Genomic DNA, 60,948 nt, shown 5'->3' with positions numbered 1-60,948 from the left:
TCTCTTACATTATTTCTCTTGAAAAGCAATCATTGACTCGTTGTAATGTCTACTTCGCCTGGTTATATCTTATATTCTTACTTGCTGAAGCGGTCAGCGTGCAGAGATTAGTTATTAAGATACTATTTAAAAAGCAGTAATTCAATATATTAATGATACTCAAACTCATCATCCTCCCTATTCTTCCTCTTTCTGAATCTTCCTGAAGCTCGTGTTTGTGTGATATTCTCTGGTAACTCAGGCTCTGTATGGCTCTGTATCACTGCTACTTCTTCATCTTCTTGCTCCTCAGTGTCACTAATCGGCCCTATCTCAACCTCCTCTAAATTCTCATCCTTCTCTTCTTTTGCTGCCTCGATCTCGTAGATAGAGAAGAATTCCTTGAGAAATTCTGCCTCTTGGTCTTCGAGATCAAATCTTGATGTACAAAGAAACATCATAATCTCCTCAATTGTCTCAGACTTCATCCGACCGCGGCGGTAATGACAGATATCTCGAGCAGTATTGAAAAGTCGTTCAACACCAGCACCTGTTGCTGGAATAGAGAGAATATCCCGTGCAAGGGCTGCAATAGCTGGAAATCGATATTCATTATCTCTCCAGAATTGAAGGGGCTCCATATCAATAGTGTCTTCAAGGATATTAGTATATGATTAAGAAAAATAACGTGTTTAACATACCACTATTAAGATATTGAGTCATTTCATCCCTCACTGGCTTTGGCTGTGGTTTGTGCTCATTCAACATCTTTTTAAGCCTTGAGCTTGGTCTGGCTGTGGTAAGGGGAGTAGCAGAGCCTTGAATAGTAGAGAGATGTTCTTGATAAGGAATCAGAGCTTCTTGGAAAGATATCCGATAAAGTTCACGCCATTGTTTATCCCAGTCATCAGATAGGAAGAATTGGAACTTGTTATCAGGGGCAAGCATTGTGCTAATCGCATAGATATGTGATTTAACTCTATCTGTCTGCGAGTAGTACTCATCAAGCTTTGATCGACCAGCTTCAAGAGAATCAAGCATCTGTTTTTTCCATGGAACACACTTCCGCCGGAGCTGCTTCATTAGTTTTTCAAGATGCTCAAAGAGCGCATTATAGATCTTGAAGACGAGGTGTATTGTAATCTCTCGAGTCTTTGATAGCTCAGTTGTATAGAAAAAGAACGGCTCAGTAATATAGAAAAGATAGTCGATTTGGCGCCACTCCTCATTATTTGGTACCATCTCTTCGCAATCATAGTCCGCACAAAATTGTGTAAAGATATCGCGGAGTCGTTTCGCGCGACGGAGCATGAGAAAGGTTGAATTCCATCGAGTTCTTACATCTTGGATTGGTGAAAGCTTGAGACCGTCTGTTTGGAGACTGTTGAATGCCTCCCGGCGTGAAGGGCTTCCGTGGATATAAATTGCCAGAGAGCGGACCTTGTTCAAGGTATAAGAGACCTCATGCTTCTGGTGCTGTGTATTTGCCTTGGTTGAAGATGACAGCCGATCAGTCCACTTTGTTTCTGTAGTATTGTTTTGTGGAACTGCTCTGAGACGGTCAAGAAGCTGATTCAGGCTAAGTTGAATAACATGAGCAAGACAAGGAGTTCGGATAATATTAACATCATTAGATAAAGCCTGCTGGAGGGAATCAGCCAGTGTTTTGTTATTTGATGCATTATCACTGGTTAATCCAAAGACCTGATCTTGAATCTGATGACTATTCAGTGTTTCAAGAACAACACTGCTCATGTTTAAACCAGTATGTGCTCCATGAAGAGGTTTAAAGCCAAGAAGTACTTCCCGATATACCCAATCAGCATCAATAAAGTAGCCAGTTATAGCTAGAAATGCCTGGGAAAATGGAGATGTCCAACTGTCAAGCGCAATTGATATCTTTGAACCTGAAGGAAGCATCCTAAGGACCCTTTGTTGCCGGTCTTTGACTAGCACTTCTAGCCGACGACGGATCGTCATTGCAGATGGGATTTGTGGCATATTGGGTGCATTGTGGGCCATCTTAATCAAGCTTATAAATGTTGGATGCTCGATTAGATAAAAGGGAAGCCGATTAATTGTAAGAAATGATAAAATCTTTTCCTCCCAGGCTGGTTGTGAGAAAGGAACGTCAGTCGGAGCAGATTCCTAGTAGAATAATTAACTATTAGTTAAAGAAGTATAGTAATAGAATATTAGATATACCCTTTTTTGTAGGAATTTTATGATTTCATCCTTCTGTCTGTTCTCAAACCGTTGGCACGCAGCAGTCTTTAGGTGCCTTGTCATTGTTGATAAGCCATGACGCCCTTCCTTCCCTTTAATGTCCTTTTTCGTAGAATAAGGATGTTCAAGGATTTGGCTGCAGCGTTTACACATGACCTTTGGGGCGCCGTCTATACTAGAAGCGACCTGATCATATTGCTTCCAAATATCTGAAAGATGGTTTGAGTCCCAATGTATCTTGTTTTTAGACCCATAATCAGTTTGTAACCACCAGTCTACCCATTCACTATGAGTCATTTCGTTGTAAAGCACATATGCCTTTCTTCGATCAGGCCCGACGCGTTCAAGAGAGGATGGAATTGTAAGAGGAATAGCTGGTCGAATAAATGAAGACGCCGAAGGATCAAGGGCATCAAATGGATGCTGACTGCCAGATGGAGTAGCTGCGTAATTTGAAGAAGTCAGAAACGTTAGATTATCTATCTCTGCATCATAAAGAGATGATGCAAAGTCAGATTGCTGGCTTTGGGACATGATAAAGTAAGTATACAACACATAAATAAAAAAAAAAAGAAGGGTAAAGGAGATAGATACATGACTAGAAGAAGGATTTCTAATAATTTGATTTACTTAGCTGTTGATAGTAAGTCACACAAACAAGCCTACATATCACAAGTGAAGTGTATTTGGCCCAACGAGGCCCAACGAGGCCCAACAAAGCCCATCAGAGCCCATGAATAGCCCAGGAAACCCCACAAAGAGCCCACGAAAGCCCACGAAAGCCCACGAATAGCCCACGAAAGCCCACGAATAGCCCACGAAAGCCCACGAATAGCCCACGAAAGCCCACGAAAGCCCACGAAAGCCCACGAAAGCCCACGAACAGCCCACTGATAGCCCATTCCCAGCCCAACTTGGTTTTAGATACCCTCAAAATATTTTCATCCGGTCAGATATATAGATAGAATACTGATACAAAGAGCTAAATTCCTTCAAATTCACTTCTTTATACTGTCGTTTATGATTAGAATTCTAAAATAGAGAAAATGAGCTTTCATTTCGTGTAGAGAATAAACAAATCAGAATAAGCAGAAGTAACTTCTTTTTTACTTTTTCTCTTGTCAAGAAGATACACACACCCTTTTATATTTGAAATATATATCTAGACAAGTTTACATTAACTCCATCCACGAACCACTGGTACACCACCATAACAATCGGAATATAGGATTTTTATAAGTAAATAGCTTAAAATAAGCTTTACTTTCTTTAATTCGAAGAGGATTTCCTAGAATTTCCTACTGCTTTAGGCAAGGTTACAAAGAAGTTCAGTCGACAAACTGGAACAGATGTAAAAAACAGTATTTTATTTTGATTATTTAGCAGCTTTATGAACGCCAAGACCAAGATTTTATGCAAAATTGGGCTTTTGCGGGGGCCCATTGGGGGCCCATCGTGGGCCTGATGGTTGGGCTTGGGCCTGAAATCTGGGCCATCAGCCCACAGTGGGTTGGGCCATGGGCCCAAGAGTTAGGCCCATTTGTGGGCTCTGATGAAGTCTACTTGTGATTGAATACATTGTCAATCTAAACATCAAAAAAATCATAATAATTGGATCAGATACCACTTTTATTGATCGATCTGACCGCTGCAATTCAGCAGAATATCTTGTCAAATTATACAACAATCCAATTGAATAAAAATTAAACAAACAACGCGCCATTACAATTTTCACAATTGAAGCAGAATTTCTCGCTCTATCTGAGACTGCAAAAATTATTTATTAATAAAGCAAAATTTTCAATATCATGAGATTCGATCCTCAACACAAAATAATCATTTTCTATGACAATCAGCAAATTGTTTGATTAATCAATTCAAAAGACGTTGAACAACGTTCTAAATTGCGTCACATTAATATTTATCGGTCATGGCTTCGACAGGAAGCTCAGAAAGACAATCTATACGTGAAATGGATCTCTACCGATCGAATGATCGCTGATGGCTTTACGAAAGTTTTTTTAAGTCAAAAACACCGTAAATTCATGGAAATGTTGAATCTTGTCAACATTAAAGATCTCATTTTGGCCCAAGAGGGCAAATAGGTCTCACAAGGCGCTGAGAGAGTGTGTGACCGCGGGAATTGACTAAACCGACATTTCATCGTCTTATTTAGCCGAAATAATCGACCAGTCAATTATTCAACATGATTGTTTCTTTTTGTTGAATTGATTGATCATCATTTTGAAGTTCTAGGGATTGCATAAATACGAACTGTATCGCATAGTTAGAAAATCAAGACCTTCAATCGAATCTGTGGAGATCACGTAATTCAGTGCTTTCATCATCCCTGCCAAGCCCTCCAAACTGCCATAACTTGCAAGCCACTCCAGTCCCAAGCCCTCTTTCGCTCTTTCTTCAAGACCGACAGGTCCCATTTCTCAACTCGTTCAGGCAGTTTTACCGTCCAGTGATCCCCGGAACACGCGAAAAACATACGCAAAGTCTCCTTGATAGACAATTTCCCGGACAAGGTTCTGGGCACTTGCTCATCGCCTTGAAGAAGGTAGAGTAGTGTAGGAAGTTTGTACGTGGAAAGCCCAGTAGAAAGATCTTTTCGCAGAGTCTCCAATGTCAGATCTTTCCACCCAGACTTCACCCTAAGGAGTGCCCCGACTCGCGTCTGAGTGTCACAGTCGGGAACGGCAAGAATATACGCTTCGTCCACATATGGCAGTTGCGCCACGGCCGATTCGACCTCAATCAGAGGGATATGCAAACCGACAAATCTTGCAACTTGAGGATATGTCAGACAATGGCGCTCACTCGGACGTCCACATTGAGAAGTGGTGCTTACAGTCAGTCTTTGCCCGGCCTCCAATCAAATAGCACCCGTCACCGCGTAAATGTGCCATGTCACCTGATCGGAAGTAACCCTCCTCGAAGACAGCCTGGGTCGAACCATCATCATTCAAATACCTGGTGTCTGTCAGCGTGCGCTAGAAAGTAGGAGGAACAAACATGTAACTCGCCCTGCAAACATCGTCGGGGTCTTAACGAGGATCTCGCCCTTCGTTCCATTCGACAGCTTCATCTTCATCCCAGGTAGAGGTCTCCCGATACACGCCTGCCTCATTAGCAACATCTCCGTCGAAGGCGGTAAGGAATTCACAATCTCATGATCTATCATAGCAGAGGTGGTCGAGGCAATTACTGTCCCGGCCTCAGTACTGGCGTAAGCAACCTCAAGTGCCCTTCCATCCAATAACCTTTCCCAAAACGCTTTCACGAGGGGAGGAGGCATCCAGCCAACACATTGTAGCACACGGAGCGACTTCAGTCCTCTAACGTACTCTATTCTTGTATGAACAGGCAAGGAGCTGAGGGTCCGTTCATAGTACACCATCAATTGACGCCAATCGAGGGAAGTCAACGAAACGACAGTAAACCCTCCTTTTCGAACCAGAGCCCACACTGCCTCGGGTCGCGTTGATATGGTCTGGTCCATGATGACGATCGTACCACCGCATTGAAGCATTTCGGTTATTCTGCGCATGGAGCTAACCCAGGAGACGGGCCTAATGAGCGGGAATACATCGGTTGGCAAGCATGGTTCTGCAAACCCTTGGCCGTAGTAGAAGAATCGACGGGTGTGGACGACGCCCTTCGGAGCGCCGGTGGTGCCCGAAGTAAGTAAGAGGAGGGCCGGGCGTTCGGAGGAAAATGTGATAGAATCGTTAATGGTAAAGCCATCAACCGATACAGAGGACATCTTGTGTAGAGATGACAGAATCGGGATCTGTGGGATGTCTTGTGGGTCATGGGATTGTTTTTGGCTGTGTTTTTGGATTGCCGCGGCCAGGCCGAGTTGCTGAGATCCGATGAGCACGCAGGTTGGTTTCCATGTAGATATCATGCAAAAGCCCTCTTCGGGGAGGATACCGGTTGCTGAATGGTATGTTTGTTAACTTCGAATAACCTCCTCACAAGGCAGAACATCTGTCTCACCAAATGGAATTACTGCTGCACCAAGAGCGAGAGTCGCTACAAGTGCTACCAGAAACTCGTAGCTTCCGGGCGCTAGAACCCCGAGATAAACACCATCCTTAGTGATTGACCCCCTTGAATCTAGTAACTCCCGAGAGAGGTGTTGGCGGATGATCTTTCGAAGGCTGATAACATCTTGCATGAACTTGGCATAGTCCGCTTTGATTCCAAGGTTTACATCGTCAATGATAGTGTGTTGGTACGATTGTGTATTATAAATTAGCTTCGCAAAAAAAGGATCGTTGGGGAAAGAAAGGTCATTCTGAAAAGATGCTGAATCAACAGGTCCAGTCATGTTTATAAGGCAAGATTTGGCGGGAGGAAATGGTTAATCACGGGTTAGACGAGGAGACATGAAACATGGTTTAATACCTTCTGCGCTCTCTCAAATCCAGTACCACATCGAAAGTGTAGATATCAAGCGGTAAAGGAGATTTGTGAGGGGTCTATTTAATATATCAAACTTTGGTGGCATAATGCATGTAGCCGCAGACTGCTCGAATAGAATTTCCTTAGCTAGTTGTCCCAACGTGTTGCTTGGCTTGCTGCCCAAGCAACCCTCCTTCGAATAAAGACATTCACATCGAAGGCGGAAATGTTCCAATAAAGCACATGGTAATGAAATTTTCTATCATATAGGGCTACCGAGGAAAGTCCGATAGTCAAGGCAAACAACACTTTTCAAGGAAATTCATCGACTAGTAATAACTGCACGGACAAGTACATACAACCCCCCAACGACGACAGGGAGCCAAATATCACTGTCAAACAGGGCATGAACTTAAAATGATAAAACAGTTAATCAGCAGATGTACCCAACACACTGGGCTCAGAGCCCATAAAGCACGTACCCCATGACATGACGTCAAAATATGCACCATGGGATGATAGATGTCACAGCCCTCTGACCGCCAATGCAACTAGCCTCACACTCGATAACACAACTGTTTGGCGATACTAATTGCGCCCAGCAACTGGCGTGATAGAATTTCCTTGGGGGCTAGTATAGTCTATCGGACAATCAAGCTTGGATGCTGAGTGGACCAAGCAAAAAATAGTGGCAATAAGATGTGAATGTGCTAGATAAAGCCGAGGTATGCTGTGATGTTCGATTCTTTGTACCAGTGATCCCCTCCCCCGCCCGACTGAAAGATACTGAACTTGTAGTCGATAGGTCGTAGTGATTAACATGCACCGTCTGCCACTCTTGCGCCGAAAAAAGCAGCTATAACAGCAAAACCTCGCGATGTCTTGTTTACCTTGTTCCGAGACATCACTAGGTCTTACTTGGGAAAGTATGTCTGGAGGCGGGTAGTAATGCTCACCTCGGTCTTTGGAGCGTCGGCGGCATAGTTTCGGCCGAACAAAAGTTTCTTAGATTCCTTTTTTCATTGTCCCAATTGCTGATATTTACTCTTTTGACAGAAAAAAGTCGCAGTTACAGTTATGGTTTGACTCAAGGCCCAGCACAGCAAGAATGAGACGGCCACAAACACAGACAGTGATTATCAACAACATACACTACAGCTATTTGACTTGATTTCGTTTCTGAGGTTTGCTACATCGAGAATACGGTCACTACGTAGCCCGCAACTGAGATAGACAGAGGCATTGATGTGGCTGTGCCTAGACTATACAGGTCGTATCTGACTACCTCGAAAAGCTAACTAGAAACGCAAATCTAAATCAATATATTTGCAATTGATTCAGGATAGTAACGAAGAGCATTAGCTTGGGCACCTGTCTCATGCCTTTCAATTATTGTCCTGGACAATTTTATATCCTATCGATCACCTACTCGTATCTCTAACGAGGCATACAAAGTACGCTATTCTAATACATGACTCAATGTATCTCGTGTGAAGCCCACTTTCCTACTTCATGTATTTCTAATCAAACACAATAGCTTCATTTTTCCTTTTGCAAAAAAATCTCTTTCTGCTGCAGACCACCCACCGGCGGAAGGCAGTGGGTGGTAAGGCCGGGCAACCACGGATACAGCAGTGCGCCAATACCATCGGAGACCGAGCTATAAAACACCTCACGAAGTCACCAACTCTAGATTACCAACGATTCCAGCCGGTATGATGCGCCTTGAAACCATCGACACCCGCCCCACAATCAATCCCATCAACAAGCTCAAACTCAACAGTACATGCCCCCCCAAGCGCAATCCCCACCCCAAAGAACTCCGACTCGTTACTTCCATCCCCCTTCCCCAAACTCTGCCCTTCAGGCCCAAAAACCTCACAGGTCTGCGGAACCCCAATCTGATTTGCCACGCACCGGAATGAGTACCATGCGCCGCCAAGGCATCCCTTCTCGAGCTGGAACTCTGTGCCCGCGAACGTACACGGGGTGTGTCCGTCGGGGGCGCCATCGCTGTAGATGCCGTCTTTGTCGGAGTTTAACAGCGCGAAGCCGCCGTCGAAGCTGTTTGTTCCGGTTTTGCCGACTGTGCTGAAGGTGGACGAGCTCCAGACTGCTGCGACTTTTTGACCAGCGAGCGCGGGGGTTGCGCTTAACGCTGCGGTGAGGAGGGTTGCTGGGAGTTGGAAGCGCATTGTTGCAGTTTTCTGGTGGTTATATAGATTTGTGTTTTTGGCCTTGCTCGGTTGATGAATGAATGAGAAGAAATGGGATGGGTTTCGATGATTCTCAAGTTTCAGATTGCCAGGGCCAGGACACATATTTATACCCTGGTTTTGAAGCTGGCTACATACTCCGGAGTAGAGGAGATTCTACTGAAGATGTACAGTGTGTTGTAGGGAGGATTGGGCCCCCACTGTGAAAAGAGGAGGTATGACGGCATTGCGAGGTGTCAAGGGACATACCCCAGCGTTTAGCATAGGAAATAATTGCGATTGTTGGATTGTCGAGGCAATTGCATGTTGGCTAATCCATCAGCGGGGCTGTCCCCAAACGAATACTCGGTTATCCTTGCTTCCGGGGCCGATGGTCTCAAGAGGATGGAACGACCGAATAGTGTCATCCTGGGGGATGGAAGTCTTGTTAGCGTATTTTAGGGGAATTTCCTAGATTTTAACATTTCTAGAATGCGGCTTGGCCTGCCCTATTAAGCCTTGAGTTATATTAACTGAACGAGTATCCTATATTTGTATCACAATCCTGTTACTTGGATTACGAAGAGACAAAGCAATGAGAGCCAAGGCCAGGCTGGTTTAGATTATAGGTGCCAAGAGCGAAAGCGCTCGATTACGAATCCGTTTTGAATTTGGCGCAGCCAACAAACCATCCCCTTCGTGCAAGAAATATAGGAAAATATTATTATTTCTATAATCTATTAGATGGTAGGTACGCTATATACAGCAGCAATACAGTCATTAGCTGCCTGTAAACCTTTGCTTAGCTCAGAAACATTAGCTGTTGAGGACCTTGTTCTTTTAGCAAATAAGCGTCAAGTAATTTCGTTATGTCTGTGCGACTTGAACTATCATACACCACCTTGACTTCTAACAAAGAAACCGCGGTGATGAATTCCTAGCTAGAGCCGGGAAACCCTGGAAGAATTGTACGGCTAAATCTTATTGACGTCACGCGTTCTTAGAAGGGACACTGCTCTATGTAATTTGTCCAAGAGCAAAAACGAGACCACAAAAAGTGAACAATGGGAAAGAGATATGAATTTGGTAGATTTTCAGACAGGGTTTGGGGACCCTGTCTCTCGGTAAAGACAAAGGTGGCACCGGACGCTGTTGGCTTCGCAGCGAGTGAGCTCGCTCCAAGTTTGCATGGCACTATATATGGTGAGATGGTTGGTGATATCCCGGAGGGATTCCGTGTTGGTCCCTTTAGCTCGTTGGGAGGAGTGGACAATCTACTACCCCCCTCTTACAGTTTTACTCAAATTAGAAAATTTCTACGAACGATACTTTTAAGACCTGAGTTATTAAACTAATTAGATATTAATTGATCTCGAAGTAAATTTCGATTATTCTTATAAAAAGTAGTAACCATTCGATAGACTGTTCAAACTCATAGATAAAAAATCTTCATATCTAATCTTGGGCAGTGGGTGGCCCGCAGGATCCCGGAGGCCACGGATAGATTAAGTAAATATTTAAGTTCTTTAAATTAGTCTTTTAGATAGTTCGTTTCTTTCTCATAGAAAAATGGCTTGACTATACAAATCAATAACAAACTTATTTTATCCAGCTCTTTTATAGACCATCAGATCCGCTACACTCGGAGGTCTAATATAGACCACGGAAAAGACGAATCAGTCGCTGATCTATCCGCATGTAGATGAACAAGAAGATATAGGAATTCAGTTGCTAATTACAGAGCCGAAAGGTACTTCTAGTTGCCCGCCTGAGGTAGGATAGAAGGAACCCTAGGAAGTATTGTGGCGTACGTATGGCTGGAATAGGGGCGTATTGCTGACACCGACTTATGGGAGGCTGAACGACAGCTGTAGAGCATCAATCGGGCTGACTAGCGCCAACCAGGCACTACATCGCCGACATGTAAGGCTTGTGGATTGCGTTCTGCTCTCTTCCTTCGTTTTTCCTTCTTTTGTTTCTTCTTTTCCACAAACTCCTCTGATCGCTCGTACGAAACATACCTCCGCCTCGAGCGCAACGGGGTCGTGCCACCTAGGGCAATTTGTCCCACCGTCTTGTCCTCCGTGGCACTATCTCCTATCCAGCCTGGCGTCTCGTCCAAAGTTTTTATCTCGTCCACTTCCTCCGCTATCCACAGCGGCACCTGCTCGCTGATGCTGGCCCCGAGGCGCATCATCGCGAAAGCATCCAGCTTATCAGTCCACCGGCGGCCGGAGGTGGCATACAGCGTTGTTGCAAGAAGAGCGCCCAGATAGATAGCCATCAACACGGAAATAACGATCATGCCCGTTTGCGAGATGGAGGGCCGCTGAGAGTCTGTACCGAGGTCATACGCCACTGAAAAATAGGACTGAATGCTCCCATCCAGTTCTAACAGCCAGGCACGATTTGCTAAGTATGCCGCAACGGTGAAGGCATGGGACAAGACCGTATCATCCATGCCAAAGCTGTATAAGAACTTAGCTACCGTATCGAAAGACTCAAATTGCCCCATGGGCCTCACGCAGGTTTGCATGAAAAAGGCATCGAACTTCCGGTCGAGGGAGGTGAGGAAGCGTGTTAGAGGAACCAGATCGACACAAGTCTGACGGTTTGTCTTGCTTAAGTAGTACGACTCAGGGGGGTGATTGTATGTGTCCAAATACGAGCCTGGGCCAAACAGCGCCATGGCCGTGGTTAGTAGAGGGCCTTTATTTGGGATTTGGTCGAGGTTATCGAATTCGGACAGCCTTTTGGCTGGCTGGGTACTTTGTTCGGCTTCCATTCCGTCTTGGGTATCCTCGCTAAAATGGTAAGCTTGCGTTCTCTTTATGTCATATAAGGGAAGAGAGGATAAGGAAAGGGAATAAGATGGAATAGCTTACGAGATCGATCCCTGGTACACGCACTCCTCGTCGCAGAATGCTTCTGGTATCCGCTCCATGAGTGGACCCGGAGTCCGATCGTTCATATAATTGGGGAGTTCAAAGTACCCTGCTGTTGTAGTGACCGTTACTCGGAACGTACGTGAATATGGGCCTTTGCTATTCGCGCGGTCAACTAATTCCCATAAGTCCTCTGACATGGTTATATTCAGAAAAAGCTCCTCCGAGTAGTCTTGTCGGTCACGAGTCTTCTTCCAAGGTGATATTCGCAAGTCGACTGGCATGCAGGCGTGAACAGACCAAGCGAGGTCTCCGTTTGAATTGTTTGTGAAGTTGCTGTACTTATAAGAGAGCCCCCAATCAAGACTGTCGCAATCGACAGGAAAGCCATCCTCTGAGATAGTCTTGTACTGCGCGGTCGAGTTAATTCGAGGTACAGTCTGACGAATAAGACCGGTGATAAACCCATTAGCCAATTGTGCTATATACGGGTCCTGGAGGTCTAGAAGGGAGCCCCAGGTAAGATCTGGCTGTCTGCATCCATTTGAAGCACTCTCGTCCATGTCTCCGGGTGTGCTGCAACTCTTGTTGTTCCCAGCCCAAAGCTCAGATAAGCCATCGTAGGCCCATACTGTTTCCAGGGCCTTTCTCGTGGTCAAAACTGCGTTATTGGGTCGTGGATCGTCGAACTTGCTTGGGATATCCACAAGATTTGCAATGCTACTGGGTTCAGTTTGCGTCTTGATCGTTTCCGTGGACAGAAAGAGTTGCTGTAGCGGAGAGATCAAGCCCCCCGAGAATGTGCAACAGAACTGCATACAATAGGAACAGGCAGCTGTATCGCTTCCAGTTTGAGATTCTCGTAAAGAGCTTGGACAATAGGATGAGATCTGTCCAGCCCCGGTCGGCAAGCGTTACCATCTGGCGAAGGGTGAGGTTTGGAGCGGATTTAATGGTCATATGTTGAACGTATACTACTGCCGCGCTCGAGCATACAGCAGATGTTAAGGGAATCGTGGAAACTGCGACTATTGCTTGGCATATTCTGGCAGCAGAGTACCATTTCTCATTCTTCTTGTGCAAGCTGCGCACTTCCTTGGGACCAATCCAATGATTATAGCGATAAGTACTGGTCGTTATCGGCCGCTTTGTCAAGACGCAAATAGTAACCCATGAGAAAATCACGAAGAAAAAGTAGATGACAACAGGAAATAGGATATAAAGCGATCGACTCATAGACTTTGTGCTGGCCTGGGGCCTCATAGGCTCTTTTCTTTCGCCCTCATCTAGGTGATTCTGGAGAAGAGTGGAATCATTGTCCGTCTCTGCGACGTCGTGGCAGCCGAGGGCGCGGTCGCTGATGATGACAGGGTTAGAAGAGATGAAATCGTGCGACGGTTCCTCATTTGTTGGGAGCATGATTTTAAGGATTGTTGTGAGGGAAGGCACCGAATGAATTTGTACTGGGAAATGGAGTAGGTTCCGGTTCAAGGAGGCTGAGCTGCATTGCATTAACCAAACCAACCCGGAAGCTGGGAGCGCTTCGCCTCGGCAACAGGATGGAGAAAGACGAGGCTGGAGGGTGTTGGTTTGTGGTAAAATCGGGATCTAATTGGTGCCCAGCCTGCATAGACGCTCGAGTTAGTTCTGTTTAGCCTAATATGTGTTATTAGCCCGGGTTTGTCTTCGTGTGATTCGTTTGGGGTCGGTTTATTCCTAAACCTGGAGAATCTACCTCTAATCACACTCTATTTTACACTTCCTCTTACGTATTTCTATGAAACAAATATCCCAAGCCTGTCTATACACTCACTGGTCCGCATATTGAGAAGCTCCATCAATTTGCATTAGGTTGAAACTAGCTTTTAAACTGTAAGAAACATAGTATCATCATGGAAATAAGTATCGACTCTGAATGCTCAGTAATCTGGATATTGAATAAACTGCGGTATTCGGTTCTCTTGGCAATCCAAACCTTCTCAATATGCATGTCAGTGAGTGTAGCTAGGCACACTAAATCAACTGCCATGTAGCAAATCAACGAACACTGTATACAGGGAACGGTCTTTCCGTCAATATCGAAAAGGCCTTAATTAGTAATACAGTACAAGTGTAAACCGAATCGCCACGGAGGAGGTGTTAATTATTATGGAAGCTGTTTGCCTGACCCAAGCATTCGCCGTTGGACCCTCATGTAACTATGGAACGCAGCATCTTCTTGATACTCTCACATAGAGGAGCAACTAGTTCTGATCATCTACAGCACTCATTGTTTTGCCCTTATAGTCTGTGGCCAGGTGCTTTGAGCATTAATCAAGTCTGCCTGACGACTCCCGGGGGGCTTAGCTGGCACGCGACCTGTGCTTGGTGGGAGGAAGCTGCCTCGGCCAGCCATCTGTTACCATGGACACCATCAACAAGCTTGCATCGTTATGAATACTGCTCGTATCATCCAAGGCAGCGTCATTCTTCACTTCGGTGTGTGCTTTCTTTTTCGCCCATACGCCACACTGATTACGAATATGTTTACGATGGAACCAATCAATTCCTAGGTGCCAGAGCTTCGTCGAACATCGAGATCACTATAAAGACGTGAGCCCTTGTCCCACTATTAACATTAAGAGTAGACAGAACATATCTCTTTCTTATCCAGACAAAAATTTCTAAAAAGCCTTGAAGATCTACGCTCAAAAATAAGTCCTCCATACCAGTACCCAAAATGGGCTCCTCACACTCAAAAACATACTCCAACCCTCCCCTCCCCACCACATACCAGGCCTCCCGAAACAAGACCAAATATGATAAAAGCGGCGACAAGGTTGACCGGAAGCGAGAGAGGCGCCTTTTAAGCAAAGCCGAGGGATCAAAGGATGGTGGACATGACGGGGGTAGTGATGGTGGTTGTGGTTAATGAACTGCTTTGATTTGGGTACGTTTTGACTCTTTTCATTTGCGTGTTACTTTTATTTGAGGAGTACGAAGAATATTAATTGGTGTAGACACATCGAGGGGTTATGGTCGGGTGACGCGACAGAATTGACGAAATTGTTCAACGTAAGTTGTCATTCAAGTAGGAGGAATTTCAGGCATAGGAAATGGGATGAATAGATTGTTCGAATTCTGGGATATGGACATTTATGCTCGATGCCAATTTAAGGTGCTAAAATCGCTGTTATGACGAGAAATTGCTCTAGCGTTGCAAATGAGTACTGAGTATTGTGTGCGCGCAAAGTAGACGCTCGTAGTTCTTTATCTGTTCCCGACCGACTACATGTACCATTTAAGTCATTACCACTCAATATCATCTAACGACAAGGCGAAGCCAAAATGTGTAGTAATGGCCGCACTAAGGGTCTAATCTCTAGGACTGCCTTGTAATATGTCACATCATACCCCCCGGCCTGCCTACTGGATCCATCTCTTGCTTGGGCTCCAATGCCTGTGCAAGTTGAGCCAACAGTGAGCGTTGTCGTTTGAAATACAGAACTCTAACTCGTGGTTTAGAGACTCATCATAGACTCATCTGAGGTAGGGTTTCCCATGATCAGCTGACCGGATGCTCGCTGGCATTGGAAAATAGTGAAGGACTACATTATCACCTATCCAGTGAAAAATACAGATGGTTTACGTCAAAATAGATCTACGTAGAACTAGTCTAACTGAAAATCCTGTAAGCATCTAGCCTGTTATTGACTGACTCGCTAGAGCAGATTAACCGTTCAATCTTTGGGTTTGAAATTCCTTTCCATTGCGCTGTAGTACATTTCAACTCTAAGATCCTGGTCGCTGATAAATACCAACTTTATGAGCATCGTGAATGAAGATGGTGACAGTCTCCGACCGGCGAAAGCAGACTGCTCTATGAACTAATGCAGGAAGACTTGAACAGCTACCTAACTACTAATAGTATCTTTTAGTGCAGATCATCTCCAACCAAACAAGCATACCCCTCAGTCTTGCTTGATAAGCCATCTTCAGCTTCATAAGCATCCACCAGTCAAAATACTATTAATTTAATCGCTCTGGGTTGTACCTCAACGACCCCCTCCCAGGAAACAACATCGCCTCCCTCCCACGAACCATGCCCACCACCGCAACCCCAACCTCCCGAACCGCCCTCATCACCGGCGCAAACGGCTACATCGGCAACGCCGTCTGCCACGCCTTCATCCGAGCCGGATGGACCGTGTACGGCCTGACGCGCCAAAGCAGCAGCATCCCTTCCCTCGCGCGCGAGGAGATAATCCCCGTACTCGGTTCCCCCAGCGACACCTCGTTCCTCCCTCACCTCCTCGCCCAGCAAAAAGCCTTCGACGCGATCGTATCCACCACCGAGTCGCTCTACGACTACGAATCACACTACGCAGATATCATATCCCTCATACACGCCGTTTCGGAATCAAGTAATGCCGCCGGAGTGAGACCGCTCGTGCTATTCACCTCCGGATGCAAAGATTACGGAATGACGGCGCGGGCCGACGACCCGGATCTAGCGCCTCATACTGAGACGTCGCCGTTACGACCGCCGGAGGTGTTAGCGCCGCGAACATATACATCGTTGAGGGTGATCGAGGACGAGAAGAACAAGGCAGCATTCGATGCGGTGTTGCTTCGACCGACGACAGTCTTCGGACGGAGTGGGAGCTACTATGGTCCGTTTTTCGACCTGGCGAGGGCCGCGGAAGAGAGTGAGAGTCGCGTGTTAAGCTTACCCGCGCATCCGGAGAGCGTGGTACATGGGACGCATGTGGATGATTGTGCGGATGCATATGTGGCGATCGCGGAATCCGATCGCGCGGTGGTGAAGGGTCAGATCTATAATATTTCGGGGTGGAGATTTGAGACGCTGAAGGAGGTTGGGGAGGCGTTGGTAAGGGAGTATGACCTGGAAGGGGTACGGTATGAGCCGCCAGACACGGAGGGATTTGTGGGGTTTGATGTCGTTGGGATCTTGACGGGTTTTTCGCAGTGGGTGGGCAGTGAGAAATTGAGGAGGGAAGTTGGGTGGAGGGATAAGAGGCAGTTGTTTTCAGTGGGCATTAAGGGGTATAGAGTGGCGTATGAGCAGGCGGTTAGGGATGGGCATAGCAATGTGTTGAGGGTTAGGGGGTATGTGCAGGCAAGTCAAAGTGAAAAAAAGGAATAGCTATAGACCTTGGCCAATTAATTCTAAGGGAAGTGCATGGGTTACCTTGTTGTTCGCCACTCACGGATCATGGACCTTAATTAACAAACAATGCTCTAATGCGACAAGCCAAATGCTAGTAAGACGACATAATCCACCCAAATTGTCCCACCAGCCAACGCGGGGTCGCTGCGACAAGCCGAGACAAATACCACGGTCTCCCCCAGGAAATATGGCACCTTCCCACCCATTGCGTGTTCATCCTCTGAACCAAGATGACACAAGCATCCCAATATACGCAAATCGAACTGTGCACCCTCAATGGCCCCGAATACCGACGCGTTTCTACCGCTCCGCCCCGCACCCCCACAGAGGACGAGATCCCTGTGATCGATCTAACAGCTATCGACGGGACACTGGAAGAGAGGAAAGAACTGGCTGGGAGAATCCGGGCAGCGGCACAAAATACTGGATTCTTTTATATCAGTAATCATGGAATCCCAGAGGAAGTGATACAGAATGCGCTGGCCCAGGCGAAGGCGTTTTTTGGACAGCCCGAGGAAGACAAGCAGAAGGTTTCAGATGGGTATTTCGGAGTGGGGACGACGCAGATAAATAAGTCGGAAACAAAGGGTAGATTCACATATCTCTTTCTATGGCATTTATAGATCGATTTGCTAAGGAAAGCGTGCATACAGACCGCAAAGAAACCTTCTCGCTGCGCTATAACCCCGAAAACGATCCCACCGTATCCAACCCCAAAGACCTGATCCACGAATTAAACAACGCTCAAATCCACCTCTGGGACGAAACAAGCCATTTGCCCGGGTTTCGCGAAGTGACGATAGATTTCTGGCAACGGCGACTAACCCTCGCGCGAAAGATGACTCGCATTTTCGCGCTCGCATTAAACCTTCCCGAAGACTACTTCGACAACATCATCACGCATCCAGGCGCCGATGGCTTATACATCCACTACCCCGGTACACCCGACATCAACCTCACCAAACAGCAGAACATAGACAACGGAATCGGCTCACACACAGACATCCAATGCTTCACGCTCTTATGGCAGGACATGTCCGGCGGATTACAAGTCCTATCCGCCGACGACGAATGGCTCGACGCGCGACCGATCGAGGGGACATTTGTCGTGAACATCGGGGACTTTTTGCAGCGGCTGTCGAATAATTGGTTCAAGTCGACGGTTCATCGCGTTTATAATCGTCGCAGCACGTCGCGGTATGCGATGCCGTTCTTTGTGGGGTTTAATCCGGAGGCGGTTTGTGAGGTTGTGGCCACTTGTGTGGATGATGGGCATCCAGCGTTGTTTGAGCCGATTTCGTGCGGGAAGGTATGTGGATTCTTTCCTTTGTGGGATATAGGTGTATTGGCTGACTGTTTAGTGGCATCGTGAGAGACTTGAGTTGGCGAGGGGGACGGCTGCTGCGGCCTAGGTAGACTCCCCTGGGAGGTTGCTGTGGTGGAGATTTCTCTTTTGGGGAATGTTAAGATTCAGACGCGGATCAAGGGACTGATCAGCGATCACAGAAACAACATTATACTACCAAAACAACTCCATCATTAGGATGTCATGTAAATCAACCACTCAAGCAGCAACTGTAGTCATGTCTCCATCCGCCTCAAGCAACCCCGTCTTAGCCTGCGCAAACTCCCTAGTCCTCGTCTTCCTTTCAAACAAAATATCCAACTCAGCATAAGACCGACCCTTCGGCTCCGGCAACCTAAAGAACGACCAAGTCAAGCAAAGAATGCACAGTGCGCCCCAGAAGAAACCAGACTTGCCGCGCCAATTCCACGCGTCCACGTTCAGCATATACGGGATAATAATTCCCGTAACGAGGTTCAAAACATTATACACGTTTCTGGCCAGGACGACGGTTTTAGTCCGGAGTCTGGACGCAGGCATCTCCGAGACGAGCGAGAAACAGACAGGGCCGATCGTAGAATCATAGATGAGTGTGTAGACAAGAAGCATCGAGCCCGTGGCCCAGGAGAGGGCAGACGTAGAGGGAGGGATAGAGACGAAGCCGATGACGAGAAGGATGACAGCGAGGAAGGCAAGTCCTCCGACGTAGAGCGTACGACGACCGAAATAGATCATCATCGTCCAGGAGAGAAACGTGCCCACGACCCCAATAGCGTACTGGGCCAGAGACATTGTAAAAGACTGGGAGACGGCAAGTCCCGCGCGCTGATAAAACACCGTGGAGTAGCCCATCAAGCCGGCACCGCAGAGACTCTGCGCGGCCCAGGCGCAGCAGGCGATCTCGGTGCGGCGGAGATCCACGCCTTTGAAACAGTCTAGGTACGAGGTTCCGGTCTCGACACGTTTCTCGAGCGCGTTGGTGTACACGATCATGGACACGGTCTCTTCGGCGCTGAAGTCGGGATGTCCGGCTTTCGTGAGTCGCTTGACGGCCTTGACGGCGTCTTCGCGTCGGTCTTGGCGGATTAACCACCACGGGCTCTCGGGGGCGAGATAGACTCCGATGAAGATGGGGACCGGCCACACCCACTGGATGGCGAAGGGGATGCGGTAGGCCCATTGATCGGTGCGCTCGGCTAGACCCTTCAGGACTCCGGATGCGATCAATTGTCCGAGTACCCAGCACAGGTTGACATAGGTTGTCAAGTATGCTCGTAGCGCCACGGGACATACTTCTGACGCGTATGTAACCACCAGAGTCTGGTACACACCCAGCGGAATGCCCATGAGCAGCTCCCCGGCGACCAGAGTTTGTACATTCGGTGCGAAGAACAGGATGAAGACGAAGCCTACCGTGGACGCAAGGCAAGTCATGAGAGTGCGTCGGTATCCGAAGCGCTCCGACACGATACCGTTGAGAAACAGCCCGATGATCTGACCGCAGCTCATAGCATTGGTCAACCCGGCCTGCCAGGCCGCCGTGAGCCCGTAGGATCCGTCGGACATCAACCCGCCGTATTTCTGGTTGAAGGCGGGAAAAGCGTAGAAAGAGCCGATCAGAACGACGTCGTAGCCCTCCATGATGATGGCGCAAGAGAGAAGGATAGACCATCCGACGGCTTTGGGGTAGATTTTCAAGGCCTGCAGCAGGGTCATGTTGTGTTCCTTGTCGAGGGCTGCTTGAGCCTCGCTGCTGGCATGGACCTCGGAATGGTCGGATACATGGTCAGGATTGGTGCTGGTGCCGTATTTCTCCTCGACATGTTCGGTGTTGACGTGTTTGTCGGACGCCATGGCTGAATGCCTGCAGAGGCTCAGGAGACTCGGAAAATATCTCAAAGATGACCGAATTTTTCAATACAAGCACTCTGACCAGAATTCACTGAGCAGGAACTCAGAGCCTTTTTATATAGTGCAATTGCCCGCCTCAATTCCCCAAAGTCCAGGGTCAGAATGCATACCATCACCAAAATAGACCCGTCAGCTTGTCGAGACTCTCTTGGCCCGTCACCCTCACGCAGCACCATTGGCTCCCCCGTCCGGTCCTAAGTCTTAGTGCCCGTTCAAACGAACCGTAGCGTCAAGCACTTCCCCGGATTGTGTCGGTGGAGGGAGAGAAAATCACTCGATATCCCCGGATTCTGACACGATCAGACCATCCCTTCCGTTGGCTATAAGTCGGGCCGACAGGGAAAATCAAGGCACACGAGACCAGAGGCATGGGGAACCCGTATTCTGGAGCATTTGCCTCGGTGGCGAGAGGCTTCGATCCCGCGTCCCAAAATCCCGGCCGCTCGCTTGTAAACTCTCCGTGCCGTTTGTGGGCGGTGATTGGTCCCATCTCGGCCCGACATCGCATGCACAACGAAGCCCTAAGAAGCCCCCCGCTGGCTTCGTGATTTGCACAACACTTCTCAACACTTCTCCCCGCGGTGGCTTGGCTAGTCGGTGGTCCTCGACCGGGTCATCTGAGGGTCATCTGAGGTTCCTGGGAGAGTGTTCACTATCCCTTGTCCAAGGGAGAGGGGTTCCCCGCGTGCACCTGTCAAGGAATCCAGTCGTAAGCTTGGCACCCCGCAGGAATGCTGGTCTTGGCACTTGCAGCTGCAGGTCGGGCCGACATTGATTCAATCAGCGAGGCGAGGGAGGTGTCTGATATCGCGACAGCTGGCACTCCCGATGATCTCTCGTGCTCGGACACATCGCCGATGTTATAAAGAATTATAACTCCCACCTCGACATGTCTATTACAATTCATTCCTCTCATTCCTCCTACCTTCGTTATCCTCTTTTAACATCCATCCCCATCAATTGACGAATTATGTCCCCCGCCCCCATCGACCAAAAATGGTGGAAAAACGCCGTCATCTACCAAATCTACCCGGCCAGCTTCAAAGACTCCAACAATGACGGCATCGGCGATATCCCCGGCATCATCTCCTCGCTGGACTACATCACTAGCCTCGGCGTGGACGTCGTCTGGCTGAGTCCTATGTACGACAGCCCGCAGCACGACATGGGCTACGACGTCGCGGACTATGAGAGCGTCTACCCACCGTACGGGACAGTGCAAGACATGCAGGTTCTCATCGACGAGTGTCATCGTCGCGGCCTCCGCATCATCCTCGACCTCGTGGTGAACCACACCTCCGACCAACATGCCTGGTTCAAGGAGTCGCGCTCCTCCAAGTCCAGCCCCAAGCGCGACTGGTATATCTGGCGACCGGCTAAATACGACGCCGATGGCACACGCCGACCCCCTAATAACTGGCGGAGTATATTTGGAGGCAGTGCATGGGAGTGGGACGAGACGACGCAAGAGTATTACTTGCATCTGTTTGTGAAAGAGCAGCCGGACGTCAACTGGGAGAATCCTGAGACCAGACGCGCGGTTTACGAGTCCGCTATGGAGTTCTGGTTGAAGAAGGGCGTGGACGGGTTCCGCGTCGACACGGTCAACATGTATAGCAAGCATCCGGGTCTGCCTGACGCCCCGGTGCTTGACCCCAAGGCCGACACGCAGGTCGCGGCGTCGCTGTTCTGCAACGGGCCGAGAATCCACGAGTATCTGGGCGAGATGAATGCCATCTTAAGCAAATACGATGCCATGACGGTCGGCGAGTTACCAAACACACACACCCTGGACGGCGTGCTAGCGTATGTCTCCGCTGCGCAGAATCAGCTGAGCATGGTTTTTCAATTCGACGTCGTGGATCTCGGCATGGGAAAGGACTACAAGTACCTGACCACCTTGCCCGGGTGGACTCTACCTGACCTCAAGGCCGCGATCAAAGGCACGCAAGACATCATCGATGGCACGGATGGCTGGACGACGGTATTCATGGAGAACCACGACCAGGGGCGCTCCGTGTCCCGTTTCGGCTCCGACAGAACGCCCGAGTTGCGCGTGCGGTCGGCGAAAATGCTGTCTCTGATGCAGTGTACCTTATCTGGGACGCAATTCGTCTACCAGGGCCAGGAGATCGGGATGATCAATGCCCCGGAACATTGGAGCATCGACGAGTACAAGGACATCGACAGCATCAATTTCTACAAGATGATTCGCGAGTCGACCAACGATGACACGGTGCAGTTGGACAACGGGATGAAGGCCCTGCAGCGTCTGGCGAGAGACCATGCACGTCTGCCTATGCAGTGGAGCGCAGAGCCGAATGCCGGAATCTCACCTACGGCGTCTGCAAAGACCTGGATGCGTGTGCATGACGAGTATCCTGAGATAAACGTCCAAAAGCAAGAGCAAGACGCGGCGTCGGTGCTGAGTTTCTGGAAATCCGCTCTGCAATGGCGCAAGCAGTATGCGGATGTTTTTGTCTTTGGAACGTTTGAGCTGCTGGATGAGGCAAATGAGAAGACGTTCACGTACCTGAAGAAGTCGCACGACCGAACTGTTCTTCTGGTGCTCAGTTTCTCGGAGGAGACGCAGGGGTTCGAGAAGCCGGCGGCGTTGAAAGGTCAGGACATCAGTCTGCTGTTCAGCAATGTGGAAAACGGCTCTAGGGATGAGCTGCTGCCATTTGAGGGAAGGGCGTACTTGATCAACAAGGACTAGCAGCGGGATACAGGTTAGATGTAGAGGAATAGATACGGAAATGGGTTTAATGATTTCGGTTGCTTTCGTCTTAGTGATATTTATCCACGGTCTAGAATAAATTGCAAATTCACACCACTGCCAAGATAGTCATATGATTGGTGGATCTGATGCTACACAGCAATTAATCAGCAAAGTGAGGCATCTTAGCGCAGCCTCTAGTCATTCCCTAGTGATTCTCTAGTCATCCCCGGATTACCCCAACTTCGCCAACGGTCAGAGATAGTCCCTTCTCCACATCTGCACCACAGCCCTGTCGTGCATGAAGTAGCCAATTTCCGGTCTTCATAATCAAGGCAACATGGAAAACCGCCGAGGACGAGTATCCAAGGCTTGCGACGCCTGTAGTCGTCGGAAAGTCCGGTGTAACGGACAGCAGCGGTGCCAGCAATGCGAGCACCTGGATTTGCTCTGCACATACACTCCGAACCAGCTCGCTCGATCGAGAAAACACGCCCAACGACGGGGCGAGGTCATCTCGAAATATCGGAATGGCGGTCATAAAGTCGAACCGGAACCTGTGCAGCCCCTAATCCAGGATTCACCCTCCCCTGGACTGTCTCTCTCCAGTTCCTACTTTCTCAGTTTAGTACCGGAGTACCTGCTATTCGTGTATCCATTCAACCCGATCATGACGGCCGACGAAGTCCAAGAGTCCATCGAGAAGATGGACACCGACGCCGAACACGCAGCTTTCGTCTACGCCTTCGCGGCGGGCACCATCGACCTCACACAATCCAGACATCCCACACCAACAACATCCAAGCAAATCTCCGAACTTGTCCGCAAATCCATCGAAACCCAACAACCACTCCTCCCTGGCTTCCGCCCATCCGTCCTCCGCGCCATGACCAGCGTCTTCATCCAAATGTGCTTCATGAGCCTCGGCCAGCACGATCTCGGCTTCTTCTACCTCCGCGAAGCAATCAGCATGATCCACATCCTGCGCGTGGAAGACAAAGCCGTGCACGCAAGCCTGAATCTCACAGAACGCTCCCGCCGCCAAAGACTCTATTGGCTGTGTTTCATCCACGAGCGATTCATGTCCATCGTGCACTTCTCGCCTGCGACGCTGTCTTCCCACGCCGCGTTCCCCGAGATAGACCCATCTCTCCCGGTCGGCATCTCGCAAGGCTGGACGCAAGTCATCAAAACCTTTCTCCTGCTCGAACCCACATTCATCAGCCTATGGATCGGCGACCGCAGCCATGTCACGGCGAGCTGGGTAGAGCACAAATACCGCGAGTTGGACGACACGCTCTGGGAACTCGAAGTCTCCATGTTATCCGAAACACAGCAGGCCGATCTCGTGATCACGAGACAGTGGATGCGAACCCTGTTATGGCAAATGGCTATGTCCAACTGCCTGCTCTCATCGCATGCTTCCTGTCCATCCCTCTCACTAGAACTACCCCTTCGACTATCGAGTCAGTTACGGCAATTCTTGACGAAGATCTCGCAAAACACGATCCGGGTGCATGGTTCGTCGATCCTGAGTAAGTTGTTAGAGATCATTAATACGATCGCGGATGTGGTGATTCATTTGCCGCAGGCGACGTTGGAGGAGACGACGTGTCGGATTGAGGATATTGTGTTTATGAAGACGGTGGTGTTTTCGTTTCATAATTTGCAGCAGGTCTGTAGGGATATACTGTTGGAAAAGTTTCAGGTGATTAGGGATCGGTTTCCGGAGATTGAGGTTGCGAAGGAGTTGGCGACGTAGGTATAGCGAGGAATATCTAATTTATTGAACTCGGGTCTGATTGATAGCGTTAGGTCGATGTATTCATGTGCCTTCTTCATGATTTAAGAAACTTGTAGGAGCAGCTGATCACTACTTCGGGATGTGAACGACAGCTTTTAAAACACTCAAGACATTCCCACCTTCTTATTATCATCTCTTTTAGAGCGATGCTGGAAGACAAATTGGTGTTCGCATATCGCGGTGCTAGACTGCATTATGCGTCATTCTGAGCGCTCGCAGAAGTAAGGTCAGCCTCCCTGCGATCGACGATTTTCTGGATAAATCTCCCATGTGCCTTGTCGTTTGTGACACTTGTCGGATCAGCCCCTTTGTCCAGCAGAAGTCTGACCATTGCAGTATTCCGCTTCCTAGCAGCCAGAAGTAACATGGGCACCTTGGACCGTTTATGCATGCGATGAGGGGCACAGCAAGCGTTGACGTCTGCCCCGTAACTAGTCAACTTGCTAGCTATATCAAGGCTGCCTTTTTCGATGGCCCGCTGCAACGGCGTCCCATTCACGCCGGGATATCTTCCGTCGGGTTTAATTCCGCCTCTCAACACCCGTTCCAACATAGGCATTGAATTGAAGTTCCATGGTGCCAACATAATTGTAAAGATGGGGCCTTTTGGGTACTTCTCTGTCCACATTGTCCGATCGAACTCCCCATGTTTCAAGATACCTGTGACCGCACCTTGCTCTTCCTGACCTATGGCTTGGATGAGGGTATTGTAGAGTAGAGCGGCGATATCACCCCTAAACCACCTGGACAAGAAATGGAACTTCGTAAACTCCTGTCTCATGGCGGCCATTCGCATTAGATGATCCACATTGAACTGCAAGTGCTCGTCCTTTATCTGTTGCAGATGATCAAGCCAGACCTCTAATACGCCCATTTGTTTGTTTTGCGCGGCAGCATCCAGCAAGACGTATCGCTTGCCAAATTTCTTGTATAGCTGGATGATGCATCCTTGATCCAGAGCTATTGTCGCGATTTCTTTTGATCCACCCCACGCCGCGATACAAAGAGGGCTCCATTGGAGCCGTTCGCTTGACCCTTGGAACTGAAAGCCAGATTTGATTGCCAGCAATAACGTACCCACGTCGTGGCGGACGATCGCACTACACGCCAACACTGCGAGCGCTGTTTCCTCGATGGGCTCCCATTCATTGTCATGATCCTGTTCTACTTCGCGGGTATATGCGGCCATACCCTCATCATACAGATCGGCATTGAACAGAGTGAAGCGTTGGTTATAGTAAAAACAACCTATGTCAACGATTCTTTCGATGAAAGGGACGCCTGCAAATGAAGTGTGCGCCAGCTTTGTTTGGAGCATCTCATGCGCGTGGCGGGAGAACAGGCACCGACGTACACCATGGAGTCCGATTTTTGTGCGGACGTACTGTCGCTTAGATTTCTCCGGGCATTTGTGCCATTCTTGTAGGATGAGGTTCTCCTGGTCGCTTGTAGGGTTGCGAAAGAGCAGTAGTTGGATCTCGTTGGCGAAGAGGGCTGGGAGTAGGTTAGACACAGGATTCAATCTGCTTCTATTCATCTTGATGAGATTAGGAAAGACGCACTATTTACATGTCTCAGCTGTAATGATTCCTCGACTGAGAGAAGCGGGACTAGGTGCTTGAGGATGAGGAGGATGATTTCAAGCGGTAAGTGAGACATGTTGAAAGAGTGAATCGTAGACAACTGTCAAGTAAGAGATCAAGAAAGTACTCTAACAATCTCAATGAACGGTGATTTGATGATGAAAGGCATCTAGCGAGTATTGGAGATGACAGTGATCAGTGTTGGGTGATGCAGGAAGTAGGATGAAGGACTCAGAAATTCAGAGCCTCGTCGACTTGTTTACAGCTAAAAGCACGTCCGTTGGTTGGTCGGCCCCATGACCCGCCTGGAGGTCACGTGCTCGTTGGGGGCTGTTTGTCCTGTTTGTCTCGCCTGTCTTGCTGGAAGTTGGACGCATAGTCGGATTAATTCAGAAGTTGGTTCATCCTGACTTTGTTCTAGTGGAACATGCCAATTTCAATGCAGCCCAACGTTTCGGCTGGTCAGGAAATCGGGTTTGTTGGTCACTCTTGCAATTTCGCATGCACCGCCCACGGGTATACTTCGCGAAGATTGACGGATAATTCATCCTCGGCTTCTTGGAACATCTATGACAAATGTGAATTATTGCAGAGTCCTTCACTCATTATACAGTGTATTTGAGCCCCTAGGGTATCGCATTCGCTTTTCAGCGCCTCTCAGCTCTTCTTGGCTAACTTGCATCCAGCGTTCATCAAGCTTTTTCAATAACATTGTATTATAGGACAAAGGAAATATGATGGAAATACGATCAGAGGTTCACCCAAGAGACAAGGAGACCAGTGATACACTTAAGGCCTCATCTCACCGGCTGCATCAAACTCTCCGTACTACTTCCATCATTCGCCTGCCTAGTTCCATACCACCTAACCTCCATCTCCGTCGTCATCATAATCCCGTTCTTGTCATTCTGACTGCTAGGACTCGACACCGTGACCTCTTCGCCTCCCTGAATCTGCGTCGAGTTGTGTCCGTTGTGCGTCCGACGGGACATCTTCGATCGATCCTCCAATGCGTACCCCGGTCCATTCCGACTATAGGTCCCGTTATATTTGTCCCCGCTCTGGCTCTTCGTGCCGAACATCTTTGGTATGATTGTCATGACGAGCGGTTTAAAAGACGGTGCGCAGGCTGCGATAAAGGATAACCCGACTTCGATCGTAGAGAGACAGAAGAGAACCGAGTAGGTGTAATCTTCGGGGAGGTGGCGATCGTAGCGGTCGAGGAGGACAACGCGGACGATTCCTGATATAACGGTACTGCAACAGAAAACACTCAAATCAGTGAAACTCTCTCTTAGAGACGTGATGCGCCGCAGTGTGGGGTCCATACATCAAACCAAAAGACAAGATCCCAATCAGCAAAATCTTCTGCTTCCGTCGAATCCGCAAATTATACACAATCCACGTCGGAAGCATCAATACCAACCCATCAGTCACGATGGACACGGCAGCCGTTCCGGTAACAAAGTCCGCAAAGTTGACACACTTGGCATCGGGATACGCTGCGGGATTCCAGTTCGCTGCAACAGGGTAGCAATGGAATGTTGTGACCAGGAAGGTTCCGATCATCGCCAAGCCGTTGAATATTAGCAGTGCCCATATTGCTCGTCGGACTGCTGTCTTTTGGCCGGTCAGGCGGAGAAGGAACAGTAAGATGGATGTCTTGACGAGCGCGAGAATAGGGTTGTATAGAAGTTCGGTCTGTGTACTGTGTTAAACATTGGGTAGGGCAGGCTACTCAGGGAGATGCGCACCATGTAGGCAAACTTGGCTCCTAGGACCGTTGGCGGGTTTTTGGGAATGTCCCAGACATGATAGCCGATATATTGGTATTTAATAACTAATGATTTCAGTGAATTCCATCTCAGTGAATGAAGTCTGTCTAACTTACCGTAGAATGAAGTCACTGTTTCGGCCCAGTAGAGGGCCTGTAGAGCCTGTTAGTTCAACAACCTATCGCCAGCGGCTGATACGACTCACTCCCGCAAAGCAAATCACCCAATCGTCTAGACATAATCAGCTGGACATGAAGGAACAAATCTGGACAAAAGACAGGCCTACCAGGTCCGAATGTTCTTGTTAAAAGTCGACTATACAAACGCAGAGCGACTGCAACAGTTGCCACGGCCGGAAAACCAAAGATCAGGCCGATGGCCTGCGACTGCAGATTGTCTTTCGGGGCCATTTGGGAGTCTGAGAGACAAATTGGACACGCAGCACAAGGGACAAGGATCAAGCACCCTCTCGTCCGGGGGAGAAGGCCGACCCCATTTCTTTAATATACAACATGCAGGAATCGGTAATTGCTACATCAAGACCACGTTTTTGCAGGGATGCTACAATCCTTCGGCGATGTTTCTGCGCACATGTATGACTGAATTTCTGGAACCCATCTTCCACCTACCGGGGGCAGGACCTACACAAGGATTGTGCGTACTCCGTCCGGTGCTTATTCTTAGATCATAACAGTCGGACTTGGTGAATCCCACTAGTGCTCGGACCCGATTTGTCGGGGATGTGGTATGGTAGCGGAGTTCACACCAGTGGTGCTCCGTCGTTGGCCTAGCAGTGAGTTCTAGACCATGTCTCAGTGTTCTACTTCATTAGACTGGTTGTGCTTGATAGCCTCGGCATCCGATCAAGCGACAGGAAACTGGCACTTAGGGCTTCGGAATCACCGGAACGTTCGCCACGAGGCCTTAATTTGTCCTAACGTCGACTAGCAACTGCAGCTAATGCAGTCTATGTAGGCTTCCAACACAGGAGATTAGAACGCAATTTTAATTCCGGAGCCTTGGGTATTAGAGTTTGAAGGATTTTTCGAGTACCGAGAACGGCACTGTTGGAGCAGCGATTCATGAAATATTGAACACAGTTCTTTGAACTTGATATGCCTCATCACGGACCACGGGAGCAAGAGGGGCCTCCAACCCAGATTTTCCGGGGATGATTGACAGTTGCGACCGCATGTGGCAATGGATAGGCATGACAGGTGAAAATCGGGAAATGAGCGACGCCCGGATGGTCTGTCCTGAAATCCAACTTTTGTGGGACTTTTTTAGTACACGTCCTAGGAAATTTTAGCGCGGTGATATGGATCCTCGGTTTGTGTTCTCCGGTGGCCGCTACAAGACATCGTTATCATGCTCGCTTCCACAAGAATGCATACCTGGGAAACTTTAACCCGAATCCTTTTTTCAACCTATGATTCCAGCTGTGCAACCGAAACTTTTCGCGCCTGCCAAGAGAACAATAGCCTTGTTGCCGCAAGGGAGGCTTTAGCCGAGAGGCTCAGATAGATTAATTGCGAGCCTTAGCTCTCTTTTAGCTTGCTACTAGCATCCACTAGCCAGTGGGTGAATCCCCACTTCTCTCACCCTACGGTTGCCTCTATATTCGCTTTCCTTTTCGCTCCTTAGCGACGTCGACTAGTCAGACGAGAGGATTCAGCGCGAGGACTAAGGGGCACATCGGACGATTCGCACGGTACTCAGCCCACGTGGGTGGAATGGCCACAATGCGCACCTAGTGCTAGCAAATGCGAGCTTTTAAATAGAGGAAGTACTCTCTGTTCTATCGGAATGTGCTCACATCCTTAAGTCAATTTACAACTTATTCAACCCCTGTGGTAGCTGTCTTGCGAGAGATCTTCTCGGTAGACAAGATGAAGGGTGCTCTTGCCAGCGTGCTCACCACTTCGGTGATAGCATCAGCCTACGCCCAAGGCACGACGGCTATTGCGTCTCTGACTCCGGCCGCGACTACTGTTACGACCAGTGCCACGGCTGCCCCGTCTCTCTTCAGCAGTGAGACCGTCCAATTGACCGACGAATGTTTGGATGATGTGGCGGCCACTCTGAAGAATGAGACGCTCTCAAACATGTTTGTGTTTGCAGACAGCTCGTCGAACTCTAGTGTCTCCAAGCGAAGTGCTCGACACAGCTGCAAGCTCATGCCGGGTGACTTCTGGTGGCCACTTGACCTGGTCTGGGACATTTTCGATCTCCTCCTCGGCGGACGGCTGATCAAAGCATCACCTCTCGCTGCCGTCTGTTATCCTGACTGGCCTGAGTACGATGCCGACAAGTGTACCGATCTTGCGTCGCAATGGACATCGTCTGACCTACAGTAAGTTTCTAGTTTACTCTTTAAAGCGATATTATAATTAACGCTTCACAGCATGGGTGATCCCACCTCCATCATGTTGCCCCTGTACGAGGGCCGTACCTGCATGGCATCTGGATTCAACTACACCGATACCTGCAAGATGGGCGCCTACCCGTCTTACGTGGTCAATGTCTCCAGCGTCGCTCAGATCCAGTTGGCTGTGAACTTTGCCCGTAACCTTAACCTGCGTCTGGTGGTGAAGAACACTGGTCATGACTTCAATGGAAAGGCATCTGGCAAGGGTGCTCTCTCCATCTGGACCCACTGGCTCAAGGATAAGGCGTTCTACTCCGAGTTCAAGGCCGACAATGGCTACGTTGGTCCCGCCATGAAAGTCGGCGCCGGTGTTCAGGTCTGGGAAGCGTATGAGTTTGCCAAGGCTCACGATGTCACCGTCATTGGTGGTGAAGCTGTCACTGTTGGTCTGGGAGGTGGGTACACTGCTGGTGGTGGTCATTCGCCTCTGAGCAGTCTTTACGGTCTGGGTGCGGACCAGGTCCTCGCTCTTGAAGGTATGTTTATTCTAGGCCTTCGTATTGGGTTCTTGCTGACAGAATTGTAGTTGTTCTGGCTAACGGTCGCTACGTCACTGCCACCGCCAAGCAGAATGCCGATATCTTCTACATGCTTCGTGGAGGTGGTGGCAGCACCATTGGCGTTGTCACGTCCTGGACCATCAAGGCTTACCCCAAGCTGCCTACTACTACTGTTACATTTAACTTTACCGTCAGTGACACCCCTGGACCGGAATACTTCTGGTCCGCGGTTCAGTCTTACTTTGACCACTTTGAGACGTTCGTCGACGCTGGCACTTACGGCTACTACTATGTCGGTGCTTCGGCCTTCATGATCGGAACAGACTACAAGGGTAGCACCGATTACTACTTCCGTATGGAGTCATTCGTCGCTCCGAACATGACTGTTGCTGAGACCAAGGAGCTGCTTGCTCCGTGGTTCAACAAGCTGAATAGCTTGAACGTCACCTACAACCCGTGGTACAACCACGCCGACAACTTGTTCGCCTCCCCTTCTATCATTGTGTAGAGTCCAGCTAACATCTTCCAGCCACGACGCCTGGGTGGTTGCCTTCCCCCAAGAAGCCGGCGGCACCGCAGTCGTGAAAACCGCTTCCCGTCTGATGCCCCGAAAGGTCTTCCAAGACGACAGCCTCCGTAACCGCACCGCTCTCGCGCACAGAGACGCCGTTGAACAGGTATGTTTCCTTCACCTCCACCCCTCACGTCCATAACCCCACTAACGAATCCCACAGGGTCTCTTCATCGCCGGCTTCCACATCACTGGCACCGGTATTGCCGTCGACCCACCAACCGACACCTCGGTCCTGCCCGCCTGGCGCGACGCCCTCGCACACGTCATCGTCGGCCAGGAATGGAACTCTACATCCAGCTGGGCCGTCGTCAAGGAGTCTACCAACTTCGTCACAAGCTGGATGGACACACTCCGCGACATCGCACCGGATTCGGGCGCCTACATGAGCGAGGCGGATCTGCTGGAACCGAACCTGCAGGAGGCGTTTTACGGTTCGCATTATCCGCGGTTGTATGCGTTGAAGCAGAAGTATGATCCTACGGGGTTGTTCTTTGCCTTGACGGCTGTCGGGGCTGAGGATTGGGAGGTGAGGACAACGGACCCGTTGCCGTATTCGTGGAATAATAATGGGCGGTTGTGTCCTGTTTCTTCTTAGGTTGGGTATTAGGTGATTATAGTGATTAGAATCTTTGTATACTATTGATATTGTTGCATGTTTGACATGGTATCTGTAACATTGCAAGACTTGATCACGGCACAACTTGTAGTCAGTCGGGATTGCTTCATCAATAATCCAAGCGTAGACCTTCACGTCAGCTTTCTCACTCCATAGAAGTCCAATGTTCGGCCCAAACGCTCACTATTGAATCCATGTCTAGTTCGTCCCACATCGGCTTCATTGCAAACCCCGTAGCAATGTACACATCATCCATTCAACCTCGCTCCATGTTCTTGAAACATCATGGAACCCTCTGGCCTCCCTAATCCAGCGGGTCGATCTCCGAAAGACGTTGGGCTTCTAGTCAGTGACGCTGTTCTCTATCTCTTTTTCCATAATTGTCTATGCTCATGCGTTCTAGTTCCATAGCTCATCCCTTGCAGCAGAAGCATACTGAGTATCCACCGTTCTCGCGATCCCTCCTACGTCAACCAAGACTACTCTTCCTTCCTTCTCCGGGAGTCACTGTATCATTGTACCAGAGAGCAGGACACCACTATACCCAGAAACCCCTTCGTTGCATCTCATGCTAGTGCTCGGCATATGCCACTATAGATCACTTTTCTGTTTCCGGCCTTCAATCCAGAACAGCGCGTCATACATCTTTCGCTTCTTCACTCGGGTCCCAACCCCAAATCAACCATCATTCTCGCAGATTCGACGCTTTCGGGCTCTCTCAGCTAGCCACACAGCTCTACTCACCCATTGTAACGTTTCCAAAGAATGATCCACTTACTTGGTCCGGTAGGAGCAGGAGATTTGGATCTAGATCCTCCGTTTCCAGCCGAAAGCGTTGATTTCTTGAAACCATGGAGCTGTGAAACATGGATCATCTTCTGTGTCTCTCTTGGAATTGCTGCAACCGGTAAATGGGCGTAGTGTCTGGGTCAGGTAGGGCACGTCCGTTGTAATCTGTAGCTCATGAAGAACTGTCGTCGATGATCTCATGACGGTTCAGTAGCTTCATACCGTGCCATGCAACCCGACACAATCTATGAGGAAGCTCTGGTTATAAAAGACGAGATGATATTCCTCGAATTGCCCATCCATCCAAACAAACATTTGAACAAGATACAAACACTGACAAGCATTAACAATCTATTTCAAGTCCTCTTGACTCATATCTTTCTCCAAAATGTCCACCATCCGTCAATCCAACGGCCCAACTTACATCAAGCCCTCCCGCGGAGTCAACGCAGGTACCGCACCTGCGAAAAGCGCCGAGCAGCTCATCAAAGCCGCCCGTGTCGGCGACATCCAAGCCATCGAGAAAGAGCTCTCCTCCGGCGTGGACGTCAACGGCAGATGGGACGGCACCACCGCCCTGTTGGCAGCCACCGTCTCTGGCGAATTCGAAGCAGTGAAATACCTGCTCTCGAAGAAGGCAGACGTGGAAGCGCGCGACAACGACGGCTACACCATCTTCAAGCTCGCACTGGACAACAACCACCGCTACATCGCCGAGTACATCGTGAAAGAATATCCAAAGGTGACAGTCACCGACCCACGACTCCCCGAGGGCGAGAAGTGGCTCCGTTGTCAGTTCACATTGATCTCCAACGCCGTGAAACACGACGATAGCAAGCCTCGCACCGAAGTCCTCGAGTATCTGATCTCAGGTCAGCTCCCGGAGCCGGAAAACCGCCTCGTGAGCGACGTCTACTGGGAACATATCCTGCTGCGCTATATCGGGGACGTGCCTTTGGATATCCAGCGCAATTACTCGGTTGAGTTGCGGTTGTCGCTGATGGGCACGTTTGATACGTTCCTGATCTCGCATGAGGGGATCAAGTACTCTGCTTGGTTGTTGAATTCGAAGCTCCCGAGCACTCAGTATAAGATTAAGGGGACTGTGGTTGATGAGGAAGGGGGTTGGGTTACTGAGAGATGGGGATATAAGGATGAGAAGAATATCACTGTTGAAGATGGGATTGATTCGTTTCTGATTGATGGGGTGAAGGGGAAGATCATGACGAAGATGATCAATTATACGGTTCAGTGAGGAGGTGCAGCACGAAGGACTGCTTGATCGGCAGATCGGCATTGGAGATGCAGATAAGCTTATTTGCTTCGTCGTTCATTTGCTTGCTTGTGGCTTGTGTTTGACTTCCTAGTTTGTGGTATTACACTTGGGTTGGCGTCTGTGTTCCCGCACGGAGGTGCGTGGCTGTAGGGCCTGCTCAGATTCGGTTTTTGATGTGTTTGTTCATTCTTGTTTATGACTGTCTCTGCGTGAAGAAGCTGAAACAGAAAAAGAAAAAAAAAAGTTGAAAATTCTGCGTTAACAATGTGGTTCCTATTTGTCTTGAGAAACAAACACAAGGGTTAGGTACTCGAGTTGGGTGATAATAACGCAACTTAATTCAAGGTAGATGTCGGTATGAATATATAGAGGACCATGGGAAAGAACACACAACATACGTAGTTGACTATTCTAGTCCCAACAACGCCCTAAGCTCTACCCAATTGATCAACACGAAATGCTGGAGCTAAAGATATAATTAAACCAAAAAGCATGACATAGATACTACACCAAGTTGGTAGTTATAACATCCAAAAATAAATCAAAAAAATTGACGAGGACGGGATTCGAACCCGCGCGATCTCTCATTGGTGGTTTAGTTAACCTAAAACCAACGCCATAACCACTCGGCCACCTCGCCTTTGATGAAGGTATATATTTCAAACAATGTCACATGAAAACCTGGTCCCAACCCATTCTGCATCATACTGCCCGGGTTCGTACTCGGGTATATGAGGGGGCTCATATTGTCCATGGCTTTCAAGGACAATAGGGTCGTCGATTGGAGGATCGTGATGTTCGGGCATGACAAAGGTAGATTCTGCAAACGACTGAGCGACTTGTGCACTTTCGTGCGTCAAATTTGAAACGGGAGCAGAGCCAGCAAGATGATCTGTGTCCTTGTGCCGAGCCTGAAGTACCGAAGCGGCAACCTTATCCATTTCACAGATGATTTTCCTGGCCAACCGGGCAAGGTTTTTAGTGAAACAGTAGTTGTTTCCGAATTCCTCGAGGACTGTGCAAAGAAGCAGCACCTGACCTAGCGCTTGGGAGCGGTAAAGTGGCGTTTTGCTAAGTCGTAGTTCTCTGTAGGAGACGCGCAATGCTAGCGCTAACGAGTAAGGAACAAAGGGAAAATCGGAGAGCGGTTGAAGAGAGTTTGTCCGGACGAGATACAGCAGTCGAGCTGTAGACAGGCTAGAGCGCAGGTACGAAATAAACGAGCGGTCTGGATCATCAAGGGAGTGGAATCGATGAAACAAAATGGCAACTGTATGATATAGTGGCTCGATGGTGGCTGATGAGGCATCGATTTAATCAAAAGCGCAGAGAAGGAACCAAGGGGAGCTACATAATAAATGAGTTGGACACTGTGATGCATCGGCGCGAACTATTAATTCATCAAAGCTGGGGATATCGAGGCTGTTGTTCTCCTGATTCGTTTGGAGATAATATGGGCGGTAAAGGTGGATGACTTTATCGAGTAAGTCGCACATCATGAGCAGAGCCCGGAAACAACCGCGTTGGCCAGCGATAGAAGCAGTCATGCCACGCCCAATATCAGGAGCATGCATTAAGATTGGCCGCGAATGAAATGCTGCATTGAGTCGATCGAGTGCCCACACGCAGAGAAATGTCTGACTCACAACTGCATGATCTCTGCGAACCTGAAAGGTGTCCAGTTGAAGTTGCATCGTGTGCACGTTGCTGACTGCCCTGGCGCAATATTCAGCGGCAGTATGATCATCTGTCGAGAATGAGGAGAATAGAGACAAGAAAGATCTACAATAATAGAAATTAGAAACCAAATTTGGTAGCTGCTAAGGTAATTGACTTAGAAAGTCCAGTGCATGTTCTTTCTCAGTCCACCAATTCAAACCGTACTGATTCCGACTTTAGGAAGCACAGCTGAATTAGTATATTAAAATGTCAGCTCATGTGTACTGTGAGGTATGTGCATGGCCAAATGTAGATTTTAGCCGTACACTGCATGAGGAACATACAAATGCCTGGTTGCGACAAGTCATCACTCTCGTTCTAGTGATGCGCTGCCAGACGGACAGGCAAAACGTGCTACTAGTGGAAATTTACCATAAGAAGGCCTTTTCCCAGTTGGATCTATCTGCCGAACTAACCTGACCCAGTAGTTTTCCGCTATCTTCAAAACTCATCCCAAGTTAACTAATTAGCAAAAACAGGACGTTTCCTGAATTAATGTTTTAGAACCTGCACTAACAATGACATATGATTTTAAGCATCGAGTACTTGGCGATTAGGAGATCTACGTGGCGCTGAAAGACGATGTTCGTGAAAATGGGCCAGCGTTTAACGTGGCAGATGAAGACGAACCGATCACATGGGCAACCGTGTGGCCGGGTATTTGTCGCCAGTTCAGCTTGGTGGGAGTTGGTCCTCGTGACGGTGACCAGCACCAGCAGTCGATGGAGAAATTTGTCAAGGCGAACCGTTCTTCATGGAATGCTGTTTGCGAGGAGTTCTCGCTCCGCAAGGACTCCATTTATGTTCAGGGTTGGGCGCACACTCACCTTATGCTGGTTGATTTTGATTTTGATCGTTGGTATGATTTGTCGCGTGCGCGGGCGGTGGGGTTCACCGAGTTCATTGACACTGTTGAGGCGTATAGGATTGCGTTTGAGCGGCTGGCCGCTGCTGGTGTTATCCCTAGTGAGTACCTCGAATGAGCAGTGGAAGAAGCAGGAATTCGGGTCGAACGAGTTGACACGCGAATAGAGTTGTATCTAGACGTTAAGAATTAGGGGGAACCTCTCACGACTACCGTTTTCATTTGATATTTAGCATACAAAGACTAGAGCGAAATGCAAGAAATAGCTTTAATGACTATATTTTAAGACTTCTATAATCACCAGGTAGGTCCCAAGTTAGCACCCACCAAGCGGTTAACCGGTAACATGGAAGGTCAGAGAGCAAGCTCCTGAGGACCTTTGCCAAAACGAGAGAATCCAGAACAGAAAGTCCACGACATCGCAGAAACCAGACACATTAGTGCCAAATACTATACAATTTATGCAAACAGCAACCCCCTCTCAATCCCAAGTCTCAAACTTAAGCGCTAGCAGAGGACGAAGGAGCAGCGGGGGCACCGGAGCCGCTGGGAGGCTCACCGCCACCACCACCCATACCCATACCAGAGTTCTCGTTCTCAATACCACCCTCCTCGGTCAGGTAAGCGGCAGGGGTGACATCGGTGCTGGCAGTGGGGTCAAAGCCAAGAGAGATCCAGGAGAAGATACCGTCGGAGACGTCGTCACCCAGGAAGACGTACTCGACGAAGGGGTCGATGGTGTCGGCCTCCTCGGACAGGATGCTGTCTTCGGCGTTGGTGGTCAGTTCCTGGGTGTTGGTGTTGTAGGGGGCGGTCTCCTCGACCTTGGAGATCAGATCCTGGTCGAAGAAGAGCTGGCCGACATAGGAGGACGAGGAGGTGTAGAGACCGCTGATGGTGTTGTTGTTGTGGTTGACGGTGGTTTCGTTGGCAGGGTGAGAGAGGACTGGACGTTGTGTTAGCGGCTGGAAAAGCATTTTCGGCGAAGGGATTCAGTGGGATGACTGGCTTACCGTGGATGTGAGTAGCACGGCTGGTGTAGTGACCAGGGAAGATGGTCTGGAACTGAAGGATACCGTCCTTGTCGGTTTTCTGCAGACCGCGCAAGAAGGTAGCGTCGAGGTTGGTGGTGTCGTCGGAGTTACCGTTGCCGCTCGCGGCGATACCGGAGTAGACACCCTAGGTTTTATTAGCGGAGTTGATGATGAGATGAAGAGAAGGCACTTACAGTGGCGTTGCAGTGCCAGAAGTCAACGTAGACCTCGGGGACGGGCTCGCAGGTGTTGGTATCGATCATCTGGATGTCCATGTAGAGAGGAACACCCTCCTGATCCTCAACGAGGTTGCTGCGGATCATTTCACCGGTAACATCTAATATCGTTAGTATGTAGAGAACAAATGCTGGATCGAAGGTGCATACAGTAAGGGCCCTGGGTCACATCGGGACCGAGGATGCAAGTGGCGTTGGAAGCGAAGAGAACCTCGGGATCGGTGGAGAGATTAACGTCCAGGGAGGAGTGGTGAGTGGTGTTCAAGACAGTGTCGAGATCACGGGCCTTGAGGAAGGGAGCACCTGTGTGGAAGAATCATATTAGGATTTGATCTTCTCACGAGCTATGATCTGAACAGTAAACATACGAGCTTGCACGCCCTTCTTGGCACGCAGTTCCTGAACCAGACGATCGCGGCGAGCGACGTTCTTCTTCTCCTGGCCACGAGCACGAAGCTTATCGGCACACTGGTCCAGGCTGCGAGAGTGGACGGGAGCGCGCTTCATGAAAGCCGCACGCTGAGCAGCCTCGGCCTTATGGTCATGGCCGGGATGAGCGGAGGCGATGCTGGCCAGACCAGCCAGACCAGCAACGAGAGTGGAAGCCAGGTGAACCATGATGCTATAGAGAAGGAGAGGGAATGATATGCAAGAGAATGAGTGATGAGAATGTTTATGCTATCAAGTTGGATAACTGCAAGTGAAGGGGTCTTTTATATCTACGATTTTCTGATCAAGGTCAGAAGCTAAGAATAAACAAACTCATCGGCTGGCGTATTCAGGACAGCCACGAGCCCCATCTCGACCACCAAATGAGAGCGTCAAGATTGATCATCAAGGTATCAACCCCGGCAAAGGAGTCGAGGTGCACTCCGTCGCTTAGAAGGCCTCTAGGCACGATTAGGAAAGGGATCATCATCAGATGACGACGCGACGACTAAAAACAACGACGGAGGGGCGTTAGTCAGTTTCTAAAATGATAGATGCGAAGCAAGTTTGGGGCCTAGCCCGGGTTTTCCGAGCCCTAGGAGGCTTAGTAGGAAAGGTTATCCCAGTTTAACGAGTTAGTCGGGGGCTTAAAGGCCTTAGAGTCTGAGACTGAGTGGACTGGTGGAGGTCCCGCTAGGCGTCAATATTAAACTCATTAACCTTATCAGTTATCGCGAAAAAGGGCTGAATTCTCCGTGGGCCAAGCTTCATCATCCAGAAACCATCGGTGGCTTGGTGGCTGCGCAATGAGGAATACATCCGCTGTGATTTGCGGAACTTTCTCGGCGGCTGTGGGGGAAGCAGGAGGCGTTGTGGCAGAAGAGACGATCTTTTCCCGGTTGTGCCTGGCGGTAGGCGCAGGGCATACGTATTCCCACGTCTGCACGTACGCAGCAGATGCTTGGCAGGGCGAATCTCCTCCGAGGCTCTGGCGGGTGCTTGGGGGATTTCCGTTGCCGATATACATGAATATCTGATCTTCCCGAGATGTGAGGGGTAGAGGAGATGCCCATCACTGAGTCTATGTGTATTAACAGACCACAGCACAGATAATAACCATACCAGACAAGGTGGAATCGCACCAAAGGAGTCCTACACAAGCAAGAAAGAAGCCGAGCGGAAGAACCGGAATGCGGCGCTAACGAAAAGTCCCGAGGGAGGATTCGTCAGCTCGGCTGCCCCCCGGCGTGCCCTAACCGCACCGGGTCTTGGCATTGCATAACTAAACCATGTATACTCCGTAGACTACTCAGTAGACTACTGTAATCTGCTCCATATAGAGTAATACGACCAACTCGACTGATTAATGGCTACGACGCAATTCGAGGACTACGACAGTAGCTTCCTGCCCTTACGCATTTAGTGCGCTTAGATCTCTTGCAGCCCATCCGTGCGCACTTCGAGAATCTTCCTGCCCCGTCACATCATATTAATGGAGTCTCCAGGAAAACACCGCCACGTTCAACATCTTGATAAGCGATTGGGTAAAATCCTCGTAAACGCACCCATCCTCTAAGGTGTATGGGCAATCCTTCGTGCGCTGAATGGCTTCAACATCTTCCATGAACAAGGGTATACGTAATAGACAATCCCAATGAAACAACCAGGATCCAGGCCTTCACGCCACCCAGAGGAAACATCGCAAACAACTCATTAACCTCGGCTGGATTACAATACCATTCATCTTTCCCGTGGTACTCCGGGACGTAACTATGTGGGTGACACCAAACCCAACAATGGGGCCAATGACACAGTCTAATGCAGGGGTAGCCATTTATCTCTCAAATGCTTCCCACCTTGTAACCTAACACGTTGTAACATCAATACCAAACCAAAATGCTCACCTGAGAGCGGGTTCTACGCAGATGTCGAAGGATGGCTCGATATTTGCTTGGAGTATGTTCACAACAAGAGCGGAATTGGTGGCATATAGAGCACGGCCGAAGCCAGATTGGAAAGTACGCTCAGTTGGTTGAGTTTTCATTCGATAAGTAATAGACTATATTGTGACCATACACCCTCTTACAGTGGTATCATGATTAAGGCTTCTTGCTTGTGTTTTGCCATCCTCGTGAACGCGTTGTTGGGGAACGAAATGTTGAACAATGGATATTTGTGCAAGCTCTTTCAGCAGTCTAAATGGCCAACTATGCGCTACTTTGAACGTGACCTGAATAGATTAAAAATCACTGTTCCACATGATAAGATCTGTAGACAACACCGACAGGGCATGGGTCCGTCAGTGGTGGAAGAGATTGATTCCTTGAGCTGTCTCATGATGGATGGCGAGTTGTAATCAAAAAGAAGCCTTCTTCCCTGGGTTCGATCGATTAAATGAGCGTGAATAAAATGCCAAAATGAGAGAGGATGGAAAGTAGGTAATAAATGAGGGACTCTGTCTTACTAAGAGGTTGGCGCCTGAGGCAGTCTGGGAGTCGGGACGTGTAGCAGCACCTTTGCTGTGAAAGTCGAAAAGGATTATACCTCCACTTCTCCTCAATCCATCCAAAAAATGGTCACACTGCCAAGGACCTTTCTGAGATTTTCGTTCTTTCCGGGCGTAATGTTAAATCAATCGCCAGTGCGTGATTGCTTCCACAAAAGGTGATATATGAGTGAGGGAGTGTTTGGCAAGATATATCAATCGAACACTACCGTTCTGTGCATACAATGATAGTGGAGTCACAGCAGTGGTTTAAATAACGACAGCAAGGAACATTATCAGCCCATTCAAACTACAGCCAGGTAGGGGCCCGATGTATCCAGGTAGAGAATGTGTACCCTGGTGTAATATACGTAAGAGGGCCATTGAAGAGTGATTGAATTGCTTGGCAGTTTGCAACTTATGCATCCGAGCTACTGTTAATACGAACAACTGTTCTATAAAGGTTGTGATCATGCGAGGTACAGATAATTAGCAAATTATTTGGAAAGAACGGGAATGGGGACAAGAATGATCATAATATTCATGGATGAAGCCACTCGTCCCACCTAAGCCAATAGAGCTATCTTAGCGAGGCGCTCTTTGAAAGATTGCCTCATTATATCGGCTATCCATCTTCCGTGAGTGGATCTCTGAATAACATTTAGCAGGACATTGAGTGTCATCACTGGCATTGAGTTATCCAATATATTGAACAGGAGAAATAAGGCTGACTTTGCGTGATATGCAACAATAGGAGCACACCTGAATTGAGCAAATCTTGGTGCATTGATCTAGGTCTCACAAGAAAACAAAAATCTCTAGCCGACTTAGTCTAGTGGATGGTGAAACAAGTGCTTCGAGCATTCCACCCAAAATTGTATAGTAGTGTTTGAGTGACTGAACATGACCCTACTCAAATCATGTAACAAGAGAAACCTGGAGACCATTTCTCCTTAGACTAACTGTGCTCGAACTGTAGAAAAAGAGTAGAAAAGGACAAGGGCGCTCCAAGGTATTTCCGACACCCCTAGGAACAAACTCGATACCCGCACAGTAATCTGTCATAAGACTCCAGGTCTTTCGTTGAAGCGCGATGCTGCAACAACAATGTGACTATATCCAAATTTCCTCTTCGCAGTGCAATAGCTAGTGCTGATGGCAGGGGTTCGGCCCGTGCATCGACATCGAAGTTATTTTGAAGCAAGACAACAGCCACATCATGATAGTTCCAATATGCGGCTGTCTGTAGTGCATTGCCAAATACCCCTGACGCGTCAAACGAGGCCCCACGAGATATCAAATATTCGACAATATCCGGATGGTTGCTGCTGACGGCTCCCATAAGTGGACTGTTCCCGCCACCTAGAGCCATTGGAATCCTCGGGTCGAGTTTACTGCCGTGATTGATCAGGGCCCGAGCAATTTCCAAGTGTCCATTCACACAGGCCAATTGAAGTAAGGGCGCAGGCGGGATCCAGTCCTTGTTCTTTGCCTGATGGATTAGTATTTTGTCGACGAGGTTTGCGTGACCGGCTGTCACGGCGGTTTCAAGCGGAACCGAGAGCTCGTCGGCACCGGCATAAACAAGGACATCGACGACAGAAAGATTCCGGGCCTCCAGGGCCACTCCTAACAATCTATCGCTCACCGAACTATTGTGAAATGGCTCATCATCTGTATCCAGTAGCATTGACATTATCGCAGCATTTCCACATCTCGCGGCGGCCCATGATGGTACCTCGGACTGTTCCTGGAGTCTAGTTTTGGCACCACGATCCAGCCAATGACGTACCAGGGCTTCGGACTTGTTTCTGATGGCAGCCAACAATAGGTATTGAAGATCTGTCTGGCCAATGGAGAGATTCTTTTCAAGGAGACGTAAAGCGCCCGTGCTGTTATTTGACGCCGAACGAAGGATAATTCGTCTGATGAAATATTGGTCCTTCGTCAGATACTGCCAAACGGACTTCAGACGAGAAACCGAGTCCATCATGACAGCATCTTCCGCATATGCTTCAATGCATGCTTGAGTCATACCCGGCAAATGTTTGTTGAGTATTCCGATAGTGTCATGGAAGTCAGCTTCCAACGCAAATCGGATGTATTTTCCAATGTCCGGCCGGTATCTAACCAGGTATACATCTCTGTGGCGAACCTTTTCGAGAAAAAGGCCCAGGCTGATGTGCAGATCATGGATGATGAGATAACCAAGGAGCTGCTTGTAAATCCCTGCGGTGTCACCGTTGGTCATTTCGGTGATGAACTGAGCCACTTGGTAGATTTTTTTGCTGGCGCAGCGCTGACCTGACGCTCGGAGAAACTAAAGGAAAATGCGGAGACACGCCCATTGGGAACATCGATAGATTATCTTCTCTCAGGGACGCTAACAAGGCCTTTCTTGGAATGCAGCATTGTGGCGAGTAGGGCTCCATGTTCTCGTCATGGTCTTGTAGAGGCCCGCTTATATGAGCTAAAGTGTGCTTGCCATCTTGTATTGTAGTCGGTAGACCTGTAACCAAGTGCGTGTCGTTATGATGGCTTTCTGGAGCGAAGCTCTTGACATCATTTGTTGTGATTGTGGATGAATCTTGAGATTCATTGCTCGCTGGTTCAGAGTTGGGATCCGCAGAATGTCTGCCAGAGGTAGCTGAAGTCCACACAAGGAAGGTGAAGACCAAGAAATGCGCAAGCATCAGAGTCCAATAGACTGCCGAAGAAAGATAAATTGAGATGCCCGTGACTATTCTCAGTTCATTGCTCTGATTCAGAGTGATGAATTCAATTGTGAGATTTCATTCAATAAATGGAGAATTGTCAACACCACTGATGGAACATACTATAATGGATGAGGCCCCTTCTAGCAAAACCAGCAGCTGTTGAGAGACCCCAAGGGTATAAGTAGTTGTCGCCAGGCAAAGCGCATAGCAAATAAGCGGGAGCCATGCAGGAAGGTGCGGGCTGGGCAGTGAAAGATGGAAGGACAGTTGATGCTCTTGCATAGCGTCGAGAAGTACACTTATGGAATGCACGGGTGAGGTTCGGGAGATAAACAACTCAGAGACTTCAGTGGCGTTGGTACGGAGGGGATATTTTGTGGGAAGAAGCGCCTGGGGAATAAATAGCGTGAGGGGTACCTGGCCCTAGTGTATGCAGCAGGGATCTTAGTGCTTACTCCGAATCGAACCCAAAGTCCAAAGTACCGTACTGAGCCTTCTTACACCGATAGTAGCAGCGACAGCGAAAGGCTGACCGGAAGTTGCTCATGGTATAAGCATGGCGAGTTAGCCCTGTTCTTTCTCCTCTCTCCCTGTTCCTTCGCCATGGCCTGGTCTTTACACAACAGATTAACTCCTAGCTAGTTCAGCATGACATACACTCTGTGGACCAGCCAAGCAATTACAGAATTCAGCATCACACATGGAAAATGGTGAAGCAAACAATTGATTAATCAATTAGATTTCCAATAACCTTGTATGATTATACCTATTCGAGCCGCGGCTATTTTCAGAGATCAACCATTGGCCTTTGCCTGCTACTGTTTCGATGCCGTAGATCAATGTATCGAACAAACCATAGCAGAGAAGTAAATTATCAACGACCATGATTGATCGCATCGCTTTTGTTGAGGAACTCTATCGCATTGATATTCTAGCGGCAAGTATGATGAACCTTCCGGCCGATCGTGCAAACCTAGCTACAGAACTTTATTTTGGCGCTACATGATCAAAGTAGTACTTATGAGCGGCATCCATGATTGCTTTGACCCTGTGAGCGGGGACCTTCTCCTTCCGATCATACGAGTAGAGCCCATTGACCTCTTGCTCAATGTCACACCTATTCTCAATTAGCATTCTCCATAGCATCCAAAAGTCGTCAGTCTCAAAACCGAGGGAAGAGGAGCCTACAATTGCGTATATACCATCCCACAGATATGCCCTCCCTTCACAACGCCCATGACCAGCTTCTCAAGGCGGCTCAGCAGATCCTCCGGGTCGCTGGCCGTGGTATAACCCCAATCTCGATCGCCTGCAGCCGTGCCCTTGGACGGGATGATGTTGACACCGCCGAACTCCGAGCAGATGACCGGCGCGCCGGGTTTATGCTGGGTACCTGGGTCAAGGACCACAGAGCCGGATGTGATCGGCTTGACGAACATGTCCCGGTTGGATTTCTGGGCGAGGATGCCGTTCTCGAAATTTGCGCTGGTCGCGGTGAGGGCGGGAAAGTCGGAATAGTCATGGTAGGTTGTGAGATCGGTTTGGACGTGTTCCCAGCCGCAGTTGTCATTGATGGGGCGAGTTGGGTCCAGAGCTCTATTCCATTGTTAGCAATAATCAAAGAATGGAAAAAGGAAGGACTAAATCGAACTTGGTCAAGTAGTATACCGAGCGGATATGGTTCCGCTGTTCAATGTTATCCTTCAACGAGGTATAGGCCCAGCTTTCGTTGAAGGGCGTCCAAGCCACGATGCTGGGATGGTTGATGTCTCTTTTCACGGCCTCCGCCCACTCGCTGTTATACCGGGATATGTATTCGTCGCTGAACTCGTAGGCGTTGGCGATCTCGCCCCAGACCAAGAATCCCAGTCGATCGGCCCAGTAGTAGAAGACCGGATCTTCAACTTTCTGGTGCTTCCGGCACCCGTTGATACCCATTTTGAGCGCCATTTCAATGTCCGCTCGCAGTGCCTCTTGCGATGGAGGAGTTAGGCCGGTTTCGGGCCAATATCCCTGGTCGAGCACGAGGGTCTGGAAAATCGGGTTGTCGTTCAATCGGAAGGTGCCGTCTCCGGTTTGCCAGGAAACGCGGCGCATGCCGGCGGTAGTTCGAACGTCGTCGAGCAGACTTCCCTGGGCATCATACAGGCGGATGGTCAGGTCGTAGAGGATTGGATGCTCGGGAGCCCACAGAGCGACGCCGTTGCGCCAGCTTCCAGGCACGTTGAAAGGCGCGCGGGTCTGCAGCGTGCCGGCATCGGGAACGTGCATATCGACGTCTAAAGCAACCCAATCTTTCTCGCGGGGCAGTTTTACCATGCTCTTACTCACCGCGACGCCGGCCAATGTGGCTTCAATCTCGACCGATCCCTCGTTCAAAGCCGGACGACCCACTACAGCCACACGCGCATGAAGCCGGCCGCCATCGATATCATCCGATCCCAGCACCGTCCCTTCGCTGCTATTCCCCAATCTCCAACGCGGCACACTTTCCAGCCAAACAGACTGCCAGATGCCGCTGGACGGCGTGTAGAAGATCTCCTGCGGCACGGGGCCCCAGTACTGCTTTCCGCGCGGCTGAGTGAGGTCATACGAGGAGTCCCTCACCCGCAGCGTCAGGCGCCGAGATGCATCGTCCACGGTCGCAAACGCATCGGTCACGTCGACGTCGAAGGGAACGTGGCCCCCACGGTGCCCTCCGAACGCGCGACCGTCGACCCAAACGGCACAGTCGTAATCCACGGCGCCGAAGCGTAGCAGCAATCGGTGATCGGCGGCGCGTTCATCGGGTGTGCGGATATCGTGGATGCGGCGCTCATACCAGAGCACTTCGTGGGCCTCGTAGAGACCTATGCCCGACGCAGGGGTTTGAAAGGCATACGGGACCTGAATCTGGCGCTTCGATTGCTCGAGGAGGTTCGCGGCGATTCCGTTCTGGTGCCAGCGCTGCGACAGGCCGATGTCGCCATCGTCAAAGATGAAGTCCCAGGGACCGTCCAAGGAGGTCCAGTTGAGTGAGGGACGGTCGAAGTCCGGTCGGGGGTAGGCGGGCATGCTGTGGGCGGTGTTTTTGCTGACTCCTATCAGGTGTCGAAATGGAAGGAAGTAGGAAAGGCTCTTGTTGACGGCGGGGAGACGAGGGCGAGATGAGCTGCTCTTCCGATGATCGTCGCTCAACCCCGCCGTCAGTGACGTGGTCGCAACTGAGACAACTACAGCCCCTATTCTCTCGGGCATCTGACGGTCCTCAGATTCGTGAATGAAGAGAATAAGTGACGGATGTCGATGCACAGGAATTGCGCTCCACAATCTAGCAGGCACGGCGCCCTACTCATTGATGACTTTCATGCTATCACGCACTGTCTACTCTTACCTCTCTGGGACGAAGTCATATTCTTTCGAAGGACAACACGATTCTGGCTGCTGCCAGTCTACAGGGGAGGTACGCTGCTACAGGCCTACAATCGATGCATCGTTGACCAGGGCGGAGAAGAAACAGAGTAATAACACCACGTTGCGACCACACAAAGTACATTCTACCAAGGCCTTCCAGCACCGACACCCAAGATCAAAAGGAAAACCATCTATCAAAAGAGACGAAAACCGAAAAGGAGGCAAAACAAAGCATTGCGACCAAACAAAGTACATTCTACCAAACATTTCCTCCAACCATAGCACGAGTACCCAAGAAGAAAAGCAGAGCCATCTATCGAGAGAAAAGGAAAAGAACAAGGAAAAAAAAGAAGGACTCGAAACATCATACCCCGTCTAAAACACCGCTTTGGGCGACGATCTTAGGGGAGAACGTCGGCCCAAGCATGCTTGGGGGCATACCGTATGAGATCGACGCACTGGGCGCGAAGCATTGCGCATTGATTCGGCGATAGAACCCCCGGGGCAATCACCGGACTCCTGCCAATCACCTCCCAAACGTCATTTGCGTCTTGAGCGTTCTTCCTCCAGCTCCCTCTGCCCCCGCAACAGATGGCCTTGGAAATTATCAAATCTGTGGCGGACAGATGTGGAATGAGTTGTGGGTTCATGGCGCTTAGCGGGCTGAGGGAGGATGGCCGGAAGGACAGCTGGAGCAGAAAGATTGTCAGAGAGGAAAAGCCGTGGCACTTCAAGCGGACTTACGGCATCGACGGGAACCATATCAATTTGGACACTGTTTTGCCCCGTTCTCAACAGAAATTGGTCGCCGATGGTGTGAAAGAGGCCTGGGTGTGCCTCCAGGAGCGCGCATTTCACAGGAGGGCCGAGCGTCGGCGGATATATGGCGAAGTCCACGTCCTAGATTCCAGATTAGTATTCTGCTTACCATACGCTCGTTTCTCTGTGCCGTGTGCGCGTGCATACAGCGACGCCGCCTATTAGCACCAATTCAATCCTGTCAAAACCTTCGATATCCGCCAAGGCCGGGGTCCTTTGGAGAACATCCACGAAGGTGGATGCAACGTTGTGAAGAATGGCTAAGGCAACCATTTTGGGTGAAGAAGATCGGAGTGAGTGGGAGGATGGATCAGAAAGAGTACGATCGACAATGACTGTGGGATGAAAGTAGACAAGATTGAAGAGTCTGTGTTGGAATGGAAGGTAGAAGGAGAGAAGAAGGGGTCCCTTCTCGCTTTTATGCACGCTCTTTGGCAAGCGAATGTACGCTTGCGCAATCCGGCAAATGCATCTAGACAAGCTCCGTGGTGTTTCAACATCATCCACGCGACCATATCGATGTAATGGGCATCACGATGTGGCTTACGGGCTTGCCCAATCTTGACTATCTAGGGGCAGGTTTCACCGGGTGGGAAGGCTGAGGGTCAAACGGGCTGGCAATGGGAATAATATGATGTCTGCATTAGACTTTCGCAAGAGGACAAAAGATACGACCGGGCGTCGGCTCCTAGATCCACCAGGGGCAATCGAAAGAAGGTTAAGGGGCGCATGTACGCGAGGAACTCAGTTGACGAAGGAGAGAGCTTTCGCGGTAGACGTGATCAGAAGATGTTGAAGGCAGTGACATATGTCCTTCCGGGGTATCAAAGAAAACGGCAAAACCAGCTTGTTCAAGTCTGCTGGATCAGTTAACCATTGCTTGCATCTCAGGGCGAAATCGCGTCTTGGAACACATACCTCAACGTAAAGCGGAGAAAGACCGGTGAGGCCAGAAGGTTTAGCAGTTGGGCAATGGGATGGAGGTGCACGAAGAGAAACATCATGACATAGCCAATGGCATGACGAAAGCTCTGGTAACCTCATGCAGCCAACACCACCACACCTCAATCGGGGAGTCTTCTAGAAGCCTCCAGACACCAGGCACTGATGGGTGGTTCGGTGAAACAGGTACCACACATCGGGCTTATGTCTCACCAGCCCTTACGGCCAGCCATCGTTTCTGGCCAACTTTGAACTTGGGCACGGATGCTACGAATTCCATAACGGAGTGCCGGAAGTCCATGGACTCGCCATCTACGAGGATGTAGGGAGGTGCGAAGAGAGAACGAACTATAGGTCCCATACCAGCAAAGGACTATTCCTACACATGCATCCCCTCCGTAGTGAGAGCCCTGGTATGGACGGCAGTTGCTGACGGGGTCTGTGGGTCTTGTAAAAGCCATCATAATAAAGTTTGACCAAACCTTGAACCATGTTGACGGCGTTGGAATACGTAGGGACAAGGGAGATGTCTGCAGCAACCGAGCCGTTTGTCCGCTTACCTCCGTATTGACGGGGCAGCGAATCGGAATGGTCGAGATATGGGACCACGCAGTTCTAAAACGGCCCTCTACTGGCTGAGTGTAGACGGGGTAGAGCAGCGACCAGGGGCTTAGCTATCGGAGATGATAGACAGGGATGACATTCAACGTTGGCCTTACGAAGTGGCCTGCGGGAAGTTTGGTCAGAGACATGGAATATTAGGGAATGGTAAAAAGAAAGCAATAACGCAAGGAACATCATAAATGAGTACGACAGACTAAAATAGAAACGACTAACGAGACAGAAAAACACAGAAAGACGCTGGAAACCGGGATGTGACATTGTTTGCAGCAGGCACTGCCAAGGCGAGCGTGGACATAAAAAAGGGCAAACACAAAAAGTGAAAAGTCAGAAAAACGCAGTTTGAGGTATCGCAGGAGAGCTGGGAGATGCGATGTTATGTAGTCAATTTACCGCTAGTCCATGCGATTTAATCGAGCGTATTCATTCGAATATCTTAGGGTCAAATGGGATACCTTTCTCGCGCAACTCCTGCTCAACAGGAAAAGGGCCCGAGGACTCGTCTCTACCCGGCTCCGGTAGAGGAAGCTGGCCACTGCTCTTCAGCATCACATACAACCGAAGAAACTGTTTGTGACCGAAATCGATATCATGTTCATCCATATAGTTCAGGTCATAGCGCCCAGTTTCATCGAGCGGCACGTCCACCGACCTCTGCCTGAAATACTCTCTCCAGGGTTCCGCGATGTCATCAAGCCTCAAGGCCGGGTTGTCTTCTTTGTGAATAACATACTCCATTAGATAGCTCAGCTCCACGAACCAATGACCAGCAGTGATCTTTGACACCCAGTCTCGCAACTTCAACAAGAGCATGCACACGATATATCTCGCAGGTATTATTATTTTAACGGGATATTTACCGGCTGGAGAGCGACCTCGGGTCGCTATACCTCCCGCACGAAGACGAGTGTCAGACGAGAGCATATCATACGGGTCATCGGGTGCCGGCGGGCCAATAACGGGATCGGGAATGGACCAGAACAGTCGGGATTTCTTGTACAGATACACGCCACACGTAAGATCTGGCATTTCCGGATATGTCAGGTCCGTGTGATAGTGGTGGTCAGGTATAGGGTGGCTTCGGTGTTTCCAGAATAAAGAGCATTCTTCACCCTGTATACACGGCGGGAACTTCGCCGCATCAAGAGCGCGCACCGCCTGTTCGATGCAATTGTCGGGCACAACCCATGCGGAGAACTGTGAAATAGTTAGTCGTCAGTCAATAAACGATGGGGGGACTGTGTCATACAAAATCAACGGTTGGAACACGGAGAATCTGCAAAACCGACTCGCCCCAGAGGAAGCAGGGAACTCCGGCTTCCTCTAGAAGCCGTGAGACGTACGCCTCGAGCTCGGGGCCCGGATAAGCAGGAAATGTAACTTCAGCCATGTTAATAGAAATCTGAATGTGAATGGTGAGATAATTGTTGGTATTTGGTAGGCATGGCGATCTCGTTGCGGAATCGAGCCAATTTATAGTCCCGGCCCTCGAGTGCCTCTGGTCGAACGCACCCCATATAACAAAGACTCGACCTCAATCAGGGCTCGGACTGCTCCGGCACCGTTTATTTGTTCCTTACAAAAGGCCGCCGACAAAAGATGGAGCCGCTTTCTGCCGTTCAGTCCGTGTTTCGCCTTTGTTGCCCGATTTAAGTGGTACCGAATAGGCGTGCAACGCGGCGCTACCTTGTCCGTGGTCCTTGGCTTGGATGATTGCTGGTTCTGACTGGATGGCATTTCTTATATTTCCGGCAGATAATGCGGATAATGAACTGGGTGCCACCTCGTAGGTGCTATGCTATTCCAACCTCTTTGCCATTCTTTAATGGGCACAGGGATATTCCCACATGTTATCTCTGATCGTCGTCCGGCGGTTCTCGATAGATTCAGGTGCACTTTCCAGTTATGTTACTGTATATTCCCATCGAATTGAACCCATTCTCCACGAAAGAACTAAAGGTAAATCCCCAGAGGGGGTTGAATATGGGCAACTGTGGCGTAGGCTGTGTGGCTGATATGTCACGTGGCAGTGGCTGAGGTGCCAAGAACTAGCCGACCACAACGAAAACCTCATCTAGCCGCACCTAGAATATTGAACAAATCAAGCAATATCTATCTTCTTTACTTACAAACTCGACCTTACTCGACACCTTCTTTCAACAGAGGGAATTAAAAGAGTATGATCTGCTAAGGCGAAGAACTCCAGATGGGAGCATTCTGATGGGGTGCCCAAATGGTCTCTACCGACGCCCGGACTACCCGCCCTACAGGTGTACACTCGGGTTTTTTCTACACTCTGAATTCTAGCTAAGAATCTTACTATCAACACGTTCATATGAATCATACATAGTATCTGGAGAAAAAATCTTGTTTGGCCCCGGAAACTCAAAGCTGCAAGTCTGATCTTTGTCGGCTTTGTGTTGCTATTTCAAAAAGGCCAATCAATTGATTTCATAAAAGCCGTAAAGTTGGAATGCCCCCCAGAACCAATTAGGCTGTGGCATATCCGCCGACTTGGATATCACTTCCATATCCAAGTCCGCAAATTGCGGATGTTGGATATCGGTCAGATATCCAAGTCCAACTTGCGGATATCCAATGGATATTCAATGGATATTTGGATATTCAACAAATATTCGCACTTGCATAAATTTCGTTAGTTTATTTTATTATAGATTATTATGTGATTATTATGTCGCTGACACACATTTGTTTTAATGTTAGTATATATGTGTTTTGGTTATACTAATATTTTTTAGGAGATTCTTTTATTTTTTTAATGAAATAATAAGAAACATATTTGTATTAAAAAATAAGTAATATCAATTTGTTTTGCTAAACCCGAGATATTAGATTAATGCGTTATAGTTACTGGTAATCTTAAGTTTATTTCTTTATTTATGATATTATTGCGGAAGTATATATTCTATATAGAACGAAGTCAGTTTATTTTCTGTCAAACATTTATAAGATAATATAATTCTATAGAAAATGCACTATTCCGTTCGGATATAATATTAGAAGATAGGGAGATGTCTGATCAATATAATTATTTTATTTAATTATTATAATATTATATAAATTTATAGAGAAATTTCGGATTCTTTTTTCATTTGACGGACTTTAAAGTTTTTGATTGTTATAGATATGCGGATATTTGTTGGATATCGTATGATATTTAACAAATATTCGCATGATATTCGCACGATATTCGCACGATATTAAGTCGATTATTTAAAATTTTTTCACAATATTGAGTATTTATTCAATTAACACGTAATATCGTTTTTTAGCACGTCGAAATCGTGTTCGCGATATTGTTTATCTTTGATTTTATTATTTTTTTAATTTTAACTTTTTTTGTAAATCTTTTGTTTGACATTTATAGATAGTTTGTTATTATATCTCAATCTCAAATTTTTAATAGTCAATATAAAGCATTTCAATTTGCTAAATCTTTTATTGATTTTGACCTTCTTTAATCAGATGATTTTTTCGAACTTTTAAATAGTGAAATAACACAATTTTTAATTAGTATTTTAGACATTTATTCTCTCTTTCAAGAAAAGAAGTTTCGCGTTTTTGTTTCGCTTGAGCGTGTTAGTAAATTTTTTCAACGGTTTTATATTTTTTATTTTAGCGATGAACAAGATACTCAAATGAAAACATCGCGAAAACAATTCATGCATTGGTGGTTAGATATTAAATATAGTCTAAAGTCAGATTTTTGCAAGAATATCAGATGGATCAATAAGCTTAAAAAGTTTAATATTTGATTATTTTTTAATCAGATTACACATGAGAGAATCGGCGAATCAAAGATAATATGTAAATGTTATTAGAATGTTATTGTTTATTCAAGACATTGTTGTGCAGATCTTTCTTCAATGTGATCACATTTTGGTAATAGCGTTTGCATTAATTTGCGGTCTTTTAAAAAGCAAAATATAGATCAATTAATTCGGAATTCGATTAGTATTAAGTCTTGTTCACTGTCATTCTATTTCTATTTAATCGTTAATTTTAGATATTATTTAGTTACAACGACCGAGATTTTAGAATTTCAGTCAAAAGTTTCTTTATAAAAGATTTTTTCAGTTTATCACAACCGCCCGTTTCTCGTTTCGCATTATTGAACGTTCAAAGTTCAAGACATTAATGAAGATTATATAACGATTAGAAAATCCGATTGATATATTTTTATTATGCATTATACAACGTTTTTTAGATATCACAATTTATAAACAACAACAAGATGTGTTTAGCAAGTTTTTAAAAGGAAATCGATTATCAATTGTATTTGATTGTTGGACATCATCTTTTTATCAAACATTTATAATTATCACAGATTATTTTCTTGATCAAGACTGAAATTACTGTGAAGTATTTCTTGAATTTAAATTTTTTTATAGCTCGCATACAAGTAAAAATCTAAGTAAAACTGTTTTACAGCTTTTCTAAAATTATGATATCGCTAATCGTGTATTATTTATTATTATTGATAATGTAACAAATAATGATAGCATGATGAAAAACATCTAGAAGGTAATTTAGTTACAGGTCTTTATTGATATCTCAATTTTCTGGATTTCATATATTTTTCATGTAATTCAGCTTTATTTGAATGATTTATGTCAAGGTGCGGGCTAGACCTCGGCGAGACCCGCGGGTGACCCTCGGAGGGTTACCCTCAGACCCTCATTTTGAGGGTTGAGGGTCCGACCCCCTTACCCACAGCGAGGGTCTGGCCTTGGGAGACCCTCGCCGAGGGTGACCCGCGGGTGACCCGCGGGTGATCAAACAGCACAAACAGTATGAACTTGTAATCTGCATATTTTATGTAGATTTTGCCTGTATTTTTCAATATTTCGCTTACAGCTCTCTACTGCCTAGCATTCGTAGATTTGGCGTAGATCAGTTAAAAAGAGCTTTATTTTGGGATGAAAACTAGCTATAAAACTATTCTAATTCAATCTCGTATCCTTCGAGAAGTTTTGAACGCTTCCGAACCCTGCTTGATATACGCTGCTGCATATTAAGTAGTGAAAGAACTATCTCATCACCCTCTTGATCTTTATCATCCTCCTCTGACATGGATGCAACACTCCTTCGCCGCTTCCTCTGGCTCTTTTCACTTTGAGATTGATCTATAGACTGTATCTGAGTGAAAACCCCCTCGCCTTCTTCCTCGTTATCACTAATTGAATCGAATTCACTTGCATGCGTATCTTTTTTCTCTTTAACGGCCTGCTTATCTTCATGTGAAAGATATTCGTCCATTATTGCCCTCTGTTCTTCCTCGAAATCAAATCGGAATGTACACATAAATAACATTAGGTCCTGGATAATTCTAGAGCTAAGAGAACCCCGACAATAATGACAGACATCTCGAACGGAATTAAAGAACTGTTTCACATCTGCATTAGTAACTGGTATTGAGAGAATATCGCGGGCAAGACTTGCAAGCGCTGGAAATTCATGCTCGTGCTCCTTTCAAAATACTCGAGGACCAGACCGAACAATTGCTATTAAAAATATTAGTTATAAATAAACTAAAGCGATTATATCACGTACCACTATCAAGAAATAAAGAAAGTTCATCCTGTTGGCCTGTCATTGGTCATTGAAATAATTCTGGTTCACATATCATCTCAAGCTCAGAGATAGCTGTAGCTGAAGACCAAACCTTAGCCAGTAACTGGGTATCTGAAACCCGCTGCTAATAGAATGCAAGATAACATTTAATACTCGCACGATAGCGTCCACGCCAGTCGTTGACTGGATCATCCCAATCCTTCCCAGAAAAGAACTGAAGCTTCTGTTGCGGCGCAATAATTGTGCCAATTGCATAAAGATCGCTATCCATCTGATCGATCATACTATAGTATTGAAAGAACTTCTTCTTCGCTGCGTGGAGGACAGCTAGCATAAACTGCTTCCAAAAAACCTTCTTTCGCTGAAGCTGCCAGATCGACTTCTCTAGATGACTAAAGAACTTATTATAGATGCTAAAGACCAGATGAATAGTCACATCTCTTGTTTGTGAGAGAAGAAAAGTGAATTTAAAAAACGATTGCGTAACCCAAAAAAAATACTCAACCTGGCGCCATTCTTCTGCACCGAGAACAAAATGATCCTGGTCGTAGTGCTCACAAAACTTGTTAAAGATAAATTGTAGTCGCTTTGCACGCTGAAGCATAAAAAAAATTGAATTCCAGCGAGTTTTAACATTCTGGATAGAAACAAGCTTTGGTTCTTCTATCTAAAGGTTGTAGAAGGCTTTTCGACGCTGAGGACTGGCGTTAATATAGATAACCATGTTGCGTACCTAGAAGATGAATTAGAAGATAATAGAAATGTGAAGAGGGGAAGGAGTATATTTTATTTAATGTATCAACAATCTCCTTTTTTTGCTGTCTCGCGCGAAGAGACTGGATGCGAGTTTCAGACCATTCTGTCTCTGCTATTTCATTTTTTGGATTTGCTTTCATTTGATCAAGGAGCTCCTTTAGGCTTAGCTGGATGACATGCGCAATACATAGAACACGTATAATAGTAGAGCTCTCACTTAGCTCTAATGACTGAATAGCGTTATTCACATGGGTCATTAAGATATTGTTATTTGACGCATTGTCGGTGGTGATTGCAAGTGTTCGGTCTATAATCTTATGTTGCTGGAGAAGTTTCATTAGTATCTTATTGAGATTTATACCCGAATGAGTATCAGAAAAAGACTCAAAGCCAAAAAGGAGCTCCCGATATTCCTAGTTGTGGTCAAGAAAATAGTCAGTAACCGCTATAAAGGCCTGCTGGAAAGGAGAAATCCAACAATCTAATGCAAATGAGAGTTTCGCATCAGAAGATAGTCTTTGTAGAATATTCTGCTGTTGTTCTTTTACAAACTCTCGTAGCCGGGTTCGAATTGTTCTTGAAGAAGGAATTCTAGGATCATCAGATGCTAGACAAACGAAATGAATAACATTATAAAACTCTGGATGTTCAATAAATTGAAAAGGGAGCCGCGACATCGCTAGTAGTCTTAAAAGTTTAAGCTCCCATTCGTCCTGGGTAAAGACGGCGGATTTCGGAACATACTTTGCCTGATAATATGAGTATATCTAATATAATAGTAGGGTAAAGGATAGATGTACCGCATTCTCTAAGGCCTGTTTTATATTTGGCCTTTTTGTAGCCTTACGGCAGTTCACACTCTTAATATGTTTATTCATAGAAGATGTTCCATGGCGGCAAGTGGCTGGGTGTTCAAGAAGCGCAACGCATTGCCTATACATAACCGCAGGCTTTCCAGTTTTTGCATCCGCCACCTGCTCGAATTGTTTCCAACTTTCAGATTGATGTTTTGTGTCCCAATTGATTCGCTTTTTCATTCCATAGTCTGTCTTTAGCCACTAAGTAACAAAGGCATCCCTAGGCATAGCGTCGTAAGGGTAAAGGATGTGAGCTTTGTATCGATCCGGGCCAACGCGTTGAAGGATATCAGAGATAAATGGTGATAGTTTTTCAAGTTCGGATCGAAGGAGATCTGAGCCAATAATTGAGGCAGTTTGGCTTCTTGAGGATTCTAGTGTAAAATGATGCAATTCGTCAGGGAAAGTGAAGTGGAAGGGATCTGAAATATCCCCTTCATAGATAGAGGAAGAAGGGATGTCAGATAGAAGCTGAGACATGGTTATAGAGCTATGTAAACCGCAAGAAAAGATAGTAGTAAGAAGAAAATAGAGAATAAAGGACTTACAGAGAAAAAAAATCAAGTTAGCAGAATTCGCAACAACTAAAGGGGAGTCAAATGGTCTAGGGACCTGAAGACCCAGAGTTGATAGATTATAATATGATCTATATCGTGGGTCTTATCTCTTTTAATTAATTAAACTGCGAGGGTCCCGAGGGTCACCCGCGGGTGAACCTCGGGACCCTCATGGGAAAAAAAATCACGAAGTCTAACGGAATCATGAGAATCAGCTATCTTAGAGTAAATTTTTAGCCCAGCATAAGATAAGAACCAATTTTTAACTTAATTATCTAAATCACTGGAAGGCTCTTAACTATATATCTAAATATTAGCGAGATTAACCGTTAAACAAGTCTAAAATCGCTTAAGAAATGGAAACTGGTCAAGATACATATAGATTTCTCTCATACTAAAGATATATTTCTATTATAGTAGCGTATGCCCATCTAAAAACGCATCTTAACCACCTAAATTTACTTATTTTCATCCGCAATTCGTCGCAGTATTAGTGATTTAACATAGTAGAATTCAAATTCAGAGAAATTTCGTAACAATTTATTTTGATTCTGATAATTATACATAATTCATCATCCGAAATACCAGAACAGGTGTAAATAACAGTATTTAATTAGGATTACTTATCGATTTTATCCCTCCGAATTAGGTAAAGTGTGAAAATTTTATGAAAATGAGGGTCCATAAGGGTCGGCGAGGGTCACCCGCACGAGGATCGACGAGGGTTAAGGGTCGGGTGAGGGTTGTTCATAAACGGGTGACCCTCGCGAGGGTCGGGTCGAGGGTCTGAATGTTAGACCCTCCGCGAGGGTCTCGCCGAGGTCTAGTGCGGGCTGGCGGGGGTGGTAGAGCTGATGGCAGGCAGGTAGGCTAATAGCTCACAGTATCTCTGAATTGCTACAGGATCAAGCTATATACAGGCTGATAGACAAGACGTAACTCGAAGAGCTACAACAGGATCCTCAAGCAAGCGGGAAAATATGCAGATCCCGGAACGGATAATATGGCCTTCCGAGCCATAGTTAGAAGATACCTCAGACATCAAGGTCTGCACCATAACAGTACGCCCCCCTTCTATGGCCGAGCTCCGTGAGACCGAAGGAGACCAGACTTACCAGAATACCGGCGATAATAGCTCTGAACGATCTATTTTGCGTATTCAAGATATTCAGCAGACTCAGCGATAGAATCCATATATCCGATCCATTTAACAACGTAGATCAAGCGGCGGCCACGGCCGCAGCAGTTCCAAAACGAATCAAAGATATCTTCGACTTCCCATTCCTCTAATCCATTGATTTCCACGTGCGGTGGCGAGAAATAATGTTGGCCAGGCAGGAATTCTGGACAGACAAAGATAAGTAGACTAACATTAAATACAGGATATATCTTCATACTAAGCGGAAATTCCAGACAATAAGCGTGCGAATTAATAACTTCTTCAATACAATATGGGCCCAAGGTATTCCAATCCAGCTTTTTGCTAGATCGTAAAATTTTAATATGATGAGCATCTAGCCATACTAATTGATCTTTTTTGAACCTTCGGACGGAACGACGTCGTTTATCAGCTTGTTCAGCATAACGAATTTGAACTGATAACATTTCTGCACAAACAAATTTCATAATAGCTTGCATTTGGATAACAAATTGCTTTGCATCTCGAACAGCGAATCGATTGTGATCACGATAATTCTCGATAAGTACTGGTTCAAATCTCATACGGGGGTGAAACCCGTAATTCGCAAAAAATGGGATTGTCTTGATAGACTCAGAATGCGTGATATTTAGAACAAATTCAGCTAAAAGAAGCCAAGTACTCCAATTATCTTGCAGATAATTCACATAAACTCGCAAATATTGTTTTAATATGACATTCACACACTCAGTCTGACTGTCGGTCTCAGAATGATAGGTAATTGATAATTTGCTGGTGATATCCAAACATTTAATCAAATGTTTCCAGAATTGAACAATAAATTGAGAATCTTTATCGGACAGGATCAACTGAGATAACCCATGTAACTTCCATACATGCTGCATGTACATCGCGGCTACAGCTGGGGCATTGACAGTTGAATTGCATGAAATCAGATATTTCATTTTAATTAAACGGTCCACAATAATTAGGATCGCGTCGTAGCTCTCGCTCTCAGGCAGATGCGTGATAAAATCCATAAAAATATCTTTCCAGACACGCTCAAATACAGATAAAAGCTTCAGAATATCTTGTTTCGTTTCACGGAACGGGATTATACGGCAATAAATATAACAGTTTATTGTCCACTAAATCATGTATCTATACATGTTGAATCAGTAATAATCTCAAAACAAAAATTTGTACGTTCGAGTTTTTTTTGAATGTTTGGACACAGATTTATCATGGATCAAACAAATTAAATCTGCTTTTAACTGATTATCGTCAGAGATCTATAAACGATTCTCGTAAAATAAAAAACTGTTTCTTCGCTCGCAGGCGGTCAGAATGACTCTTGAATAATGGTCTTTATCCGTAATCAAAACCTTTAGAATATCTCGGATTTCTTTATCTTTCTTATAAACTTCACGTAGGCAAGATTGTATCTCAAAAAATAATTGTAGACTTTGCTCATTTTCAAAAATAACAGTTCTTCGAGTTCGAGCTCTAATAATAGAAACTAGTCAACCAGAAATCTTACCTGCGTGCGAGATTTCGAGGTTCTCAGGTGAGTCAACTGGTTCAGACGGGCTTGTTGATTCAGGCGGGCTAGTTGATTCAGGCTGGTTGGTTAATTTAGGCGAGCTGGTTGATTCGGGCGGACTGGTTGGTTCAGGCGGACTGGTTGGTTCAGGCGGGCTGATTGGTTCAACCAGATTAGGCAGATCAAGATTTTCACGTTTCAGAACAGTTTGGCTTTGATGTAGCAGACGCTCATTTCTCTTCTTGGAGAGATCTTTTGATCTCCTGATCAAGCTATCAGGTTTTATTCTGTATTTCCTAGGTCAATAAATAATTTTAAAGTTAAAATGAAACAAAAATTCGGATCAACGAGCTTGACAGCGATTCAGAAGCTTTATTGACATAAAATATTTCAGGTTGTGATAATCAGAGATAATTTGAATGAATGAAGAAGTTCCTTCAAATTTGAAGTGTCATTCTTTGAAACATTGAACGATAGCGAATAATTTTTTGTTATAAATCTCATAATTGCATTCAGCCGGAGAGTGTTTCTTTGAAAAGAACGCAACAAAATATAATATTCCGTCATCTCTGTATTAAAATAAGATTTCAGCAAACACATAATCAGAAGCATCAATTTCCAAGATAATGTCACGGATCCAATCAAATGATTGCAAGATCGGGACATCAGTGAAAGCTTTTTTTAGATCATTTAAAGCTTTTTGACAAATAGACATCCATTTTCACGAGACATTTTTTCAAGTCAGGGCAACAAGCGGGACAGTAAATCTTGAAAAATCTTTGATAAATCGGCGATAAAAATTGTCAAATCTTAGAAACGTTTATACATCTGTTACACAAGTAAGAATAGATCAATTAACAACTATATCAACTTTTGCAAGATTCATTCGAATGTCTTTCCGGTCGATAATCAGATCCAAGAACTTAATTTCAAGAATTGCGAACTCGCATTTAGAGAGCTTTGCATACAAATCAACGTCTCGTAATTTCTGGAGGATTAGACGGACATGTTTTATATATTCGAAATGGATGCGGCTATAGATCAGAATATT

General features: G+C 47.3%; 18 protein-coding genes and 1 non-coding gene across 19 annotated transcripts; 7 read left to right on the top strand and 12 right to left on the bottom strand.

Moving 5' to 3' along the window:
• Positions 1-4,549: 4,549 nt before the first annotated feature.
• On the bottom strand, positions 4,550-5,977 carry LDX57_010590 (ANL family adenylate-forming protein; the record flags this gene model as incomplete). The annotated part of the gene is made up of 3 exons (XM_046092336.1): positions 4,550-5,001; positions 5,063-5,184; positions 5,247-5,977. 3 exons carry the CDS (start codon positions 5,975-5,977, stop codon positions 4,550-4,552), a joined length of 1,305 nt encoding a protein of 434 aa, XP_045948314.1.
• A 2,338-nt stretch (positions 5,978-8,315) lies between these two features.
• Positions 8,316-8,816, bottom strand: LDX57_010589 (uncharacterized protein; the record flags this gene model as incomplete). The annotated part of the gene is made up of 1 exon (XM_046092335.1): positions 8,316-8,816. One exon carries the CDS (start codon positions 8,814-8,816, stop codon positions 8,316-8,318), a length of 501 nt encoding a protein of 166 aa, XP_045948313.1.
• Positions 8,817-10,707: 1,891 nt separating this feature from the next.
• LDX57_010588 (uncharacterized protein) lies at positions 10,708-13,036 on the bottom strand (the record flags this gene model as incomplete). Its single annotated transcript, XM_046092334.1, has 3 exons — positions 12,522-13,036; positions 11,702-12,421; positions 10,708-11,620 (listed from the first exon to the last, which is right to left on the bottom strand). Exons 1-3 carry the CDS (start codon positions 12,962-12,964, stop codon positions 10,708-10,710), a joined length of 2,076 nt encoding a protein of 691 aa, XP_045948312.1. The 5' UTR covers positions 12,965-13,036.
• Positions 13,037-15,782: 2,746 nt separating this feature from the next.
• Positions 15,783-16,847, top strand: LDX57_010587 (NAD-dependent epimerase/dehydratase family protein; the record flags this gene model as incomplete). Its single annotated transcript, XM_046092333.1, has 1 exon — positions 15,783-16,847. One exon carries the CDS (start codon positions 15,783-15,785, stop codon positions 16,845-16,847), a length of 1,065 nt encoding a protein of 354 aa, XP_045948311.1.
• Positions 16,848-17,101: 254 nt separating this feature from the next.
• Positions 17,102-18,283, top strand: LDX57_010586 (isopenicillin N synthase family dioxygenase; the record flags this gene model as incomplete). Its single annotated transcript, XM_046092332.1, has 3 exons — positions 17,102-17,459; positions 17,525-18,180; positions 18,233-18,283. 3 exons carry the CDS (start codon positions 17,102-17,104, stop codon positions 18,281-18,283), a joined length of 1,065 nt encoding a protein of 354 aa, XP_045948310.1.
• A 152-nt stretch (positions 18,284-18,435) lies between these two features.
• On the bottom strand, positions 18,436-20,438 carry LDX57_010585 (MFS maltose permease MalP; the record flags this gene model as incomplete). The annotated part of the gene is made up of 1 exon (XM_046092331.1): positions 18,436-20,438. The coding sequence occupies exon 1, from the start codon at positions 20,068-20,070 to the stop codon at positions 18,436-18,438; it is 1,635 nt and encodes a 544-aa protein (XP_045948309.1). The 5' UTR covers positions 20,071-20,438.
• An 854-nt stretch (positions 20,439-21,292) lies between these two features.
• LDX57_010584 (glycoside hydrolase family 13 protein) lies at positions 21,293-22,846 on the top strand (the record flags this gene model as incomplete). Its single annotated transcript, XM_046092330.1, has 1 exon — positions 21,293-22,846. The coding sequence occupies one exon, from the start codon at positions 21,293-21,295 to the stop codon at positions 22,844-22,846; it is 1,554 nt and encodes a 517-aa protein (XP_045948308.1).
• Positions 22,847-23,094: 248 nt separating this feature from the next.
• LDX57_010583 (Zn(II)2Cys6 transcription factor) lies at positions 23,095-24,608 on the top strand (the record flags this gene model as incomplete). Its single annotated transcript, XM_046092329.1, has 1 exon — positions 23,095-24,608. Exon 1 carries the CDS (start codon positions 23,187-23,189, stop codon positions 24,606-24,608), a length of 1,422 nt encoding a protein of 473 aa, XP_045948307.1. The 5' UTR covers positions 23,095-23,186.
• A 235-nt stretch (positions 24,609-24,843) lies between these two features.
• Positions 24,844-26,309, bottom strand: LDX57_010582 (ankyrin repeat domain-containing protein; the record flags this gene model as incomplete). Its single annotated transcript, XM_046092328.1, has 2 exons — positions 24,844-26,144; positions 26,213-26,309. 2 exons carry the CDS (start codon positions 26,307-26,309, stop codon positions 24,844-24,846), a joined length of 1,398 nt encoding a protein of 465 aa, XP_045948306.1.
• A 721-nt stretch (positions 26,310-27,030) lies between these two features.
• On the bottom strand, positions 27,031-28,418 carry LDX57_010581 (uncharacterized protein; the record flags this gene model as incomplete). The annotated part of the gene is made up of 6 exons (XM_046092327.1): positions 27,031-27,490; positions 27,564-27,934; positions 27,988-28,073; positions 28,125-28,161; positions 28,214-28,239; positions 28,295-28,418. The coding sequence occupies 6 exons, from the start codon at positions 28,416-28,418 to the stop codon at positions 27,031-27,033; spliced, it is 1,104 nt and encodes a 367-aa protein (XP_045948305.1).
• A 1,479-nt stretch (positions 28,419-29,897) lies between these two features.
• LDX57_010580 (uncharacterized protein) lies at positions 29,898-32,105 on the top strand (the record flags this gene model as incomplete). The annotated part of the gene is made up of 5 exons (XM_046092326.1): positions 29,898-30,361; positions 30,413-30,912; positions 30,963-31,416; positions 31,466-31,613; positions 31,671-32,105. 5 exons carry the CDS (start codon positions 29,898-29,900, stop codon positions 32,103-32,105), a joined length of 2,001 nt encoding a protein of 666 aa, XP_045948304.1.
• A 1,198-nt stretch (positions 32,106-33,303) lies between these two features.
• LDX57_010579 (ankyrin repeat domain-containing protein) lies at positions 33,304-34,170 on the top strand (the record flags this gene model as incomplete). Its single annotated transcript, XM_046092325.1, has 1 exon — positions 33,304-34,170. One exon carries the CDS (start codon positions 33,304-33,306, stop codon positions 34,168-34,170), a length of 867 nt encoding a protein of 288 aa, XP_045948303.1.
• Positions 34,171-34,742: 572 nt separating this feature from the next.
• On the bottom strand, positions 34,743-34,831 carry LDX57_010578. The gene has a single exon. It is a non-coding gene; the product is annotated as a tRNA-Leu (tRNA).
• Positions 34,832-36,117: 1,286 nt separating this feature from the next.
• LDX57_010577 (uncharacterized protein) lies at positions 36,118-36,893 on the top strand (the record flags this gene model as incomplete). The annotated part of the gene is made up of 2 exons (XM_046092324.1): positions 36,118-36,141; positions 36,468-36,893. 2 exons carry the CDS (start codon positions 36,118-36,120, stop codon positions 36,891-36,893), a joined length of 450 nt encoding a protein of 149 aa, XP_045948302.1.
• Positions 36,894-37,275: 382 nt separating this feature from the next.
• Positions 37,276-38,663, bottom strand: LDX57_010576 (intradiol ring-cleavage dioxygenase; the record flags this gene model as incomplete). The annotated part of the gene is made up of 5 exons (XM_046092323.1): positions 37,276-37,721; positions 37,789-37,954; positions 38,004-38,146; positions 38,196-38,348; positions 38,414-38,663. 5 exons carry the CDS (start codon positions 38,661-38,663, stop codon positions 37,276-37,278), a joined length of 1,158 nt encoding a protein of 385 aa, XP_045948301.1.
• A 3,323-nt stretch (positions 38,664-41,986) lies between these two features.
• On the bottom strand, positions 41,987-43,210 carry LDX57_010575 (ankyrin repeat domain-containing protein; the record flags this gene model as incomplete). Its single annotated transcript, XM_046092322.1, has 1 exon — positions 41,987-43,210. One exon carries the CDS (start codon positions 43,208-43,210, stop codon positions 41,987-41,989), a length of 1,224 nt encoding a protein of 407 aa, XP_045948300.1.
• A 1,365-nt stretch (positions 43,211-44,575) lies between these two features.
• Positions 44,576-46,913, bottom strand: LDX57_010574 (glycoside hydrolase family 2 protein; the record flags this gene model as incomplete). Its single annotated transcript, XM_046092321.1, has 3 exons — positions 44,576-44,793; positions 44,865-45,272; positions 45,328-46,913. The coding sequence occupies 3 exons, from the start codon at positions 46,911-46,913 to the stop codon at positions 44,664-44,666; spliced, it is 2,124 nt and encodes a 707-aa protein (XP_045948299.1). The 3' UTR covers positions 44,576-44,663.
• Positions 46,914-47,470: 557 nt separating this feature from the next.
• LDX57_010573 (uncharacterized protein) lies at positions 47,471-48,161 on the bottom strand (the record flags this gene model as incomplete). Its single annotated transcript, XM_046092320.1, has 3 exons — positions 47,471-47,758; positions 47,814-47,969; positions 48,036-48,161. 3 exons carry the CDS (start codon positions 48,159-48,161, stop codon positions 47,471-47,473), a joined length of 570 nt encoding a protein of 189 aa, XP_045948298.1.
• A 1,713-nt stretch (positions 48,162-49,874) lies between these two features.
• Positions 49,875-51,354, bottom strand: LDX57_010572 (uncharacterized protein; the record flags this gene model as incomplete). The annotated part of the gene is made up of 2 exons (XM_046092319.1): positions 50,701-51,354; positions 49,875-50,648 (listed from the first exon to the last, which is right to left on the bottom strand). Exons 1-2 carry the CDS (start codon positions 50,839-50,841, stop codon positions 49,875-49,877), a joined length of 915 nt encoding a protein of 304 aa, XP_045948297.1. The 5' UTR covers positions 50,842-51,354.
• Between the last annotated feature and the right edge of the window lie 9,594 nt (positions 51,355-60,948).

This window comes from Aspergillus melleus, assembly GCF_016097325.1.
Source record: "Aspergillus melleus strain CBS 546.65 chromosome Unknown contig6, whole genome shotgun sequence".
NCBI classification, from domain to species: Eukaryota; Fungi; Ascomycota; class Eurotiomycetes; order Eurotiales; family Aspergillaceae; genus Aspergillus; species Aspergillus melleus.
This window is presented reverse-complemented; position numbering and strand designations above follow the sequence as displayed.